Below are 72,089 nucleotides of genomic sequence, written 5' to 3'. Positions count from 1 at the left end.
CAAAAAAGACTCTGCTCATATATATCATATAATCCAGCCAAATGTTAAGCACTCTAAGCTCCAGGGATTTAGGAACATAGGAAGCAGACTTCCTCCCTCCCTCCCTCCCTCCCTCCCTCCCTCCCTCCCTCCCTCCCTCCCTCCTTCCTTCCTTCCTTCCTTCCTTCCTTCCTTCCGTATACTTAGGGTTGCCATACGTCCAGAATTTCCCAGATATTGCCAGGATTCAACCGTTGGAAACAGTGTCCAGGCGGAAATTGCTTAAATCGCTTAAAATTTGGACATATGGCAACCCATGTCGGAAGTGGGATATGTAGATTTTGGCGAATTTCCTTTAAAATAGCTTTAATTTTTTTTTTTTGAGATCTTGCCAAAAAAAGCTGAACAACTTTTGTGTCCAGCTTTTCACCTTTTGAAATATGGCAACCCTGGTATACTACCTTTATCTTCCAAGGAATTCAAGATGATATACATCGTTTTCCTCTCCATTTCATCCTCACAAGAACCCTGTGAGGTAGGTTAGGCTCAGAGATGTTGACTGGCCCAAGGTCACCCAGTGAGCTTCATTGCTGAGTCAGGATTCGAATCCTGCTCTCCCAGGTCCTAGTCTAACACTCTAACCATTACACCACACTGGCTTTAAAAAAAAAATTATACCCAATAATAGAAAGATAAAGTCGTAGGGACCCTAATGACAATAAAATGAAGATTATTATTGAAAGTTGAATGCAAACGTATGCTAGTGTATGTGAATAAAATACAGAATTACAAATACAACTTTTCCAAACTAGTCACCGTATATAAAAAAATGCAGTTCTTCAAATAGTACAGATAATAATAACAAGATCTCCAGGATTTTATTTCATACTTCAGAAAAAAACTGGAGAATTATTTGTGAATGGCAGCCATTAATTCCCTTTCAATTTTTCTTTCCGTTTTTTTCTTCCTTTCAGGAATATGTTATTTCCAAGGCCTTTTTTCCACAGCCGGAACTCAGTTCTGGCACTTCTCAAGTGAGCGCCATTGCCATTCTAAGAGAACCTCTAAGAATCCCAGCACCTCTTTTTCTCAAAAATAGAATGGGTTATTCCCATAAATCTTGAAAGCATAAGACAAAAATAAAAAAGTGGTTATCCATTAAATATAAGAATATGCATATGTATGGAACATGGTAAATAATTAAAATAACTACTACACGCAGTTGGGCATTTGAGTTCACCCTAAAGAGTTGTTACTACAGGAATGGCTAGCTAGAAAGCTGCAATATAAACAGGCATTTTTAAAAATAAAATACTCTACCTGGAAATGCCAGAAATTGAACATGGAACTTTCTGCATGCAGAGCAAAAGCACTATAGCTCTTCAGTAGGTGTGAGTGTGTTTCAGATTTTTAAATCAATGGAAATTAAAAGGGCTTAACCTTTTCAGGCTCATGCCCCCTAGTTCTCTGCATGGACATTTGTAAAGAGAGAAAGAAAATAACATTTGGATCCTTAACTGAAGATTTCTGCTGACCCCAGGATACTAAATTCCGTACCAGAGGAATGATTAGCAAATCTATTGCCTGTTACAGCAGTTAACTTGAAGGTCAAGACTCTTTCGCCAAGATATTGTTGCTTCGTCACACAAGTTCAATTTCTGCAAAGATCTTTTATCACATTTTTAATCTTTCTTATTGAACAGTTCTACATTTGGGGCATTAATGAGAAGCTCTTGACCAGGCAAGGTCATTGCCTAGTTCCTGGCAGACGTGACTGCTGTCCAAAATGGAATAAATAACTGCAGGGATAACTGTGAGCATAGGGCTGTCATGATATTAACCTGTTAGCAAGCCGCCTCAGCGGATATGCATTTCACAAACTGTTGCATAGTCTCTCCAATTTCTGAGTGCTGTGAGATTCCGGGGGTTACCTAGGTTTTGTGTTTCCTTTGGGGCAGCCTTTATGATTTATAGTGTATTCACACATATATACAACCTGAGTCTGCGATGGAGGGGGTCACAGCATGAACTCCCCGAGAGGGCCTTGTTTCCTTCGTAGCCGCAGGTTTGGATTCAAATGGAAATCAAATATTGCTCTGTCTCTCAGCTTGCTGTTTTTCTTCTAGCTTAAATCACTCCAACCTCTCTGCTCTCAACCCTGCCTTTGTCTTTCTACCTACCCATGAGTTGGGGGAGCTGGGGGAGGGCCTCCCACCCATTTTTCATCTTGCACAGAGCCCCTTCCTTTGTTCCCTTAATGACCCATTGCCTCACCAGGAAGCTAGCCTGGCTACTCAAGAATAGAACCCCTCCAAAACTCCTAACAATGCAAACAATCTCTTCTTCTTTGGCAATCACTCATAGCCGAGTAAGATTGTCTTCCATGAACACGGTTTTAACAGTGAGTCCGTAAGTGACTGTGGAGGCCAATTCTGGATCCACACGTCCTTCCACAGTGGGGACATAGGTTTCCGGACGGGAGTTGATCACGGTGAGGGTTTGCCAAGCGTGCCTTCTTCTTAGCACGTTTCTCCCTTGCGTCCTGAGTTCAAGCATCTTCAAAGCCCAGGACACCTTTGATAAAGGCTGTTCTCCAACTGGAGCGCTCGCATGCCAGTTTTTCCCAGTTGTCAGTGTTCATACTCCTTTTTTTATATTTGCCATCAGAGAGTCTTTGAATCTCTTTTGTTGACCACCAGCATTACACTTTTCATTTTTAAGTTTGGAATAGAGTAGTTGGTTTGGAAGACGATAATCAGGCATCTGCACAACATGACCAGTCTGACGAAGTTGATGTTGAAGAATCACTGCTTCGACACTGGTGGTCTTTGCATCTTCCAGTACACTGGCATTAGTTCGCCTGTCTTCCCAGGTGATGTGTAAAGTTTTCTGGAGACACTGTTAATGGAATCTTTCGCGGAGTTGGAGCTGGCATTTATAAGTGGTCCACGTTTCTCAAGCATACAATCTAGGAGTCTTGTGAATAAGGGTCTTTAGGCATTGACAAGAGTGAGTCTTGGCAGATTTATCCAGTCACTTCGCAGGTCTTAAAAACTGGGATATTTTCTGAGCACACACAATGTTGGAAGACAGGGTGAGCGTTGGTCCGTTGCCTTGAGAATGCAATCCATTCCCTACTTTCCAAGAGGGCAATTCACTACATTTTGTAGTGAAACTGATTGGTTGCATAGCATTGTGATGTCGCCTTCCTTGGTATGTGCTCCCTGATTGGCTTGAATAACACAGTAAGGGAGCAGGAGGGAATTGGTAAAGGTTAAAGGGTAAAGGACCCCTGGACGGTTAAGTCCTATCAAAGGTGATTATAGGGTTGCTGCGCTCATCTCACTTTCAGGCGAGGGAGCCGGCGTTTGTCCACAGACAGCTTTCCGGGTCATGTGGCCAGCATAACTAAACCGCTACTGGTGAAACGGAGGACCATGACGAGTGCCAGAGCTCACGGAAACAAATAAATAAATAGATGCAACTAGTTAAAAGAGGCACATTTAGATTTTTGTTTTTCTAGTCAGCAAACTTTTTCAGCAGGGGGCCGGTCCACTGTCCCTCAGACCTTGGGGGTGGACGGCGGACTATATTTTGAAAAAAATATATGAACGAATTCCTATGCCCCACAAATAACCCAGAGATGCATTTTAAATAAAAGGACACATTCTACTCATGTAAAAGCATGCTGATTCCTGGACCGTCCAAGGGCTGGATTTAGAAGGTGATTGGGCCGCATCCTGCCCCCGGGCCTTAGTTTGCCTACCCATGGTCTAGGGATACTGGTTATTGCTCCCATTATTCTTTTGGCAGCCGAGATTTGGGGCTAGCATTATTTGAAGCCTCGCTGACAATAATTCCCACCCTCAAAATCTTCTTTGCTGAAATGTGAAATAACGTCCCCTGGCCCTTGCTGTATTCAACATCCTTTCCCTCTCACTGGCTTGTAATGACTTGTACAAAGCAGCCATTTTGCTGAAATCACAGTGTAGACATGGTTTTCAATCAATACCTTGTAAAAACACTATTTTCCCTCCCCGCTTGCGTCTTTGATATTGCAATGTGCGCTTATACCTGTTGGCTGTATGAGGTATTGGCTTTCGTCTTCCGACTTGCCTGTTATCACCTTCCACTTTTCTGTGCTGTTGCTGGGGGTCTTGTTTGAGGAGCTTAACGTTCAGTCAAATAAAGGAGCAGCAGCAGCTGCCTTAGGGCTATTGTAGTGTGCGTTTATCACAGGATGTTTCCCGCCAAAGAGGAAATCCAACTGGGCTCTGTCATGAGTACACAATGCCTCCATCTGCTCTCCCTGAAATCAATGGGAACATTTCCGAGACTGAAAGATGGGTTACAGAGAAATATTACAGAGGCGGGTCTTGTTGAAACAAAGACTTTGTTCCTCTTGGTTGTTAGAACTCTCACTGAAAGTAAGGATGAACCTGACCTGGGGAAAGTTCACAAACACAGCCTTGTGGAAGGCACCTATTGCTCAGGATCAGGGACGTCACTAACTTCTCAGCTCCCTGGCACAGTTGTGTAGCTGCATTTGTGAAAACCAAGGCATATGAGGAACGGTTGAAGGAGCTGGGTATGTTTAGCCTGGAAAAGAGGAGACTGAGAGAAAATATGATAGCCATCTTCAAATATCTCAAGGGCTGTTTCATGGAAGAGGGAACAAACTTGTTTTCTCCTGCTCTGGAGGGTAGGACTCGAACCAATGGATTCAAGTTACAAGAAAGGAAATTCCGACTCAACTTTCTGATAGTAAGAGCTGTTCAACAGTGGGATGGACTCCCTTGGGAGACTGTGGACTCTCCTTCCTTGGAGGCTTTTAAGCAGAGGTTGGATGACCATCTGTCATGGATGCATTAGTTGAAATCCTTGCATTACACCAGGTTGGACTAGACCAGCGGTTCTCAACCTGTGGGTCCCTAGATGTTGTTGGACTACAACTCCCATCATCCCTGAGCTCTGGCCTTGGTAGCTGGGGTGATGGGAGTTATAGTCCAACAACATCTGGGGACCCACAGGTTGAAAAAGGCTGGACTAGAGGATCCTTGGGGTCCCTTTCTACTCTACAGTTTTGTGACCCTAAACGTTGTGGTTGGGAAGCAAGATGGAGGGTGAATCGGTCGGTATAAATATAGATGCATGCATGCTGTGCTTTTTTTAGTAAGGTGAGAAGCCCACCTCTTCAAAGTGTGGCACGTTGTCTTTCAGGCACCCCCTAAACTAATGTTCTTCAGCCTGGAACATCAGCCTGGAACCCATCATCCGCAGCCATCTTAGCTGATGGCCAGGGTTGGTGAGAATTGTTGGGCAGCAATATCTGAGGACTCAAGGTTAGCAAGCTTCCATTTTCCTGAGTCAGACCATTGGTCCTGTGATAAGAATTTTAAGGTCTTAGATATATAATAAATGTACCAACCAAGCACGTACATAGATCAGCACAGGAAGACCAACCTGAAACCATTTTTGATTCCCAAACTGACCCAATGTTTACTCTGCAAGGTCAAAGGAAAATGGAAAGGCCTCCCCATTGTCTTTTCCTCCACAAATCCTGTCTTAAGTGTATGTCTGTGTTTGAATAGGGTGAGCCTGTGACCTGGCTCAGGAACTAAGTATTTATCATTACAAAGGCCAGGCCAGGCTCCTCAGGGTATCCAATCAAGTGAGCCTTAACAGGTAACCTGTCAGACGAGATAAGCAACACACTCAGATTTCTGCTGTAGACTGCCTTTTCTGTGATGTAGGTATGATGTATCAGGGGGTGGTCTTTGGTTACACCCCTTCTTTGATGCATGTATGATGTATGGAGGGGTAGTCTTGAGCTCCAGGGCAGGGAATTTAAAATGTCTATATAAGGGCAGGTACACCTTGGTTCTGGGTTCCTCCTCCTTTCCTGCGTGTGAGGGGATCACCCTGTTGCAACAGATCAATAAAGATCAGGCTTACTAGCTGCTTTGCTTCTCAATATTCTCTGGTTGGCCTCTGTTATTTTCTCCTACCAATAGGGAACCTACGTAAGGACACTATATGGGCTCTTGGATACCCCATTAAGGGGGAAAGGGCAGATTTTGTTTAAAACAGTCCACAGAGCTCAGCTTCATCTACACTGAATGGTAGCGGCTCCACAGGATTTCAGACTGGGGTGTTTTACCAGCTGGACCCGGAGATGGCAGGGATTGAACCCGGGGCCTTCAAGAATGTGAAAACAGGGGACTTTCAGACTGTCCCTTCTACACGCAAATCAGATGCTCTGCCATGGAGCTACAGGCCTTTTTCCAAAGGTTGGAAAATATTTCCTTAAATCAACCTATGCCCTCTGGCATAGTAGAGGACACTATCCCATTGCCAGTGTTGAAGTACGTGGAGTGGGGCAGGGGATGACTTGTCCTTTGAGTCAGGGATCAAGACGTCATTCATTGGGCCTGATTTATTGCTCCAGGAGATTTGTGTTAACAGCCCCTATCCAGAATCCAAAGGACTGTGTTGGGAAATGAAAATAAATTACGCACTGACACACTCTGGTCACACACATGAGGTTCCTAAACCAGGAATTCTGTATTATTGTTCTAGAAGTGTCCCCAGCCGGGCAACCTGCTTTCAGGTTTGCTATTGGAATTGGGGTTCTTGGATCATAAGGGATTTGTCTTTGTCTCTTTGGGTGCCCCTGTCTCTGGTTCCATGTGGTCGTTAACACAAGCCTTCAGAGTGGCTTTGGTTTAGCAACAAAAACACAGAGGACAATATCTGCTTCTAGGAAGATGCTTGTTTTGACAGCGAAAGCTTAGAGGATGAATGGACACAGGTGCCGCATTTGCTTGCAGCAAGCATATTTTGTTCAGCCAATATCATTTTGGCCTAGTGGAAAATGAAAGGCACAGTAGGCTAAACAGCTTTTTTATTAAAACAGCTGCAGTATTTCTTTAGTATGCCCTGAAAATAGTGACAGTCTGTCACTATTTTCTAATGCATGGGTGTGAAATCTCTGGCCTGTGAGCCAAATTTGGCCCACCAGGCCTCTCCGTTTGATCCATAAGCCCAGCTTGCACAAATACATACTCCTCAACCATCCCAATTTAAGGAGGACACCCTGAAATTACAGAAGCCATCCTGACTGGCTTCTGATTGGATCCAGGAATGTCCCGTTTTTGGGTCTGCCCCACTGTTGCGAGTTAGTTGGCTTGTGCTAGAGCACTGGACCAAAAGATGCTCAGGGTTTTTGGGGGGTGTCGCACTCTCACACAAATCATCTGGCTCACACCAGAGCGCCAGACCAAAAGATGTTCATTTTTTTGGTCTTGCACGCTCGTACAAGTCGCCTATGAGGAGCTAGGGACCAAAATGTGAGCATCCCAATTTTGATCAGTGGGATATTGGAGGGTATGCAAACACAGTTGATTGGGAGGTATCGTGCAACAAGCCCACTTCCTGGAATTATCGGACTTTTTACGATAAAGAACATGGTGGGGAAATGCACTCGATACATCATCTAACCTCCCCACCAACAAATCATGTTAAATGCTAAGTAAATAGCCAGCATAATCTAATCTCCTTGCAAGTGTAAAAGGCTGAATGCTCAATAAACAGGTCATCTGGAAGTGCCAATATTGTGTGTATCAGAACATTAACAGTACTTCATTAGGGCATGTCTCCCCCCCCCCCCACAATGGACAAGCTGTGTTCCGTATTGGAAAGGAACGCTGCAGTTTAATACAAAAGCAAGCTTAGTAAATATCAGCATCCGTGCACAGGGCTTTGCTGATTTTACTATCCCTGGAAGCAAGTGTTGAAACTAATAAGCTTATCGCACCTCATCCTCTTGTATGGCTTGGTGATCAGGGCCTCATTAGAAAGAAGATAGTTTAAATAATGAAATGCGATCAATGAAACTGCATGAAAAATGGTTTGGTGTAAAAGTAGTGCAATGCATGCTGGGTATTATCAGAGATCTGTGCATTGACTATTTTGGGCATCATTAATCCAAATGCTCTCTTCTGTGTTGAAATAGGAGTCATTATGAGACTTAAATGAATGGCAGCCACAGTGCAATAGTCTGTTGTTCAGATACATATCCATACTAGAAGCAGTGTTATTAACTGTCTATTTCATTCAAATTGTGCGCTGAATGTAGTTGGTATCATTTTTTCTTCCTTTGTATTGTTGTTTAGGGTGCCTCTGGTCTGTCAATATTTTGCAATGTTATGATATTACTACCATTCATTTCAATGCAAAGGAAACACAATGCAAATTGGGGAACGGGCATAATTAGGGCTGACAATATTCACTGGATTGATTTTGCATTGCAAAATTCAGAGAAATGCAAATTTCAAAGGAAACTTGTGTTTCAGTTTGCATATTGTTTAGGAAATTGCAAATCAGGTAGGTTTGCCTTTAAATATGCACTGCATCAAATTCCCCGTTATAAAAATTCTAAGCTGTTACAAATGACATGCACACACACACACACACACAAACCACATGTCTGAAATAGTACAGAGAACAAGACCAAAGCCATTTTTAGCCTACAGTTGAACTCTGAAACCCCCTCCAAAACAGATAGTAGGAAGTTCTCGATAAAACCTTTCCTGATAGACATGTGTTCCTTACACTTGCTAATCCCTCAAATCCTGTAAATAAATTAACTTTTCACCACCCCTCTGTGAAACCTGTCTGACAAGTATCTGTTGCAAGTAGAGCAGACCTGTCAAAAGAGCATCTTCTGTGTATGAGCAGGGATAGGTATGAGAATGGATTCAAGAACCATTCCTAAAGAATGGTCCACACTGGCCAGGAAAAGGCAATCAGCAAGCATGATCAGGTATCTTGACAGACAGCAGGCAAGTCATACTCTCATATTTCTGCCTCTTTTCTGTTACGTTTGGATGATGGTTGTCTCAGGCAATTTCTAAAGCCTTTAAAAGCTGCTACATACCTCTTTTCTGGGTCCCCTCACCTTCTTGCAAAGTGGGGTGGACTCTGTTCCGTCAGAAAAGTTCTGCCTTGCTTTCTTCAACAGTTTCCTGCCTCCACTCATTCCTCTCTGACCGATAAAGAACTTGGGGGATACTTGGTCCCTTGATGGGGAGTTGGGCTGTGAAAGCCAACCCCATATTTCCTTATAACACCCCACCCCTATTACCAGACTTTTTGTGTCCCTATTTTCCAGGGACAGTCCCAGATTTACAGAAGCTGTACCAGTTTCTGATTTGATCCTGGAATGTCCCACTTTTCCCTAGGACGTCCCCATTTTCCTTGGAGAAATGTTAGAGGGCATGGAGTTATGTGACCTCTGAGCCAAGGAGATCAGTAACCAAATAACCTTTAGAAGACATCTGAAGGCAGCCCTGGATAGGGAAGGTTTTCTTTATAAAATGTTTAATGTTTTATTATGTTTTTATATATTTTGGAAGCTGCCAGAGTGGCTGGGGTAAACCAGTTAGATGGGTGGGGTATTATTATTATTAATAATAATAATAATACAGTCATACTTCGGGTTACAGACGCTTCAGGTTGCGTGTTTTTCGGTTTGTGCACCACGCCAAACCCGGAAGTACTGGAACGGGTTACTTCCTGATTTCGGCGCTCGCGCATGCGCAGAAGCTCTAAATCGCACTTTGCGCATGTGCAGAAGCACCGAATTGTGACCCACATGTGCAAACACTGTGGGTTGCGAACGTGCTTTCACAACCCAAGTGTCAATAATAATAATAATAATACAATAGGATGTCCCATTTTCATTGGAGAAATGTTGGAGGGTGTGTATTACCAGTCCAGGGTGTCTTCAACAGCAGCTTGAGAAATTAAGTAGGTGAAGTTATCTCCATGCCAGGAAAGGCTTTGCCTGCCACACTTCTGCCTGTGAAGGTGTTGTTAAACTCACGGGAGCAGAAAAAGCTGCCATTCCTCTTGACAATTCACCCCCACCCGCTATTCTTGCAGTCTTCTTCAGGCAGTGAAAGCAAGAAGTTTATTTTCCTTTGGCAAAGAAACCTGTTCTTCCTGCCCAAATAAGTTGTTTCAGCTTGTTTTTCTGCTGTTAGAAAAAATGCAGATTGCTCCACAAGTTCCTCACAGATGAGCGGATCCTTTTGCTGGCTCCACAGGTAGAACAGGTTTGGAAATGCTTCTGTCAAAGGTCAAATTGACAAACTGCACGCAAATCGGCACAAAATGGAGGCACTGAAGTCGGATGCAGGCAAGGTCCTGAAACATGCAATGCTTAGACTCTGAAAGGCAAACCCAGGCTGACGAATCGTGCCTTCTTGGGCATCTTTCCAATAAAAAAAAGAAATGTGGGGCTGTTTGGAATTCTGAGCCAGTTCCAAGAAGGTGAAGTGTGTCTGTAGCTGGAATGCAAATGACTTCTCAAAAGGCAAATATTTAATCTCAGCCTTTCTTCCAAGTGTGTTGAATGCCGTTGGTTAGAAAACGGGCATGAGATTGGGTTTTTAAATATTATTATTATTCTCAGAGAAAGAAAGCATAAATAGCACCATGAGAGGAGAGTTTCAAGAGATCATTCAGAGGGCTGAGTTTGTCCTTGTTGCATATGAACCGAAATAGCATTTTGAGACTGTCTCTCATTACTCATGTGTGGAATGCAGGATACAAAATTGAAGGCTGCTGTTATAAACCAACTAGCTAACTAGCTAGCTAGCTAGCTAACTAACTAACTAGCTAGCTAACTAACTAACTAACTAACTAACTAACTAACTAACTAACTAACTAGCTAACTAGCTAACTAACTAGCTAACTAGCTAACTAGCTAACTAACTAATTCTCCCTAATCTTAGCCAGACTTTAAAACAGAGGTGGCAAACTAGCACTCACTGGAACAAATTAGGCCTTGGGAACAGCTGTAAGGGCACTTCCAGAAATGCTTTTTCTATTGTGCATTGACAACAATTTATGCTCATGATAGTATCAGGGCGGTTATGTGTGATTCAGCTTTCAATACAGTACTGTTCACATCTGCAAAAGCTTTTGGACAGACATACGACTTTGTTTCCAGTCGTTCCATATCCCATAACTTCCTGCTGAAATCCTGTGACTGTTTTGTACCACAAATGTCCCCCTTTATTTTTAATGCTGCTTTCGTTGAGCTATAGCACAAGACTGCACCTCCAGATGGCAGTGATGTGGTAACACTGGGGTAGCAGCGCAGAACAACCAAATAATAATAATAATAATAATAATAATAATAATAATAATAATAATGTTATTCTTGAATGCCGCCCAACTGACTGGGTTGCCCCAGCCACTCTGGGTGGCTTCCAGCAAAATATAAAAACACAATGAGACATCAAAGATAAACAAAAACTTTAATGGCTTTTATACCTCCTCACAACACACAACACACAGACATCTCTTCTCCTCAGACTGTTTACACTCTGCAATGACAGACAGCTCCTTGCTGATCAGGCCTGCCCTTGGCTGTATCTCTGACAACATCAATATTAATGCTGTTTGAGGTGAGCCTCTGAGTACAGCTGCCCTTGAAGCATTTGCATTGACTTCTTGATCTACTTTAGAAGCCACACCTTCCTCTCTTTTTGTCTCAGTGTCACTTTAAAGCTGACGGTTGAGCCAAGTGTCTCCCTCTCAGTAGTCTGAAAACCTTACGGGGATATTGATCCTTTCTCCCGTATTTTTCGCTCTATAAGACGCACCGGACCACAAGATGCACCCAGTTTTTGGAGGAGAAAAACAAGAAAAAAATATTCTGAATCTCAGAAGCCAGAACAGCAAGAGGGATCGCTGCGCAGTGAAAGCAGCAACCCCTCTTGCTGTTCTGGCTTCTGGGATAGCTGCGCAGCCTGCATTCGCTCCATAAGATGCACACACATTTCCCCTTACTTTTTAGGAGGGAAAAAGTGAGTCTTATGGAGCGAAATATACGGTACTTCCTCTGCGGAATGCAAGTGGGGTTTGCGTGGTGAGGAAGACCAAACACCAGGAGGGAAAAATCAAGCGGGCCGTACCTCAAAACAGTATGAAAAAAAAGAATTTCTTCAAAATAATAAAACATGCTTATAAAATGCCCAACACATTTTGGCAAAAATATAACTCTGTGGTAGAGCATCTGTTTTGCGTGTAGAAGGACCCAGGTTCAACCCCTCCCAAGCCTGAAACCATGGAGAGAAACTGCCAGTTTGTGTAATCAGGTACTGAGACAGGTATGGCCTCGGCCCAGTAAACCTGAAGGAGCGTCTCCACCCACATCATTCTGCCCAGACACTGAGGTCCAACTCCGACGGCCTTCTGGCGGTTCCCTCACTGAGAGAAGTGAGGTTACAGTGAACCAGGCAGAGGGCCTTCTCGGTTGTGGCGCCAGCCCTGTGGAACACCCTCCCATCAGATGTCAAGGAAATAAGCAACTATCTGACTTTTAGAAAATATCTGAAGGCAGCCCTGTTTAGGGAAGTTTTTTAGTGTTTGATGCTTTATCGTGTTTTTAATATTTTCTTGGGAGCCTCCCAGAGTGGCTGGGGAAACCCAGCCAGATTGGCGGGGTATAAATGTTGTTGTTGTTAGTATTATTACTTCCAGTTTGTATAGACAGGTACAGTCATATCTTGGGTTACAGACGCTTCATGTTGTGTGATTTCGGGTGTGCACCGTGCCGAACCCGGAAGTACTGGAACAGGTTACTACTGGGTTTCGGCACTTGTGCATGCACAGAAGCACTAAAAGTTGCGCTTTGTGCATGCACAGAAGCGCAAAATCGCAACCTGCATGTGCGCAGATGGGTTGCGGACACTGCGCTTTGCGAACGTGCTTCCCTCATGGACCACGTTCGCAATCCAAGCGTCCACTGTACTGAGCTAGACGGAGCAGCAGCCTGACTTATTATAAGGCATCTTCCTGTGTTCTTCAGGGGCACAATGTTGTTGTTTTCCTACTAAGGCAACCTCACTAAAAGTTTGAGTTGTTTGGGTGATGTTGCCACGGCAGGATTTTTTTTATTTTTTGGTGCTCTTGGAAAAGGCCTAATTGACCTGGAGGTCCACCTGTCAGGATTCTTTAGTTGTGATCCCTGCATTGCAGGGGTTGGAGCAGACAACCCCATGGGGTTCCAGCTCTGCAATGCTATGGTTCTGTGATTCTATGCCTCTGGCATTTCATAAGCGCATTTTCCTGTATGAAGTTTTACCTCCTTTCACAGAATCGTAGAATTCCCTTTCCCCTTCTGCAGAAGATGGAACCTGACAGGTTTCAAGCCACATTATTTATGTTTTTACAAGAAGGTTTGGTCAAGAGCACCTTAATTAGCACCCTGCAGAAAATGCCGCGTTTGGCTTTGTTAGCGCCATATGGTGACTCTGGACAAGCTGGGCCTTTCTAGATGGTAAAAGCTCAATCCAGGCAAAGTTAAGTGCTTTTAATTTCAAGAGATGCAAGTAAGTTCTGCACTAGTTGAATCTTGTGCTGCATTCTGGAGTAATGTTTTTGGGTGCAGCCAATGGACATTGAGGCCCGGCGCGATGTCCTGACATCGCTCCACATCCGGTTTCACATTCGGCCTCGATAATGGGGGGCCCTGACCCCCAAAAATAAAAAGATTGAGGGGGCCTGTGGCGATCACACAGGGCCCCCGGACGTTTGACGGTCTATTGACCCTGTGCCACCACTGTAATAGCTTTCTTCGCTGCCACCAACCCATTTCTCCTCACGGGTACACACAGAGTCCAGTCAGTTGTTAACATTAACAAATAATCAAGTTTATTTTATAGGCATGAACAAGCTTATGGTTGCAGTTAAATTTTCTTGGCAGTTTCTTAATCTTAGTTCCTTAATTGTCCTATTCGTTCCTAACAACTTCAAACTGACTCCACCTAATAATTCCTCTTGCTCTTTCACCACACAACTCGACCAACCCACAGACTATTCTTCCCTCTTCCTTCTTCAACTCCCAACTCTCAACTGACTTTCACACAACTCCAATTCTCACTCTAACTCCTCCCCTGGGGTTCTCACTGGCCACTCACATCACACTCATTTTAACCCTTTCCTTATGACCCACCTAGGAGGCAAACGCCACAGGGCCCAAAGAGCCTCGGCCCCCTGAAGCCAGGACTGATGCACACGACTAACAGCATTTTGAGACTTCTCTGAAAACCATTCCTACCTCCTTAAAAGGCTTATTGAGAACAGGTTGGGAATGAAATAATTGTGTACAGCTGAAATAATTGTGTACAGCTGAAAACTCTGGCAGTATTAAGATAAATACAACAGTGTAAACAAGTTTTGATGGATGCAATAATGGAATACTGATGCAATAATGGAATACTGAATGGTATATCTTTTTTTTTTTAATTTTCTGTTTTACAATCTTAAGGATGTAAAAATGAGTACTTTAAATTGTAAAACAGAAAATTAAAAAAAAAAGATATACAAAAAAAGAGAGAAGAGGCTGGGAATGGAGTTACTGCCACAGCCATGGTCTGGCCAGATATGGTGATAATTGGTGGAAGGCAGAAGTGGAGCAGGCAGACCAGGCCCTCTGCCATTTTGGGTCCATCTCAATTTCACATTTATACATGCCCAAGTGTGTTCTGCCCTGTTTCTTCATTCGTCTGTGAATTTCCCCTCCAAAAAAATCCACATGAAAGCAGGCATTCTATCACTAAATACATATTTGAATACATATTTTAGTTTGATATACACATTTCTATTCTTGAGGAATTGGTGCTTTTGAATTATGGTGCTGGAGGAGACTCTAGAGAGTCCCATGGACTGAAAGAAGATCAAACCTATTCATTCTGAAGGAAATCAGCCCTGAGGGCTCACTGGAAGGACAGATCCTGAAGCGGAGGCTCCAATACTTTGGCCACCTCATGAGAAGAGAAGACTCCATAGAAAAGACCCTGATGTTGGGAAAGATGGAGGGTACAAGGAGAAGGGGACGACAGAGGACGAGATGGTTGGACAGTGCTCTCGAAGCTACCAGCACGAGTCTGACCAAACTGCGGGAGGCAGCGGAAGACAGAAGTGCCTGGCGTGCTCTGGTCCATGGGGTCACGAAGAGTCCGACACAACTAAATGACTAAACAACTACAACATTATTGTTAGCATTACTATTATATTTATTTATGTCCCACCTTTTCCTCAGAAGAGGACTGTCTTCCCTTCTTGTGACATGGGATCTCTGAGACAACGAATGAAACTGTGTTGCTAGAAATCTGAACTATCCCAACTGAAATTAAGAGAACGCGTTAAATGCTTGTGCTTAATTGGCTTTGAGAGCTAATTAGGGGCTGAAGGAGTCTTGGGAATTGCTGAGAACACTCACACTTGCACTTACAGTATGAGAGGTAAAGTGGCAAAGCATCGCTTCCCAGGAGTTGCTCTCTTGGGAACAATTACAAGTGTAAAGGCTACGCTCACATGGGGGGGGGGGGATATGTCATAGTACAAAAGTGCTCATAAAGGAAGATGAGGGAGGGAATGTCTACACCACACATTCCTCCTGAATACTACTGTTGAGAAGTAAAGTAAAACAATATTTGAATGCTACCATGTTGGATTTCAAAATAAGACAGAAGGTTTTTTTTCTGATTTAAGTTTCTGGGACGATAATGCAGCTATTGTTCAGTTGTTTCTGGGTAGGTCCGGTCTAGACACAGTTTTTTCAAGATAAAGCTTTCTGTTGCAGGGAAATAAGGTTTCCCTAGCACATAAAAGGGCTATTTTATGCCCATCAGGACCAAAAATGTAATGTATTTCTAATCTTTGTTAATGTATTTTTAATCTTTGTTGGAAGCCACCCATGGGGAAACCCAACTAGATGGGTGGGGTACAAATAAATTATTATTATTATTATTATTATTATTATTATTATTATTATTATTAACAACAACTATTGAGTATCCTAGTTGCGTTTGCAGAGGGATGAGATGGGTGGTGTATGGTTTGTCAAGCTGGAAGGAGGCAACCCACCTAGAAGGAGGCTCCCCAGCTATGAAGTTTCCCCCAACCTCTTCCCAAATCTGGTTTCTGGAAGTGAAATAAATGGTGCAGAACAAGCAAGTGGCAAATTGCCTTGATCATATTTTGGCTTTGTTTTTTCTTTAGTAAGCACACACCATCGCAGCTTTGATCTTTAAACTTCTAGCCAACTTGTCCCTTATGAGTGTAAGAAGGAAATTGCTTGCTCAGACCAAAGCTCCCATCTCTTCCAGCATTCTGCTTTCCCCTCTGGCCAACCAGATGCCTTTGGAGAGCTCACAGTGATGGCCAGAAGGCAACAACTCTCCCCAACTGTTGCTCCCCATCAACTGCCATTCTGCCACTAAGCCTCAAGGTTCCATATAGTCACCAACTCCTTCTAACAGTGAACTCTGGAGCCAAACAGGACCACTGAGAAACAACATGGAAGCAAAATATAGTTCTTTCTTCCTAAATTTTTGGTATAGGAACTCAAGAGTGGCTTGTAAGAGCCATGCGGTCTGAGTTGGAGCAACCAGCTCAAGCCTCTTCACAAGCTGAGCTTCTCAGGTAGATTGAGGGAAAATAAAGGCTTGATGACCTAGTTCCTTCCAAGGTGAGGGGAAGTGGGTGAAGCAAAACCTGGCAGGACAGCATTAACCCCTTAATGCATTCATTAGACATAGGCCTGTTGTTTGAAGCTGGTTATCCCACAGGATGAACAACTTTGCCAGATCTGGCCTCTGTAAGTTTAGCATTTTTCCCCATCTGAAAATTCAGTTCTCCTAAAATGGACAGCAATTTGTGATTAAAATGAAAATTCATCAACATTTTGAGTGTGAATTTCTCCTAATAAAATTCAGTTTTGCCTAAAATGTACATTTGTGCCAGAGTTCCCTCCAATATGATGCATTTTGTGCCAGAGTTCCCTCCAATATGATGCATTTTGTCATGTTGCATGTGTTTTTCTGCACACTTGCCCCTGACAGATTCATTTCTGTACACAGTGTTTGGTTGCAGAAATGCTCAGAGACAGTGACTGGCCCAAGGCCACTCAGGGAACTTCATGGTTCAGTGGAGATTTAAACTCTGATCTCACAGTCCAACACTCCAACTACCACACAAAACTGGTCAGTGTCAATTTAGTTGAATGCCACCTTGTGAGGGTATGTAAGGCTTCAAGAAGGAGTTCCTTTGCTTGCCTTTTTATGCCTCCAAGGTAAGGTGGGGGAAAGTGAGAGAGGAGACTCAGGTGAGATCTGGGAAGGAAGGTTGGCACAAGTGACAGGGTTGCCTATCAGCCAATACAGCCTTTTCTCAACCTTGACTCCCCAGATGTTGTTGGACTACAACTCCCATCACCCCTGACCACTGGTCCAGCTAGCCTGGGATGATGGGAGTTGTAATCTAACAACATACAGGGACCTAAAGTTGAGAAAGGCTGGTCCAATGCATGCAAGGCTTCCTTCCCATTGTTCGGTCCCAGCTCCTGCCCACCTAGCAGTTCGAAAGCACATCATGTGCAAATAGATAAATAGGTACCACTCTGGTGGGAAGGTAAATGGCGTTTCCGTGCACTGCTCTGGTTCACCAGAAGCAGCTTAGTCATGCTGCCCGCATGACCCGGAAGCTTTCTGCGGATAAACGACAGCTCCCTCGGCCTATAAAGCGAGATGAGCGCGCAACCCCAGAGTCGTCCATGACTGGACCTAACAGTCAGGGGTACCTTTACCTTTTTTCTTCTTCCACGGAGCATCCTTTTACTGACAGCATCCCACGCACTCAGATTTGCATACTAGCGTTTTATTTCCACATTGGGCTTTATTCCCTCTCCTGTCGAGTTTAAAGACGTTAAATTATCAAGATCATAAATTAATCCACTGCTGATAGCATGGGAAAATAAAATGTTCTGTACCTGGTGCTGAAAAGTCAATAAAGTTGGTGCAGAGTCTCTCCATCTGGTAACCTAGCAGCCTTAGTGCCAATGCATTGCTAGTGTAAATGGAAAATCGGGCAATCAGCAGAAGGAACATCAACTGCTGCTCAGAACAAGCAATGGGAGCTTCTAACATGGGCTTAACAAATGCCTTTTTCAACAAAAAAATTCCCAGAGAACTAAAAGTAATTTCCTGTTTGGCTTCTGAGTTTGGGAGCAAACTACCATGGCAGGGAAATGCAGTAATCCTTAGAAGCCCCCACATGGCATAATTTGCTGCTACTTCAGTCTTAGGAAAGGAAGTGTGAGTGTGCCCCTTATTTAGATCTGTTTACTGAGCTCAGTTTTGGGGGGTGAATCTGTGTGTACAGTGCAGTGAATCAGCCCAGAAGCTGTAGAAGACCATGGTAGCAAACTCTGGGCTTCTGCTGATGTATTTAAGATACATCTTTTTTAAACAGATTTTAGACTCTTGAGTCTTGCCTTTAGGGGCAAATTTAAGCACATCGTTTTCCAGAGATGCCTTTGTGCCGATCTTATTTTTTTATAATTCAGACTTCATCTTTTCTAAGTGTTAAAGGTGCACAATCCTGTTGTGAACCCAGTGCTGTCCTCTTGGTCTGAGCAGTCAGGGAGAGAATCACAAGCAACTTGGGAAGAGAGTGTGTGTGTGTGTGTGTGTGTGTGTCAGAGAGAGAGAGAGAGAGAGAGAGAGAGAGAGAGAGAGAGAGAAAATAGAGCCAGTGTGATGTTGTGCTTAGGAGTTGTTATTATTGTTTAATCATTTAGTTGTGTCTGACTCTTCATGACCCCATGGACCAGAGCATGCCAGGTACTCCTGTCTTCCACTGCCTCCCGCGGTTTGGTCAAACTCATGCTGGTAGCTTTGAGAACACTGTCCAACCATCTCATCCTCTGTCGTCCCCTTCTCCTTGTGCCCTCCATCTTTCCCAACATCAATGTCTTTTCCAGGGAGTCTTCTCTTCTCATGAAGTGGCCAAAATATTGGAGTCTCAGCTTCAGGATCTGTCCTTCCAGTGAGCCCTCAGGGCTGATTTTCTTCAGAATGGAGAGGTTTGATCTTCTTGCAGTCCATGGGACTCTCAAGAGTCTCCTCCAGCACCATAATTTGAAAGCATCAATTCTTCGGCGATCAGCCTTCTTTATGGTCCAGTTCTCACTTCCATACATCATTACTGGGAAAACCATAGCTTTAACTATATGGACCTTTGTAGGCAAGGTGATGTCTCTGCTTAGGAGTAAGGAGACCCAAATTTACATCTCCACTCAGCTGCAGGACTTTGGCCAGACCTCCTACCTAACCGCTCTCACAGGATTGTTTTGAGGGGGAAGTAACCTAAAATGTGCATTATCTCTCCAGCCAGTACTATTTTGTTTGTTTCTGCAATATTCCTATTAATTCTCATTCCGTTCCATATGAATAAGAAAAGCTCTAAGCAAGTATTTCCTCCTGGTCCAGTGTTTTTAAAAGCTAGGGTTATTCCCCCCCCCCCTGAAAAGTCATCACACTCAAACAATGAGTCAGCAACTGCTTCTTTGCTCTCCCAAGCTCTCCTGCAGAGATGTTTTAGAAGGCCAAAAAAACAAAAATAGGAGAGAAAATGAAGCAGCGTGTGTTCGTGTGTGTGACCTGAAAATGGCTTAGGATGGCGACTGGTGTGAAATTGCAGAATGGAGGATGCTTTTATTTACAGTGCCACAGGGAGTGTTTATGTAACCATCTTTTCACATCACGGTCCATTTGCTACTAGGGTTCCCACCTTGCTCCCTGGACACTGAGGGGGATTCTAGAAGTGGGTGCTTTAGCACGGGGCCAGCCCAAGACATTTTGCCGCTTGAGGCAAACCAGGAAAAGCCCCACTCCTGATCTGCCACTTGAGGTGATGGAAGGCAGCAGGGGAGGAAAAAAAAGAGCAGCTGCTGGAGGCAGCCGTGGTTCTGCTGGCTGTGGGTGACAGAAATGCACACACTTCAGGAGCCCAGATTTGCCACCCCTCCCAGGTGTCCCCAGCCTGCTTCCCGCCCGAGGCCACTGCCTCACCACGGTTAATGGTTGGGCTGCCCCTGCTTTAGCAGCTTCCAGTTGTTACTTTTCCTGCTTTAAGCTGGAAGTGATGTAGCAACACCGCTTCCAGACTTGGAAATCAAAATAAAATTCTGGAGCCAAATTGGCTCTCCCTCTCGCCAAATATTTGTTGGGGACATTTTCACTGATTGATGGGAGGAAAGGGTTAATAATTTCCACCCCACCCTCCCACTGCAATCTCCTCAGGATTGCCATCTCCACAGCAATTTGGGTTTTTCCCACTCCTCCCCCCGGAAGAATCTACCTTCTTTAAGCAAACGAACAGAAAAATGCACTGACAAATTTGCATCCTTTTATGTATCTATATAATGGACAGGCAGGCAAGCTGTGATCCACTTCCTGGGCCTAAGTGAAGCTAAAAAGGGTTCACCCAAGCCCAGAAAAACCCCTTGCCTCCATCACAACTGCAGGATCCAGGGAGGCATTGTTGCCGTCCGACAACAGTGCCAGACCTGGCGATAAGAGTCATTACACAACAGGCAAAATGTGTTTTTCAAAATTCTCTTCTCTTCTTTCTGTATGTTTCACCACCGCCCCCTTATTTTTATTCAACACCCCCTAATGGCACTTGAGGCTACAACAACAACAAAACAACAGCAACAATTTATTTTTTATATCCCACCTACCTGGCTGGGTTTCCCCAGCTACTCTCGGCAGCTCCCAACACAATATTAAAAACACGATAAAAGATCAAACATTAAAAGCTTCCCTTCTGAAAGTCAGATAGTTGTTTATTTCCTTGACACCTGAAGGGAGGGTATTCCACAGGGAGGGCGCCACTACCAAGAAGGCCCTCTGCCTGTTTCCCTGTAACCTCACTTCTCACAGTGAGGGAACCGCCAGAAGGCCTTCGGCGCTGGACCTCAGTGTCCGGGCTGAACGATGGGGGTGGAGACGTTCCCTCAGGTATACGGGGTCGAGGCCGTCTAGGGCTTTAAAGGTCAGAACCAACACTTTGAATTGTGTTTGGAAATGTACTGGGAGGCAATGTGGGTCTTTCAGGACTGGTGTTATGTGGTCTCCCAGTCACCAGTCTAGCTGCCGCATTGTGAATTAGTTGTAGTTTCCAGGTCACTTTCAAAGGTAGCCTCATGTAGAGTGCATTGCAGTAGTCCAGTCATTCCAGTGGCCCTCAGGGGGTGGTGTCACCCACTTTGGAAAATACTGATCTAATCCAGCATTTGATTCTCAAAGTGGTCAAGTAGTTGCCTGTTGGACCCGGAAAACAATCTCTGAGCACCACAGCATTCTCCCCACTTGTGATTCCTAGCAATAATAATATATATAATAATTTATTATTTGTACCCTGCCCATCTGGTTTTCCCAGTGATGTATGGAAGTGAGAGCTGGACCATAAAGAAGGCTGATAGCTAAAGAATTGATGCTTTTGAATTATGGTGCTGGAGGAGACTCTTGAGAGTCCCATGCACTGCAAGAAGATCAAACCTATCCATTCTGAAGGAAATCAGCCCTGAGTGCTCACTGGAAGGACAGATCCTGAAGCTGAGGCTCCAATACTTTGGCCACCTCATGAGAAGAGAAGACTCCCTGGAAAAGACCCTGATGTTGGGAAAGATGGAGGGCACAAGGAGGAGGGGACGACAGAGGACGAGATGGTTGGACAGTGTTCTTGAAGCTACCAGCATGAGTTTGACCAAACTGCAGGAGGCAGTGGAAGACAGGAGTGCCTGGCGTGCTCTGGTCCATGGGGTCACGAAGAGTCGGACATGACTATATGACTAAACAACACCCCGCCCATCTGGCTGGGTCTCCCCAGCCACTCTGGGCAGCTTCCAACAAAGATTAAAAATACATTAAAATGTCACACATTAAAAACTTCCCTGAACAGGGCTGCCTTCAGATGTCTTCTAAATATCAAGTTGTTTATCTCTTTGACATCTGATGGGAGGGCATTCCACAGGGCGGGCGCCACTACTGAGAAGGCCCTCTGCCTGGTTCCCTGTAGCAACTGCCATTAAGAAGTGTACTCCCTCTGGCAGTGGTGGTAGAACATAGCCATAGGGGCTAGTAGCCTCTGTTAGCTGTATCCTTCATGAAGATGTCTAATTATTTTTTTGAAGCTATCCCCTTTGGTAGGAGCGAACTCCATAGTTTAACTAGTTGCTATGTGAAAAACTACTTTGGATCTGAATCTTCTTGGTTTCAGCTTCATTGAATGAAGGTTCATGAGCTGATGGTCCAAGCTGGTCCACAGTGAAATAGACTTTCTTGGAAGCTTGTTGACTCTCCTTTGTTTTTGAGTGAAGGGTCTATCAAGGGGTGCCATATCCAGAGATGCTGTAGCCGCACGTTTCCTGCACTGGCTGCCTCGGACTGGGTCTGCACTGAATAATGAGGTCAGCTTCATTATTCGAGCCTTACACCGCTCTGCTTATGACAGCCACTGTGGAATCAATATGGGAAATGGATTCACTTGGGCAAAGCCTCAGCTTTCACTTGCAATAAAACAGCCAAAGATGGCTATAATGGATTTCCAATAATAATATAAAAACCAGATACATGGCTGTGTCACCTACCGTCGTCTCTATGGTGATAATAAGGCCATTGTTGCATATGTTGCACCTCCTGTTCAGCTGCGCTTGAAATGTCAACCTGGATCTCAGGAATCCTGGATTAGAAAGAGCTTGTTTATACTGAACCACAACAGTGGTCCATCTGGCCTTGTACTGTCAACTCGTCTCAAACTAAGCTGTCTAGTTTCTCAAAATGAGATCTTTTGCAGCCCTGTTTTCCCAATTTGGAAACACTGGAGATTGAGTCTAAAGACCTACATTGAGATTTTTTCCTTTTCTTTTCAAAATCACATTGCTTGGATAATTCATTTCAGTGGGACTTTCTTCAAAGTTATATGGTTAAGATGAGGCTGCAAGCATCCTTAAATTGGAAGATTATCTTCCTCCATAAAGCAATGTTTTGATTAAAGGCAGCCAAGCTTTATCAAGTCACCTACAGGCTGTGCCAGGGTCCTTGTCTGCATGGTGCCCTTTTTTAAGGAGGGAACCCTGTGGCTGTGAGTCAGAAAGCCTGAGAAGCCCAGGCAGCAAAGGACACCCCCCCTTTTACTTTTCTGACAAGGGACAAAAGTCACAAGAAACATAAATGAAAAGCTCAAGAGTCTCAGGCATGCATGCTCATCACTTGAGGACCACAGCGTCAAATTATGGCTTGTACTTATGGAACTCCCAGCTTTGATATCAGGACTCTCAGATTTCCACTTTTACCACAGTATGCAATATTTTATACACCTCTATCATATTCCATCCCCACTTTCCTGCCATTTCAGACCCTCCAGGTATTTCCCAGGGGCAGTCACCGGAGGTACAATATGTGTCCCGGTTTCTGATTTGATCCCAGACTGTCCTGCTTTCCCTTTGGATGTCCCTATTTTCAACAGAGAAATGTTGGAGAGGACAAAATAGGATGTCCCTCTTTTCGTTGGAGAAATGTTGGAGGGGATGCTGTTTCTCTAAACCAAAAAGTCCCAAATGCTGTAGCCTTTCCTCACAGGGGAGTACACCCTGTGGTGCTATGTACTGAGTTGAATAGGATCCAAAATGCAGCAGTCTGATTGGTCCTAGAAGAATAGGATTCAGAATGCAGCAGTCTGATTGGTCCTAGAACAATTGGATCCAGAATGCAGCATTCTGATTGGCCACCCACTCCAGCTCCAGGTGGAAGTGAATCTGCAACCTGACTGGCCTTCAGGTGAATTCTGGAATCAGCCAATCACATGGGGCCCATTGTGTAAATAATGTATTTAAAGCAGACATTCTGAGGGAACTTCCATTCCTCCTCACCTCTATGAGATGAATAAAGAGCATGAAATCCACTCTTGACTTTGAGTATATTTCACACCCATTCCTTGATCATTTTTGTTGCCCTCTCCTGAAACTGCCCCAGGCCTGCAATACCCCATTCTGTTCCATGGAGCCCATGACTCCCAGAGCAGCACTTCAGGAACTGCAGTAGGTGGGTGGGATTGCCAAAAATTGGATGCTCTGCCCTGCAAGAGTGGCAGTGCTTTCCTTTAGCACAAAGCCCCACCAATAGCTTCAGGCGATTGCATTTTATTGAGATAGGCTTTGTTTTACGGATCTGCAATCCACCTTGGGCTTGGTGTTGGGAGGGAAGGAATGAGTAACATTAGTAATAATAATGATGATGAGTCCCCACTGGGGAAGCACCAGAGACAAATTTGTCACCTCCACAGCAATGTGGAATTGGTTCACTCATCCATTTGCAAGCCATCAAGTAATGGAATAAATCAAGTGATGTGCAAGGAATCAGATAGGTATGGGACAGACCCCCTCTTCTGCTGGCGATTTTGGGAAGCTGCTGCCTTGTCTTAAAGGACAATACTGGCCTAACTGAATAGTTCAACTTCCTACGTGAAAGTTACTGGCTGCTGCATGTTAATGAGTCCGTAGCCCAGTTGGTAGAGCACATGCTTTTCACGCAAAGGATGCCAGGTTCAATGCCCCCTGTCTCTAGGTAGGACTGGGGAAAACCCCAAGCTGCTGTCAATCAATGTTTACAATACTAAGTTAGATCAATGAATGCTCTGACAACATAAGGAGCTTTCTGTGTTTCTATTTAAATAGTCTCAAAGCGTCTACCCTAAGGCTCCCATTTATCTAGCATTCATCCTGATTCCCTTGCACAAAGTTTAAACAGAGGAGGTTAGATTGTATCTGGCCTTTATTGAGCATCCATGCTGATTTGCTTTATTGAGCATTCATGCTGATTTGCTTGGGGGTGTTATATGACAATGGGTATCCATAGAATCATAGAATGGGAAGGGACCACTACGGTCATCTAGTCCAACCCCCGGCAATGCAGGAATCTTTTTACCCAACGTGGGGCTCAAACCCCCAACCCTGAGATTAAGAATCCCATTCTCTTACCAACTGAGCCAAACTTGGTACCAGATGTTTGTCCCCTTCATCTTGATCTGCTTGCAGGGTGTTCATACATCTTCTTGTTAATCATTCGTTCACTCCACATTTTTCAAATGCATTTTCCCTGTCACTTTCCTAACTGCAAAAAGTCAGTTTCGTTCTAAAAGTGGATTTGTTCTGCTAGGACAGCAGAGTGCTTTACTCCATTTCAATTGCATGAACCCACATTTTCTGGTAAGCTCTTGAATCCCTCCCAGAAAATGCTGATAGTGTGGAGACATCCCTATTGTGCTGGTCCTGAGGGTTAACCGTGCAGCGAGGTCCGAGTCCAGTCCAAGGTCAAGGGTGCGGTATGGAGGCTGTCTAACAAAGCTGAAACTGGGCCCAAGGCAGGGAGTCAGATGAGGTCAGGAACTTCGGCAGAAGAGAAGGACAGGGTGCAGGCAGGAACAGGTTACCAACAATGTTGCTCCCACAACCTGGGACTAGGGCTGGCTAGCTTTCATTTGCCCCGAGGCATAGGGTGGCCCCAGTCCACAGGTGACTTGCCTCTCCTCCTGCGGGAACTTAGTTCCCTCTGCCTCTCTGCCCTGAGCCTCTGCAGTTCAGGAGAGGCTGGAGGGTTACCGGACCCAGAGGCAACCTCCTCTTCCCCTGATGGGGCTGAGGGTGGAGCACCTGCAGGCAATGGGTCCTCCATCACCTCAGGGGCCGGAGCAGACTCAGCTGTTGCCTGCATCTGAGGATCCAGCACAGGTGAGGACCCTTCAGGCTCAGGCCTCAGCCCTGGCTCAGCTCGTTCTGGAGGCGGGGAATCCTGTGCAGGCTGGGATTCCTCAGGTTCAGCCTCCAAGTCTGAATCCCAGGCCATCACACCTATTACCAACTGCATTATATTACAAGTTTTAACTAAGGAGCTATGTAGTTTTCTCACTCTTGATAGGGCCTATGTGCTTTAAGCAGACCTCGATTAATCCAATTGACACTAATCAAAACTAGGCTCTATAGAGATCAAAAACACAATGCCTTGAATGCAGCCAAGGCAGCAAAATCCAGAACCGATAAAATAAAATAAAAGCAACCGAGGGCTTCAGGAAACAGCTGCTCCAGCTGTTCTGGAGGTAATTGACTAGTTCTGGGTTATATGGCAAGAAAAGGCTGCTTGGTGCAATTAATTTTGCTTTCCAGTTTTGTAGCTTCCCCTTTGCTCTCTTTATGTTTCTTGTTCATCACCCAGTGTGTGAAATACGCCTCGGACAGCTGAACCTCCCCACTGCTGTCAAAGGAAAAACCCGTCGCAATCAGTATCGCCAGTACGGGCAGTTAATGAAGCCAGCGGGGGATTGGATCTGTCACTTTAGCAAGCAATCCGCAGGCTGCAGGACCGCAGGCTGCAGGCAGAAGAGAAGAAAGGCTCTTGCAAGCTAATCTGCAAGGCATGATTTGAAAGGCCCTGTTGTTTCATGGGAAACCAAAACGAGAAGGCAAAGCAAGACCAGAGCGAGGGGGAAGAGCACCATGGGGTCAGATCCTGTTCCTGTGGCCAGAGAGGGGGCACGACTCCCCTAGGAGGAAAAGCTACAAGTTTTGGGCCTTTTTAGTTTATAGAGGAGGCAATTAAAGGGGGAGGACAGAGGTGTACAAAATTGTGCATGGTGTGAAGAAAGTGGACAGAGTTTTTCTCCCTCTCTCTCGTAATTGGAGCTTGGCCACCTATGAAGCTGAAAGTTGGGGGACTGAGGACAGATAGAAGAAAGGATTTCTTCATGCAGTGCACAGCTAAAATACAGAACTCGCTCTCCCAGGAGGAAGGGATGACCACCAACTTTGCTGTTGTTTAGTTGTTTATTGTGTCCGACTCTTTGTGACCCCCTGGACAAGAGCACGCTAGGCACTCCTGTCTTCCACTGCCTCCCACAGTTTGGTCAGACTCATGCTGGTAGCTTCGAGAACACTGTCCAGCCATCTCGTCCTCTGTCATCCCCTTCTCCTTGTGCCCTCCATCTTTCCCAACATCAGGGTCTTTTCCAGGGAGTCTTCTCTTCTCATGAGGTGGCCAAAGTACTGGAGCCTCAGCTTCACAATCTGTCCTTCCAGTGAGCACTCGGGGCTGATTTCCTTCAGAATGGATACGTTTGATCTTCTTGCAGTCCATGGGACTCTCAAGAGTCTCCTCCAGCACCATAATTCAAAAGCATCAATTGTTCGGCAATCAGCCTTCTTTATGGTCCAGCTCTCACTTCCATACATTACTACTGGGAAAACCGTAGCTTTAACTATACGGACCTGACCACCAACTTAGATGGCTTTAAAAGAGGATTAGACACATTCATGGAGAAGAGGACTGTCAATGGCATCTAGCTGTGATGGCTTTGTTCTGCCTCCACAGTGTTGCTGGAAACCACAGGAGAGCTCTTGTGCTCATGTTCTGCTCCTGGTTTCCTGCAGGCATTTGGTTGGTTCCTTTGAGAGCACAGTGCTGTACTACATGGGACTTTGGCCCTCAGCCTGATAGTTGTTCCGCCTGGCCTTTGGCTTGGAAACAATTTGATTCCCTCTCCCTCTTTCTTTTTTCCTTTCTCCTTCTGTGTTGGAACTCCTATTTGGGGACTTCCCTGGCTTTTTTCTGGCCCATGTAGGACCAGTCTGGATAGTCAACCTTGGTGAAGACTTGACGTTTTTATCCCCCAAAAAGTTTTTGATTGAGTTTCCACTGAAATGAGGTTGCATTTTAATATTGTATTTTAATATTGTTTTTTTAAGCTGTATTTCAATCAATTGTTTTTATATTTGGTGTTAGCCGCCCTGAGCCCAGTCTTGGTTGGGGGGGGGCAGGGTATAAATAAATTATTATTATTATTATTATTATTATTATTATTATTAATCCTGATAACATTTCTTGGAATTTGTTCCACTAAAGGAGACTCCGGTGACTTCATGACATAAACTCTTCTTGGACAGCTAGACCAAAGTTATGATAATCAGAGTCACATGAAAGGCAAAGAAAATGGCATACAAAAGAGTACTATGCCACAACTCACATGCCTTTTTGTGTCCTTCGACACACGCTCTTTCAACTTAGTAGTCAATGGTGCTGCTAAGTGTTGTCTGGAAGCAACTAGTTTCTTCAAATCCATATACAGTTCAACGGATCTGTAATTATTTCTCTGCATTGACTCAGCATTGGCAAAATCTAGCTAGCCATGTATCAGACTTAGGCATAGCTGTTAAGCCACTGAATGAAACGAGATGGGAGAGTTGGAGTGTTATGTACTGAGTTGTACTGAGTTATGCTTTAAAACAATGGAAATATCATCTTGGTAATATATAGGATGTTTTAATAGAGATCTTTGATGACACAGGCCTAAAAAGTTGATCTGGAAATACTTCCTGAGTTGAAGCGGAGGCCCTAGCTGTTGCAATTTGTAAGTTCCAGTTTGTGGCATCGCTTGCTACAAGGTGCAACATCCTTTTCGAAGGCAATCTTATAAGCAAGCTCCTGCAAAATAAGGAAGCTGGTTTAAATTCAGCTGCAAACCAATGGCAATTGACCAGTACTTCCCTTGAGGGCAGCAGGTGTGATGATGGTTTGCAACAAGTTCTGATAGCTGCTATTGAGATTGCAAAGGAGCTAGAAATACTGTACTACCAAACTTTGAGACATAATAAGTTAGAAAAAGGAGAAACAGCAGTTTGAGTATGAGGCACAAGAAGAGGAACCACAAGAGCCAAACAGAAATTCAAAGTACTGTAGGTTTCTACTATGCTGTCTTTGATATGGCCATACAATCTGTTGAAGAAAGATTCCATCAGCTACAATAATATAATCCCCTTTTTGGCTTCCAGTATGATATATGCAATATCAACAAAAAATCTACTGAATATGTACTTAAGGCCTTCAAGAACCTGGAAAAATTAATGGAAACAAATATATTGATGCTGAAGATCTGTGCTGTGGACTTATAGCGATAACTCGAATATTTCCAAAGTCTAAGCTCGTAGATAATGTGCCTAATGTTTCTGTTGCTTTAAGGATCCTTCTCACATGCCCAGCGTCAGTGGCAAGTGATGAGCGTAATTTCTCAAAGCTCGGACGTATAAAAACTTACATATGCTCAGCTATGTTGCAAAAGAGACTAGTTGGTTTGGCAACTATATCAATTGAACACGCCCAAGCACCAGCTCTTGACCTGAAGGAATTGGTGACAAAATGTGCAACAGAAAAGGCATGCAAAGTGAGATGTTAATGTGCCTGAAATTCAGACTTAAATTTTAACACCACAATTCACAGGATTATTAAAAGTGATTTGTGTGCTACAACATTTTCTCTTATATTTGAGAAAGATAATCAAAAGTTGCCGTGTTACTTATTCTTACAATTATTATTATTTTAATCTCGCAGTTTCAAGTTTTGTGCTTTTTGTTTTCTCCACAAGACACCTGGTTTTGAAAACTGAAGTTAGCAATTTTATGGGAGGTGGGGAGAGGGGCGGATTAGAAGCAGTTAGCCTTGTCTAAAGGTAAAGGGACCCCCGACCATTAGGTCCAGTCGTGGCTGACTCTGGGGTTGTGGCACTCATCTCACTTTATTGGCCGAGGGAGCCGGTGTACAGCTTCCGGGTCATGTGGCCAGCATGACTAAGCCGCTTCTGGTGAACCAGAGCAGTGCACGGAAACGCCATTTACCTTCCCACCAGAGCGGTACCTATTTATCTACTTGCACTTTCATGTGCTTTTGAACTGCTAGGTTGGCAGGAGCAAGGACCGAGCAATGGGAGCTCACCCCGTCATGGGGATTCGAACCACCGACCTTCTGATTGGCAAATCCTAGGCTCTATGGTTTAACCCACAGCACCACCCGCATCCCAGCCTTATCTAGGGAGCTGTAAAAAAATAAAATAAAAATAAAAGGTAAAGGTAAAGGTGACAGCAGGTGACAGCAGCCACGAAATTAAAAGACGCCTGCTTCTTGGGAGAAGGGCAATGACAGGCCTAGACAGCATCTTGAGAAGTAGGGACGTTACCTTGCCAACAAAGGTCTGTATAGTTAAAGCCATGGTTTTCTCAGTAGTGATGTATGGAAGTGAGAGCTGGACCATAAAGAAGGCTGATCGCCAAAGAATTGATGCTTTCGAATTACGGTGCTGGAGGAGACTCTTGAGAGTCCCATGGACTGCAAGAAGATCAAACGCATCCATTCTTAAGGAAATCAGCCCTGAGTGCTCACTGGAAGGACACATCCTGAAGCTGAGGCTCCAGTACTTTGGCCACCTCATGAGAAGAGAAGACTCCCTGGAGAAGACACTGATGCTGGGAAAGATGGAGGGCACAAGGAGAAGGGGACGGCAGAGGACGAGATGATTGAACAGTGTTTTCGAGGTTACCAGCATGAGTTTGATCAAACTGCGGGAAGTAGTGGAGGACAGAGGTGCCTGGCGTGCTCTGGTCCATGGGGTCACGAAGAGTCGGACACGACTAAACGACTAAACAACAACAACAACAAAAGATAAGGACCCCTGGACATAGTCAGGAGAAGGCCAGATCTGTCAGCACCAACTGCTTACTCATTTTTAAAGATCTGGTGTGCACAGCACAATTGCCAGCCACACACACAGTGAAATGGAAGAGGTGTTGTATGCCTCTGCAAGCACTTATTCTCTTGCCTCCACTTGCTTCCCTTGTCCCCCTTTCAGTGCTTCCCTTCCCAGATCCAGAGGTGAGAGGACTCTCAGCAAGGTGCTTGCCTGATGGGCCCTTGGAATCTGTCATTGCAGTCGCCACCTATAGGAGGAATGCAACACTAAAAAAGTAAAGGTAAAGGACCCCTGGTCAGTTAAGTCCTGTCAAAGGCGGCTATGGGGTTGTGGCATTCATCTCGTTTTCAGGCCGAGGGAGCCGGCGTTTGTCCATAGACAGCCTTCCAGGTCATGTGGCCAGCATGACTAAACCGCTTCTGGCGCAATGGGACACCGTGACGGAAACCAGAGCGCATGGAAATGCCGTTTACCTTCCCACCGCAGTGGTACCTATTTATCTACTTGCACTGGTGTGCTTTCGAACTGCTAGGTTGACAGGAGCTGGGGCAGAGCAACGGGAGCTCACCCTGTTGCGGGGATTCGAACTTCCGACCTTCTGATCAGCAAGCCCAAGAGGCTCAGTGGTTTTGACCACAGTGCCACCCGCATCCCATAATGCAACACTGCGCTCTCCCAGTCATCATGGTCAGCTCAAGCATTTTAGGAAGAAGGGCCAGTAGCATAACCCACTATGGTGCTAGGTCTGGGCATTGATGCTGATCCTGAATCCAGCAATGACAGACATGTTGGAGCTGGGAATGTACCCTGTCTGAAACCCTGGAGAGACACTGCCAGTTAGTGGGGACAGTACCGAGCTAGGTTGACCAGTGGTCTGACCTGGTATATGGTGGGTTTTTACTGCCCAATGATCAAGGCTCGAAGGGATAGGCAGATGGTCGCTGCAAACTGAAAAGCCCAGCTTGGGCAGCTTGTGGAGATCTGGGAAACATCTGACACTGGAGACAAATGTTTGCTCATTTCAATATTTGCTTTGGAATTGGCATTTTCAGTACAGCCAAACTAATTACCATGAGGACGGTCAACAATGTTCATATTGTTTCAATGCTGTTCAGTGCCTTCTCATTTCCAACTCTACCATTTTGTGATTCCCTGGTTGCTGCTCCTTCTTGGAGTCTTCTTCTTCTTCTTCTTCTTCTTCTTCTTCTTCTTCTTCTTCTTCTTCTTCTTCTTCATCCTCACTTTTCACACCTTCATTTACCTTCACTGCCTTTAAATTGACGGCCTGAGATGACCCCCATAGGATGACTTGATTCTTGCAGCATCTGCAATGTCATCATGTCAGATGCAGCATTGTGGGGTCATTGACTAAATCACATGGGTTGCCGCAGCCAGGCTAAGGGCAATGAGGGCAAATTAAGTAAAGGACAGTAAAGGCAAAGAGGAAGGAAGTGCAGCAGTTAGAAACACTGTACCAGCTAGTAACACTGTAACATAGAAGCAAATATAAATACATGAATTCAATATTGCTGAAAAAGATCAGGTGTTTCTTCACCTACTGAACAGAAAACTTGAGCAGCTTGCCCTTAGACATTTGTGTATGGAGAGAGAGAGAGAGAGATCTTGACCAGACATGAGGTCTAGTGGACTTAGCTCTAAACATGAATTTGGGATACCTGAGTTCTAGTGCTACTTCTACTTCACAAAATAAGCAATTATTTTGTGCCCTTGGGCAAATACTCACCTATCAGCTGTAGGAATAAGAACAATCTGCCTTGCACAGTTATTGTGTGACGTTTACATTTTTTTTTGGGGGGGGAACAAACCACGGTAAACAATTTTTGCAAAAATGAAAATTATGTGCAACTGCTAAGTAGCAGCCATAGTTTCATTCTGAGGTTTCGTTGTCGTGGACAGCACACACACAAAAAACACCCCTTACAAAATCAGAAATGTATGTTTTGGAATTGAAGCTAGGGTGTAGGAGGGTCGCAGTTGCAGTGTGTGTGTGTGTGTGTGTGTGTGTGTCACAGTCACAGGGATGCATGAACTAGGTTTACACCGATCCATCCTTCGCTGATTGTTTAGACCACATTCGCTCCTTGCATGGAGAAGCTCTACCAGAACTGAAGTTATCTGTGCTTTTGCAGAGTCCTTTCCCACAGCATCCAATGCCCAGGTGGTAGGGAAAGATGTCTGTCATTCACACTGGGGCTGGGAGATGGGGCTACAGCCTCTGTGTCAGCAGTAGGAGATGGGGCTAGCCCATGTGTCTCCATTAATTTGAAAAGCAGCTCAGAGCCTTTACATACACATGCATATCATTCATTAGCTTTCCACCAGAGCAAAATGTGTTATAGGGTGCTAGTTCTGCTAGGTCTAGGAGTATTTTGTTTAGCTGCACAATGTAACTCCTTTGCCTGGTCCCCTCCCTGTGTGACACTGTGAATCTGCTCTGGAAGGTGTGTGGTGGACAGATATTGGGGTGCAGGCAGTGTGCAAGAAATGGCGAGGACGAGGAAAGTTCCATTTCACAGCCAATACTCCTTGAAGCAGTGGAAATGTTGGATATCACCCACAGAAACTGCCTTTCCTCAGCAATGCACCTCATTGTATCTTTATGAGGCCCCATGGCTGCTCTTGGCTGCAGCTGTGGGGAGATCAAGGAGATCAAGGGAAAAGGAGATCCCTGCCTTTACCAGTAGCAATTAAGAGGCAGTGGTGAAGGCAGCGGGCTCTTCAAGAGGAAATGGCTAGCCAATCAGCAATCACATGGTTGCTTACTGCTGACTGATGTTCTTCTGCCACTATGCAAGTGTTTGTTGATTGACTAGTCCTCCTCCTCTGAGATTGGCATCTGAGTCCACACAGGTGGAAGCTGGCCAATCAGAGGGGTATTTGCACGGTGGTGATTGAAGCTTCCCTGTGGCACCACTGCCCAGCTGCAATCAGTAGTGGTGGGAAATTCTTCTATTGCCTGAGACAGTAGTCTGTATTTCCCACTAGTAAACTGCTTGATCAGCCACTGACAATTTTATTTATTGATCTATATAGACCGTTTGCTGCTATCCACAGACCTTGAAGCAGTTTGCAGTAAATATAAGTTGCATGTGGTACCTATGGAAGAATAAAAAAATAATGGGCTAAAAATACTACGGCAGTGGTGCCCTCCCATCAGATGTCAAACAGATAAACAACTATTTAGAAGACATCTGTTCAGGGAAGTTTTTAATGGCTGATGTTTTATTGTGTTTTTAATATTGTGTTGGGGGCTGTCCAGAGTGGCTGGGACAACCTAGTCAGATGGGCGTCGTATAAATAAAATTATTATTATTATTATTATTATTATTATTAAAGGCTTTCTTTTTTAAACAACAACCCTTTCAAGTAAACTTTGCATAAAACTTACCCTTGAGAACAACTGGATGCTTTTTTAAAATATTGTTTTATTAAATAAAGAATAAGAAAACACCTCTGTTTTATAGAAGATAATTTCAAAATTTCTACCTAGAATCGCTTGTCTCTGCCAGTCTATTGTTCATGATAGCTAGAGCGCCTACTCCTCCCGAGAAGCCATTTTGCCTCGTGTTTATGCAGACGTTCCGAGGGTAGCCATTGGCCGTCTCGGACAGTTGCTTTTGCAGGAGGGCCAGGGAGACTTTGTTGGAGGCGGTGAGATCCCTCATGGAGATCATCTCGCCCGAAAGCCGCCTCCCCTCCGTGTCGCTGTCGTACTGTCCGTCCGTCTCCATAGAGATGTTGTGCCGGCGGAACCGGGACCCCGGCGTGATGGCATTGCGGCGCCCGAGGCGAGCGGTCGGTTTATGGCAATCTGGACAGCACCGGCACCGGAACTTTCTGAGCATCCAATTTAAAACCTGCTTGATTACAATCGAGATGACGTTAAAAAGGGAGTAGATGCAGCAGACCCCCATCAATATAAACATGAAGTTCCCAAATCTGTATAATCCCTGATTTCGGTACACGGCGTTTTGGCTGCTCACCAGGTCACCAAACCCAATGGTGCTGAAGGTGACGAAACAGTAGTACAAGGAGTCGATGTAATTCCACCCTTCCACGGCGGTGTACATGGCCGAGGCACAGCAAGCGATAGTAATGGCAAGGATTCCCAGGATCAGCATCACGTGGTAGACTGATGGCTTCCAACCAATCAGGCTGTCGACATCGGACATGGACGAGCCCCTTCGGCAGGTTGGAGGTAGAAGGCCGCTCCTCCTCAGCTGCCTCTCGTGGCAAGCCTTCATCACCAAAGCGAGCAGGGAGATGATGCGCTCCAGGAAGAGGTTGAAGAAGAGGATTGTTGCAGCACACCCAAAGAGACCATAAACGATGAGAAAGGCTTTGCCAGCGACCGTTGCCGGTGTGGACATCCCGAAACCTGCAGCAGCAAAGAGAGAATGAAGTGTTTATACAAAAAGATACAGCCCGATATTGTTTTGGTGCCAGAGGCTGGAAATTTCCTCTCTTCTCCTCTGGTGGTAAGGTTAGAAGAATTAACAAAATGACTGGCAACTGGTGGAGTGTTGTTGGTTTTTTTAAATGGTAACTCAAAATGTCGCATGTGAGGCAGGCCAAAGGCAACAAAAATGGAAACCACCAAAAGGAATTTGAAGCAGGAGCTTAAAGCAACAGAGGGAGGCTAAATAGATGTTTACTAATCCAATGTGTTTTGGAACCTACTGGGAAAGCTAAAACCAATTTGCAAAAAAAATTGCCTCGTGGGAAGTTGGCTCAAGTTATAAGAACATAAAAAAGCCTGTTAGATCAGGTCAGTGGCCTATCAAATCCAGAACCCTGTTCTCACCCTGGTGAACCTATCAAATCCAGAAAGCACTCTGTCAACTTGCAATTCCCGGTAAGTAAAAGTGGCTCAAAATATGGTGTATACACAAACAAAATACCTGATACCAAGCCTGAGACAAAAATATCACGAGTGGATAAAATAGTTGGCAACAATGCTGTGCCATATGTTCTCTAGACTTGCGTTTTTCCTTGAAAGTAGCAGGGGCAGGTTGAATCCAACTGCAATCAAATAAAAAAAAGAAAAAGAAGAGGGGGAGATCTCTCATTTGCTGAGATTATTTGCAATGGTTTGCAACCTCTGCTTTCCTATTGTTGTTCTTTGCTGCTGTTACTCCGGGGGCCAATTATTTTGCTGGTTCATTATTCTGCCTTAAGTGATGCCAGCCAATCAGGAATCACGTACCAGTCGTGATGATGTCATGATGATTAACATGTAGTTGATTAGATTTAGTTATGTACTGACATCATTAAAGGCAAATCACATCCATCAGGGGGATAGCAATGCTTCTTGTGTAACTGGCAGTCCTAACCAATCAGGGATCACACCAGGAATCAAGCAGTCCATTTGACCGAAGGGCCCTTCTTTCAAATTTGCATGAAGCTGATCATGAAAGTGCCGCACCCATTTCTGCTCTGCACCAGTTAGTAGCCCAGTGCCTTGTTCATTGGCTGGTTCCATCTAGCTTGCTCAAGAGACAGAACTTCCAAGCCCAAAACTATGTGTGATGTAACCACATCGGAAGTAGTTCATAGAGCCTCAGAGGTTTAAGCAGCAGAATGCAGAGACATTCCAGAAGCTCTTGCTTCATCCAAGTCTCCAAAGAGTTATCAGCTAGTCTCCATTTTGGGAGATGTCATTTACACTGAAGAATAGTCCTTCATTCCCAAACTCTATGGTGCCACTTAAAACTGCATGGAACAGACAACCCAGTTCTGCAGCATCTCTTTGAACTAAGGAATATGTGTATCTGGCAACTCTGCACGTACTTTATTCAGTGACAATCCAAGGGTTTAATTTGAGGGCTTGTCTGCTAGTGTGTGGTTGTTGTGAGGAGGAGCGGGAAGTCTTTAATAACACACTGGTGATAGATGAATCAAAACGTACAGCAAACCCCCCATACTGAGGAGGGTATGATAACACACTACCAGGGACTCAGACAGCTGTAGAGATTCAGAGCTCTCGCAGAGGGAAAAATTACACCCTTGTTTGACCTCCACACCAATCAAGTTCTTTTTTTGTGGTGTCTAAACAACTCAAGGACATTTCAGAAAATAGGACGTTGCCAATTATGTTCTCAGTTCCTTTACTAGTAAATTGTAGAGCGAGTCTTCAAAAGCAGCCTAATACTCAAAGCTGGAACTCAAGGAATTGAAACATAAAACTGCAAACTACACAGGAGTAATAATTGGTTGGTCAATGACCATGTCTTACTCCTCAGGTACTTGTTAATCTGGGGGTGTGATGACAGCAGCAACAGGGTTGTACCATTACAAATTATTGCATCCTTCGATACCACATGATAGGCATTTAGTGACTGCTATATATTTCCAGACACTCAGGTCATATGTTAGCTTAGTGGCAAAAGAAAAATTTCAATATGGTTTGGTCCCATCATGGTCCTGTAATATATGAAGAGAAACACAGGGGTGGAAGGTATTTCATAGGCCACCTAGTCCAACCCTTGGCTGATGCAGGAAATCCACGGCTACAGGGTCCTTCAAAGATTGGCATCTAGCTTCTGCTTTAAAATCTCTAATGAGGGAGAGCCCACCACCGTTTGAGGCAGCCTGCCCTGCCCTCAAGAAACTTGGATGCTGAGCTATTGATATTTAGTTGAAATCCCATTTTGTACTTCAAATTGATTGGGTTGGGTCCAAAGCAAGGCTAACCAATATGGTGGCCTCTAGATGCTGTTGGACTACAGTTCACCATCAGCCCCAGCAATCATGGCCAATGGCCAGGGATGCAGGGAGCTGGTAGACACCATAGAACCTGGTAGACACCATAGAATCATAGAATTGTAGAGTTGGAAGGGACCCTGTCAATCATCTCATCCAGCCCCCTGCAACGCAGGAATATACCCCTGTATACAGGGATCAGACCTGCAACCTTGGCATTATTAGCACCACATTCTAACCAACTGAGCTATCCAGGCATGTTGGCCACCTTTTCTCTAGAGCATCAGAAAACAAACTTGTTCTGAAATCCATGTGACAACCTTTCAAATATTTGAAGATGTCTATCATATTATCTCCTAATTCTCTCTTATCCAGACCAAATATACCCAACTCTTGGGGTGGATGTGATGACAGGGTTTCCCCCCACAACTTTATTGCCTGGCCCCAAATATACACAGTGCTGATATGGAGTGACCAACTAGTTAAGTAGTCATAGAAACCCAAGAGAGAAACGAAGGACTCTCTTGAGATGTAATGCTGGGATTCTCCTCCACCTAGGCTCAGGTTATGTGTAAATAAACCATATATCATAAAGACACCATAGTCTCTACTGTGCCTTGTTGTCTAAAGTAAAAACAGGCCCTGGTAAGCATCCCTGGGATCTTATATAGCTTGGTGATTGGAGCGGCATCTAACAATATATTTCTTTATTGTCCCAATGAGGTTTCCACTGCTGGGAAGTTATTTTTAGCACCCTGAAAACATGTCCCCGCCCCCAGCAGTCTGAAGGTACCATCACAAGCCTCTGGGAGTAATGATCAACCTGACCCAACGTAGAATTAGGCAGGAGTCATTGATTTATTTTAGAAACATCAACTTTGTTGTGGCAACACAAGCGATTCATAATCATGGACCTGTTGGCAATCCCATTGTTAAAAGACTAGCACAGTAGATTAACAATAATTGGTACGCAGCCTCAAGGAATCAGAGAAATAATGAGAATTTGGAGGCATAGAGCAAACTAATTGGAGCTAGAGGAGGAGCATGTTGTAATCATTTGCAAATAAGATAACGGGAGCCTGTAGCAACAGGGGAAGGCTGCTTGGGAACGGATTTGGAGTGAAGAATTTGTGGGTGGCCAAGCACTCTCCCCTATCCCAACTCTCAATTTCATCCACCTCAAACAGCTTTTCATTTGTTGTAATTAAATAGTTAATCACAGGGGTGGTGTCATGGACTGGCTGGACACAGAGGAATGGTGGGAGGCATCAGCTGGGGAACCTCCAAGGGATGAAGGCTCAGAGCCTGGGGGTTGGTGGTGGGACAGTGATGAGCGGTCAGAGGGAGAAGCCTGGGGGAGAGTAAGTGCTGGTAGCTGAAGAGGTAACAGGGTTTAGTGACCAGGGATAGAAGATTGGAAGCAGAAGCAGGAGCTGGAGAGGAGGGAGCCCAAGAGGCAGATATGAGCCAGGCTGATGAAGAAGCCAGGGTGTCTCCCCATCCTGCTGCAACCAGCTCCTCTCCCCGCTGGTCCCCAGGACTGGGAGAAGTATGAAGCGGGAGGAGCAAAGACTGGCATATTCTCAAATTGCTGGGGAAAGACCCGGCAGAGGCAGAGATTTAGGCAGCTGTGGGCAGGCCCTTCAGCCTCCTCAATTGCCTCATAGGGGCAAGACCTATTGAGAAGAGTTGCTGTGCTCATTACGGCCTGGGTCCCCTGAGCTGAGCTGGTTTCTGCTAATAAAGAGTTAACTTCACATACTCTGTGTGATTTATTGCTGGCTGACTCTCTAACATGTGGAGAATCTCAGGTCTGGGAGTCAAATGTGACCGTCTGGGCCTCTCTGCCCAGCCATCTCTCTAGACTACACCTTCTCTTTATAAGCCCCTGTTCTTACTGGGCTCTGCTTTGCACCTGATCTCACTCACCTTTTATCTAAACTAAAAACTCCCAAACTCTGCAACCTTTCCTACAGAGAAATTACTCCATCCCTGGGATCATCACATGCTAGGCAGCTAAAAAGGGTGCCTACCTCCCCAACTTTGTTGATAAAATGTTGAGGTTTTGTTTGGGTGCAGGGCATTTTCCCCATGGCTGCCAATGCAACACAATTCTTTCTTTCTTTCTTTCTTTCTTTCTTTCTTTCTTTCTTTCTTTCTTTCTTTCTTTCTTTCTTTCTTTCTTTCTTTCTTTCTTTCTTTCTTCCTTCCTTCCTTCCTTCCTTCCTTCCTTCCTTCCTTCCTTCCTTCCTTCCTTTCTTTCTTGTTAGCAGAGCTGATGTTGGGGCTTGTATGCTGAGCTCCAGGGATTTTCCAAAGAAGTGTGTCCTTGCCGAAGCTTCCTAACTGAATCATTATCTTCCCTTCTTGGCAGGGGGACTGAAGAGAAGCAGAAAATGGGCAAAAGTGGGGCATGATTTTGCCCGGTCCACTGTCAGCTGGGAAGATTTGTGCTCCATAAAACTGGCAGCAGAATTAGAGGGAGATACTGCAGCTGAAAGCTAAAGCTGTAGTAGCCCCCTCCTTAAGATTATGCAGAAATGCATAGCATGCAAATCCATGTGGATTGTGCAAGTGATCAATAAGCCCCTTCGATGCAACAACTCACTAGCAAAGTTTATGGATCGGGTTGTTTAAAGCAAGAGGGCAACTAGGAATCTGAATATTTGTTAAAAGGTTCGCAGCCATAAATGGCATTTATGGACAAAATATCTCTGTGATCAGGCAGAGGAAGCATGCAATCGCACCACGCGGGTAGGATCTTTTAGAAAGAAATATTGGGCTGACGTTGTGTAAACTCCTCCAATTATTAAATTACAACTGCCCCCAGTTAACAGATGGATCTCAACAGTAAATATGCTGTTTGCCTTCGATTTCCATCTGCAGGACTTCACCCAGTGTCTAGTTCCCGATTTATCGAGAAACAAGTGTTCTCTTTTCAATGCTCTTTCCACAATAATAGCGGAGTAAACATAATATCTCCATAACAACCAAACACACCAACATTGCCTCTTTGGAGATTAGACCAGCACTACTCGAATGGCCTGCCTTATAACAACTCTGAGAGAGTGGAGCCACTTCTCCCTTCATTTCCTTTCGTTCTGATTGGTTTTTCTCACTTTCCCAAACAACGTTAGTGACTCTCGGGGGATGCGAGGGAAGGTTTGCAGTACTGCAAGATCAAAGCAGAAGGGAATCGCACTCGGAAAGCAGAAATGGTAGCGAATGAGACAAATAGCCCATGAAAACCCAAGAGAAAAAACAAAAACAAAACAGTGGCCAAGCTACAGTTAACACATAAATAAATGCAGCAGGCCTGGCCCTTCTGTGGCTCACTAAACTGAACAGCTTGGACTTAGAGGCGATTAGACAAATAAATGGAGGATGGCTTTCAAGAACTATTAGCCATGAGAGCTGAATGGAGCCTCCATGAGCAGAGGCACTGTACCCCTGAATACCACATCTTGCGGTGGTCAACAATTGGAGAGAGCTATTGCCTTCATGTCCTGTCGGGCAGCTTCCTGGATGTATCTGGCTTACCCCATCTGTGAAACAGTGTGCTGGGTTTGATGGGTGCTTGATCTACTTGGTAAATCACCAATGGAGTGCATTGGAAACTGATACATTCCAGGAATAATCCGTCCTTGGTGGCTTCACTATCTCAGCATCACCTGATCCTCTACATGGCTTAGAACTTCAGTATCTAAAGGAACTTCCCATGCCTCATGGTCACCAACTGAAGGTCTTCCATGAATGCTCCTTCCATCTGAAGTGTGAGAAACAAGAGAGAGGGCCTTCTTGGTGGTAGGCCCTGGGCTCTTCCTAAAGAACCTTCCCAGAAAGACCAGCATAGTGCCTGAAGTGATATATTTTGGGCAGAAAGGAAATACCTTTTTGTTCACCCAGGCCTTTTAACAGATTGTAATGTTAAGTTTCCCATTCATGGATCACTGCCTTGCCGTGGCGAAGGGGCTTGAATAACTCAGAGAAGCTATGAACTACGCCGAGCAGGGCACCCAAGATGGACAGGTCATAGTGGAGAGCATCTTAAACCTAACCTAGACAGCATCTTAAAAAGCAGAGACATCACCTTGCCAACAAAGGTCTGTATAGTTAAAGCTATGGTTTTCCCAGTAGTGATGTATGGAAGTGAGAGCTGGACCATAAAGAAGGCTGATCGCCAAAGAATTGATGCTTTTGAATTATGGTGCTGGAGGAGACTCTTGAGAGTCCCATGGACGGCAAGAAGATCAAACCTATCCATTCTGAAGGAAATCAGCCCTGAGTGCTTACTGGAAGGACAGATCCTGAAGCTGAGGCTCCAGTGCTTTGGCCACCTCATGAGAAGAGAAGACTCCCTGGAAAAGACCCTGATGTTGGGAAAGATGGAGGGCACAAGGAGAAGGGGATGACAGAGGACGAGATGGTTGAACAGTGTTCTCGAAGCTACCAGCATGAGTTTGACCAAACTGTGGGAGGCAGTGGAAGACAGGAGTGCCTGGCATGCTCTGGTCCATGGGGTCACGAAGAGTCGGACACGACTAAACGACTAAACAACAACAACAACAATGTTAACTTTTATTTTTAGGCTGGTACTATTAACTTAGTTCTCTTCTGATAGCATTTGAGTCCGTTATTTTTCACTCCATGTGATAATTGTAGCCCTTTTTGATGTATTTGTATTTTGGGTGCTGATATATTTCCTGTTTTCTTATATCATTTGTGTTGTAATGTTTTGATTAAGTTGATGTACATCACCTAGAGCAGGCATTGCCAAACTTGGCCCTCCAGCTGTTTTGGGACTATAATTCCCATCACCCCTGACCACTGGTCCTGTTAGCTAGGGATGATGGGAGTTGTAGTCCCAAAACAGCTGGAGGGCCAAGTTTGGCCATGCCTGACCTAGAGGACTAGATGAATGGGTGACTAATGAATGTTGACCACCCAAGGTTCTGCTACACAAAAAACTATAGGCATTATTTTAAAAAATGGGTAAGAGCTGGAATATCTGGCTGTGAGATGTTCTCTCATAGGACACCCAACTGCTGATGAAAATTCAAAGAAACAACTTGGGAATATTTCAACAAATTTGTTCCAAATATGACAAATTTGTTTGTTTGCTCATTCACTTATAAAAACAAAGAGCTTTGATCCCTAACAATGTTTGAAGCTTTAGGAATTAATACAGAGCTTAAAGGTGAAGCTTATCTATTTTATAAAACACTATTGGACCTAACAATGAGCAAAGGGCAGAATCTTAGAGAGGTGTTAGAAGCGGACTTAGGCCAACAAATCAATGAACACAAATTGAACTCTATGTGGTCTAAACACCTGTTGCATACCGTCTTGGCTAAACTACAGGAAGCCTCTTTAAAGGTCATTTATAAGATGGCACTGGACACCATCTAGATTGAAGTATAGATTGTGGATTTGAGCTATATGTGTAATGTAAATTATTTTTGAGGGTTTTTTATGCCATGTAGATGGCTGTATACAAGAGTCAACATCTATATATTTATTTTTTTGGAAGACAACATTTTGTGTTTGGTAATTGTTTTTTAATTTTTCAATAAAGTTTGCCCCCCAAAAAGCTCAAATAAATATATTTCCACAGTTTAGAGTCAGGCCATTGGTTGCTAAACCAATATTAAGTGACTTGCTAAAATAAAGGATGGTGATGTCCTATCTCCCACACAAAACCAGTGACAGGGGCTCTTATTTGCAAGTAAAGATGAAGCAGGACCACCTGGGTGAATTTTACCTTTATGCTTTTCATATAATCAGTTATCCATATATCCATATATAACCATATATCTTTATGATGATTTTATATAATCCGTGTTTGAATCATGAAGGCTTCTGCAAAGCTTAAAGCAAAGTGCTTCGATTTGAAAAATCCAAAAAGAACTCTGCCCCAGTTCTCTTCCCTTGTTCTTCTTATGTCCTCGATGTCTCGCTAACGTAAGGGGGGAAGCAATAACTCTGATGTGCTGGCACTTTCCTCCTGTCCAGACAGGGTCCTTAGTAGCTAAAAACAGGAAAATGCTAACCGCAAAGTATCCCTGTGTGGCAGATGTTGAGCGTAACAGCCGAATAAGTTCCTTTTGCCTTAAGTTTCCTTTCTCCTTCTTACCATAAATCGGGGAAAAGGTTACACTGATGTTTAGACTGGAGAAAGCAGAAGTTGGGAGGGAACTCTTTACATGATCAGGGGGGGCGAGGCTTGAATGCGGTCATTAGCTTTATTTTTGCTGCCGTGTGCGATTGTATTCGATTATGTCATGATCTATGATGTATGTACTCAGGTATAAAGCCCCAGGGCGCTAGAGCTGGGGTGCCCAGTCTCTGGAAATGATTCCACTGCGTCAATTATTGCTCAGCAATAAATATCACTTTCTTTTTTTCCACTGCTGCGCCTGTCAATTCTTGGACACCATTTGAGTGGGTCACAGGTACTCTAAAAATCCGTGCAACAAAGATGAAAAAAAAGCGAACCTTTTATTATAGCAGTCTAATGGTACGAGCTCAGTAGCAAGGAGAAAAGCAGAATCTAGTCCAGGTGCTGTTACAAGGCAAAGGAGTAGCTACAATTAATTTGGGCCCAGGAGCCAGGACCAAGGTTCAGGAGTCTGAAATTAGTAACAAGAGTTTACATGAGCTACACCCAATGAGTTTACCACCTACCCACCAAGCTTTTAATCCAAGGAAGAGAATGCCCAGCAATTTGCAAGAATCCCTGTTCATGTAGAGTTCCTGAACTGTAGACAGGTGCTCTGCTCAGAGAGTTAAGCCTCCCCTTTCTTCTCGATATGCCACCTCTTCTTGGGAGACAGTGGCAAACACATCTTCCCCTCGGAAGCCTCTCACTTTATCAGAGCAGGCAACACCTCTGAGTCCACTTTATCCTCCACAGGTGGGGAAAAAGCAGATTCTGGGTCTCCCACCTCATCAGTAGATCTGGGCACATCTGTCAAGAGCGCTCTGTTCTGTCGTTTCATCTTGTCCTCCCACTCCTGGTCTGAATTGGAGTACGCAGAGGGGAGCATGACAGGTGAGGTCAGAGAACAATAAAAGCCATCCTGTATCTCCATTTCCCATTAATTTTCTCCAAAGCTGAAAAAGGGTGACACAGGTGTGAGACCCATTCTATAAGTGGACTTAAAATGCTATGCCACATATATCTTTTTTTCTGATAACTGTTTGGCTACTGAATGGATCTTCACAAATGCATCATTGCAAATCTGAGCGCTAAATCTATTCTCCAGGGTGAAAATTACAGTCCTTAGTAATATGAGGAGCTACCTGTGGATTTAATTTCAGGCATGGAGTGGAGAAGCAGACAGGCAGTGGAAAATTTATCTTGTGCCAATGTGCACCTTATTAGCATATCATGTTTGAATTTCATATTATCCTGCTATTAGCATTCCAGATCCCCGTCCTATTTTGTAACTACTGGAGAAGATAACTGCTTGGCTAATAATCTCAAGGATTTCAGGGCTTCCAGGTCCAAATGAAAACTAATTAAGGAGGATGGGGCCAGAACTAACCTTCATCTAGAAGCAGAACCTGAAGTTGCTAATGATCCTGAGTTTTCTTGTGACTGAGACAGCTTTTGCTGATCAATCTAGAGCCTTTTCCACTGCATGCAAAGACAGGCTCCAGAAGATTGTGCAAATGAGGCCAATAATGGGTCCAACTGTCAGGAAAGCAGCTTCTGCACATGATGTAGAGGGAAATGAGGAATAGATGGAGCTCCTCAACTTGGGAAGGTAGTCCATCTAGGAGAAGGAAAACTCTGATCCAAAACCCCTGCTTCCTTGCATCTATTCTCATCTGGGAAAAGGTTTTGGGAGTAAATCCTGAGGAAAAGTCCATTCCTGTTGACTTGCGGGACATCTTCAGGAGAAGAAGAGGCTAAGGAGTAAACCCTACACGAATGGAGTCCCTAAGGTGGTCTTTTATGCCTCCTTCCAGCAAGGAGCAGAGTGCAAGATTTCTTGATTTTTAAAAAATGCCTTGTGCATCCACCTCCAATCTTGCCCCTTTCTAAAAATTATTTATTGGTGTGTGCTTGCAGATTCTACCACCACCAACAGTAGCATTGGCATTACAGTCCTTTGTTGACCTCACAAACACCAGCTAGGAATGCCACAGTCAGCTCAGTAAAATACTGGTTGGTTGGAAACTTTCAGTTAATGTTTTTTGGTGGCAGGTTATTCTGTTTGTTGGTTGATGTCTTGCTTGAATCTTTATAGGATAAGGCCTAGCTCTCTCTGTTGTGGCTCGTTGTAGGCCAAACCTGACCTAACCTGATGGCTGGAGATTTGTTTGAGTGCCAGAACAGGTCCTGAGGAGGCTTTAATGCTGATGCTTGACAAAATTCTGCTAAGTAAAATGGATGCTTGTGGCTTAGTGTGAGAAACGGGAGGACCCTGCGGGCGACGCTAAGGACAGGAGAGCCACCTCGCATGAGGAAACAGAGACACGCTGTGAAATTTATAGAGGCCTTCATGAGGGAGTGAGGAAATAGGAAGAAAGATTCATAGCAGCGTTTGCAGCGGACACAAGCAGAACGTGAAGATTTATGGGCACATTTTCAGAGGGCTCCGCATACGAGGTGTACAACACTTCAATTCTGAGCTGTCCCCATTGATAAGAAATGGGTGAGGGAGCAAATAGGTTTTAGGTACAGTATGCCCTAAATCAGAGTTTATTCTAATCTGCAACTGGGCATGGGAGTTTGATAAGGAAGGAGGTTGTTTCTTAAAAAAAAAAGAGGTAAGGGGAGGGGAGAGGGAAATAAATAGGAATCCTCAGGACAATATGCTTTTTGAGCACTTCTACCATACCCTTCAACATTTCTCTGATGAAAATAGAGGTAATAATAATAATAATAATAATAATAATAATAATAATAATAATATCCCACACATCTGACTGGGTTGCCCCACCTACTCCGAGCAGCTTCCAACATACAGTGGTACCTCGGGTTAAGAACTTAATTTGTTCTGGAGGTCTGTTCTTAACCTGAAACTGTTCTTAACCTGAGGTACCACTTTAGCTAATGGGGCCTCCTGCTGCTGCCGCGCGATTTCTGTTCTTATCCTGAAGTAAAGTTCTTAACCCGAGGTACTATTTCTGGATTAGCAGAGTCTGTAACCTGAAGTGTCTGTAACCTGAAGCATCTGTAACCCAAGGTACCACTGTATATAAAACATAATTAAACATTATATGATACAAAACTTCCTTATACAGAGCTGCCTTCAGGTGTCTTCTAAAGGCTGTATGCCCTTGGCTCAGGATTTGCACAACTCCATACTTTCCAACATTTCTCTGATGAAAATAAGGAAATCCTAAGAAAAAGAGGGACATTCCAGGATCAAATTTGAATCTGGAATAGCTTCTGAAAATAGGGACACTTGGAGGGTCTATCATACCGATTTGCTTGCACAAATCTTGTGTGGAGGTTAGATTAGGTCCAGACTTTATTTAAACAATCTATATATCTCTAAATCTCTAAGCATTATATAAGAAATGCAATATAGAAAAGGTAAAATTGGTTTAAGAGTAAAAACAAACAAACCAGACTTCAATTAAAATGCCTGCTGGAAGGTGGGGGGGGGGAGGGAAAGTGGACACTGCAGGTTCAACAGGGAGGAGGCCTGTCTGGGAGGTTTCCTAAAATTGGGCTCGTGCAATACCGAACACATGACTTCTGGTAGTTTACAAGCCATGCATCTAAGTCAAGGGGAACCACTAACAGTGACTCAGCCTACGATCCCAGTGATCAGGCAAGGCTATAAGGGATTAGGTGGTCTATGAAATATCTTGGACCCAAGTTGTTATAAAGTCATGCAAGACTATTGAACCTGGCACACTGGTGAATGGGCAGCCAGCACAGGCTTTTGAGGACTTGAGTTATGTGCTGGTGATAGTCTGTCTCCATCAACAGTCTGACATCAGCCAGCTGGGGCTTGCTAACCAGGCTCAAGGTTAGTCCAACATAAAGTGCATCGCAATAATCAAATCTTGTGGTCACCAATCCTATGGTCAGACTATTGGGTATTCATTCTGATCTGCTTACTGGGCAGTTACACTTGCATTCATCCTGGTCTGCTTGCAGGGTAAACACGCACCTTCTCGTTAATCATTAGTTTGTTTCATACTTTTCAGTACATTTCCCAGTCATTTCCTAACTGCAAACAAACAAACAAACAAACAGTTTTTAAAAATGTGGGTTTGTTGTGACAGAGAGCATTCATTCACTTTAATTGTGTAAAGCTAATTTTCCCAGCACGTGAATCCCTTCCACAAAACAGTGATGGTCTGGAGGCGCCCATAGAAGATGATAATGAGCAGGAAAACATCATTGTTCTTCATTGTCAACCTTCTTTCTCTGCTGTCTTCCTCTTTCTATCTGTTCATCTTCATTCCCCCCCACATCCCTGTACATTTCATTATTAGCAGGGGGTGGGGGTGGCGGGAGACCATATGGAAATGGTTATTGAAATATTTGGAGTTGGGAGAGACTGACAAACTGGCTGAAGTTTGCAGAAGAAATGTGACTGTTTGCAGAACGCTAAGTTCGCAGAGAGAAGGACATGTTTGGTGAATGACTGGAATGTAAATGACAGAAATGCAAGACCTGAGAAGCGTAATGAATTATTGTGTTTTCACTTTGTATCTTGCATTAAAAAATAATAATACTGTCACATGGCACTCCTGATCTCCACAGCAGTGTGAGATTCCAGGAAGTTCCAGGTGCTTACCCAGGGTTTGTGTATCCTTTGGAAATGAGGCACAGTGCAGACTGGGCTGCCTTTATGATATATGGTTTGCTTACACATATATGCAACCTGAGCCTACAATGCAGGGGCTCCCCACTTTACACTCCAAATTGTCTTGCCTCTCCCATAGTCACAGTTCTGGGTCCAAGCAGACATCCTGGCTGTTGCCCTGCAGCTTGCCTTGTTTCTCCCACTCACATAGCTAGGCTGCTGCAAAGTTATGTCACAGCTTACCCACTGAAAAACCTTTCCCCCTAGAGCACACCAGGGCAAACTGCAAATCCTGAAGCTCTGCTCCTGGCCTTTTGAAATATACTCAGAGTCGAGTGTGAATTTCATGCTCTTTATTCAGCTCATAGTAGCAATGAATGAAACTTTCCCCAAAACATCTAGCTATATATATATATATAGCTAGATTATTTACACATTGGGCCCTGCATGATTGGCTAATTTCGGGCAGTCCTGTAGGCCAATCAGGTTGTGGATTCATCTCCTCCAGAAGCCTGATTGGCTGCTCTTGCAGGCCAATCAGGTTGCTGATTCACTTCATCCAGGAGCCTGATTTGCTGCTCTTGCAGGCCAATCAGGTCACTGATTCACTTCCACCTGGAGCTGGATTGGGTGGCTCCTGAGGACCAATCAGACTGCTGCATTCTCGATCCTATTGTTCTAGGGTTCAGCTCAGTACATACCGCCTTTGTTCTTCGACCCAACTCTGAACTCAGGGAGAGGCTTCGCCCATTGCTGACAAAGATCCTGCCACCACACATGGGGTGGATTACGTATACAATTTCAAGCATTTTTGTAATCATCATCATCATCATCACCATGCTCTTGTCATAAATTGTCTCAGGGCAGTTCATGCCAAAACTACGAAACAGAGGCAGGTGGTGTGGCACTTTCCTGACCTCCTGGCAGTGTGTTCCTAACTTCCTGACCTCCTGGCAGATGGCTGCTTACTGGGAGGGGAAAAGGTGGCACGGGGCAAAATTATTTATTAATTTACTAAATGTCTATACTGCCCGTCATCCAAGGATCACACAAATATAGACCATCTGAGTCTGAGTAGCACCCAGTTAAAAACAAAAGAGGAATGTAAATGGGTAAAATTGATGGTAACTGCAGCCAGACAGGTTATAGCGAGTAACTGGAAAAATGCAGAAGAGCTGGGGGTGAACCAACGGAGGAAAACCCCGAATAATATTATAATTTTAGAATATCTAACTGTGAAGGTGCACAGAATGAAAGGGTTTAAGGTCAGTGAGAAAGAGGAAGATTGGTTTGAGAAGATATTGAATTATTTGGGTAGGTTTGAACAATTTGGGGCAATTAAAATTTTAAAAGTTAAATAAACCTTGTGGATGGAGGAGTGTTAATGTATATAAAATTGTACATATGGTTGATTTGAATATGTTAGTATTGATTATGTATACCCAATTTTTCAGCCACCTGGGGGGGTTCATTGTTTGTGTTTGGTTGTTGGTAAATAAAATTTAAAAAACAAAACAAAACACAAATATAGACCATTGCCACAAATAAAAACACTCTCCCTACAGTTTAAAAAGCCATAGATTGCTTAACTAGCCCAGTGCACCAGCCAAAGCAGTTCATGTGCCATCCTCCCTGCTGCCTCACGCCATCTCCATCTCCTGCTAAGCAGCAGCAACTCACCTGTCGGCAGGTCAGGTGAGTGCCTCCACCCTGCCATGCCATCTGCTGCTGCTATAAAACGTGGTACAATAGATTATATTGATTCGCATCATGTCATGTTTGTTTATCCCTGGCTGGAAAACCATTAGCTCCGAATGTTTGTATTAATTAATACAAACAGCGCTTTTTCAAAGGAGCTGGTGGCAGGTGTGTTCCAGCCTGTCTCCACGGAGGGAAAAGATGAAACTTTCCTGCAGTTAGAATTTGCCATTGCAGGAGAGAGAGAGAAAAAATATCACATCTTCCAGTCTCTCTTCTCAACAGGAGCACACTAAGCAAAACATATAATTTCATAAGGAGGAGAGAAAAAACCGAGCGCTTCAAATGTCAAGAGTACTTTTTAAATATCACATCAACATTTTTCCTGCCATTGAGCTGTTCTAATGTCTTTCGGGATGAGTGAGCGCTTGTCTTGTTTGAGACTGTCATTTCCTGCAGGACGTGGGACCATTCCAAACACAGAGCTGTCTAGGAGAAGATGGGTGAAGCAAACCCACCCCAGTCTGCAGCTTCCCTGGCAATGCCTTGCAAATTGCTTTTAAAAAACAACAACCAAGAACACCACCCTCCCACATTTAAAAAATGTATATCTAATACAGCAGAGGATAGGTTGGTGTTTGGAAATGAGAGGAAGATTGTGTGGGCTTTATAGAGCACTAAAATTGACAATAATAGGGGATCTTTAGGGTTGGGTTTTTTTGTGGGTGTCGTTTTGTTATTTTGTGGATTAAAGGGAATAGCAGGCGAGGAAATGCTTCTCCTTGCTTGGAGGTTTTTAAGCAGAGGTTGGGTGCCCACCTGCCATGGGTGATTGAGTTGAGATTTTTGCATTGCAGGGGGTTAGACTAGATCGCCCTTGAACCCCCTCCCAACTTTGATTCTATGATTCTTGCTAGGAAGGATGTGGCTCCTTAAGATATGAGGAGGACTGCCATCTTGCCTCTTAAATTGGACCAGCTTTTTGGGGTGTTTGTGTGTCTCTGAATCACCCCTTCCCCTCCTCAAGGCCAAATTCACCCCTCTTTCAATAAGGAGAAAGTCTCCTGTACAGATTACCTGCTCCTGCTCCCTCTATGCAAGGCTGGATCCTGGCTAGGCAGCCTGAAAGCATTACTGTGAAAATCATCTTAGTGACAACCTTGGTTCCTTGTCAAAGCAGCCTTGCGCTCCCCCCATGTCTCTGCCTCCTCCAAATCGTGTTAGCAAACTTTTAATTCCTAATGATGCTTAATATAGATTCTAGGCAGGGTATAACATCCCCATGTTATGAGTATGTATTTGTAGCATGCAAAAGCGATTAATGGATAATCCATAGTTAAGATTGTTTGAGTAACAGGATTGCAGCCAGTTTGTTCCCATTACAGTATAGTTCTAAGTACTTAGCTGGTGGTGAAAAGGACCCATCGCAAGCAGTCCATTTAGCAAGGAAATGACGGTGACCCATTGAATGCCTGCCCCCAAGGGAAGAGGGGCTGCATCAGGAGAACAAGGATACAACAAAATAAACGTATATGATTTCTCGATGTCTTTCTCCTCCCATGTCCTCCTGCTAAGTTTTACTATTTGACTTGGACTGACACTTCTGCGGTGGGTGAACAACAATCTCCTTTTGAACCACGGGGCTATAATTCTTTCATCAAATTCTGATAACAAGACAAACTGTTCCCCGTCATCCTTCATGATGGATTTACAATCCTGTAATTCATAACTTCCTAGCACTTGTTCGATGTCACCCGTTTCCTCCACAGAGTATTGTTGGGAAGAAGGGAGATGCTCGCCAGATTTTTACCGCTGCATTTATTTTAGCAACGGTGGATGGAAGAAGTTCACTGGTCGGAAACCTAATGGACCACCAGCCTCCTCTTAGAGTACCTATTTCATTTAGGAGCACAAGAAGCAGCCTTATCCCAAGTAAGGCTTTATAGTTACCTCCTTCAACCCACAGTTTACTGGCTTCCTCGTGAGAATATTATGGAGGACTTCATCAAAAGCCTTACTAAAATCAAGAGACACTATGTCCACTGCATTTCCTGCATTTAGCAATAGAAGGGGAAGACCAGGTGGGGAATGGGTAGCTCCAGCCTTGATGTCAGTAAGAATATGTGTAGGCGGGGAGGTGACTGTCCTGGAACGCAGAGCCACGGAAAGCGTAACAGCTTCTCAGAATTAATCACTGGAAGGATGCTGTCAAGCTCTCATCATGAGCTAAGGAGACCTCGCTCAGATTTTCTTTTAATTGAATGAAGGCATGTTTGCAGTCATTTCAGTGGGAGTGCCTTTCGCTTACAACAAGAAGGGTTTCAGGCTTTGAAAGTGATGCAAAGGTTTTCTTGGGGTTGGCAGAGCTCGTTCCAAGGGGCCAAATCAGACATGATGGAAGAGCCACGTGTATTTTGCTGCAGTGCGCTATTTGTGGGGCTTCGCTTGTCCTCGAAGCTGTCCTTAGTGCAGAATACTGCGGCACAATTGCTGACCCTGTCAGTATATAACACCTTTGCTCAGAGACCTGTGCCCATTGCTGATTTTCTGCCAGGCCAAATTCAAGCTGTTACTATGAGTATATAAATCCTGTGAAGTTGCCACGTCCCACTTGACCACGTCAGTCTTTGGAACGGGCACTGTCACACGTTCCACATAATACTCACTTCACCTTTGCAAGCAAATTGATATTTTAGTGTGGCAGCAGTCAAACTTCAGAACTCCCGGATTATTGATTCAGTTGCTTTAAACTGATTTTACTATTAATTTCATTGTTTTATTCTTTTTGGTACACCTCTTTTAGGGTTGTTGCTATTGATTTTCAAACCATCAAGTGGTATACATATTTTATGAAATAAAGCAAATATTTTATGTGGATGCCCAATTCATATATGGTGTGTGAGTGGCCGGGGCAGGAGGTAGGGGAGTATTATTATTATTATTATTATTATTATTATTATTATTATTATTATTATTATTAATGAAATGGAGCATACAGGTGAAGGAAGCGAAACTTAGCCTCTTCACTTGCTTCGTGGTGCTCCATTGCTTCATCATCACATTATCATTAGAGACATCACCTTGCCAACAAAGGTCCGTATAGTTAAAGCTATGGTTTTCCCAGTAGTGATGTATGGAAGTGAGAGCTGGACCATCAAGAAGGCTGATTGCTGAAAAATTGCTGCTTTTGAATTATGGTGCTGGAGGAGACTCTTGAGAGTCCCATGGACTGCAAGAAGATCAAACCTATCCATTCTGAAGGAAATCAGCCCTGAGTGCTCACTTGAAGGACAGATCCTGAAGCTGAGGCTCCAATACTTTGGCCACCTCTTGAGAAGAGAAGACTCCCTGGAAAAGACCCTGATGTTGGGAAAGATGGAGGGCACAAGGAGAAGGGGACAACAGAGGATGAGATGGTTGGACTGTGTTCTTGAAGCTACCAGCATGAGTTTGATCAAACTGCAGGAGGCAGTGGAAGACAGGAGTCCCTGGCGTGCTCTGGTCCATGGGGTCACGAAGAGTCGGACACGACTAAATGACTAAACAACAACCCACCCTTCCCCAGAAGATTACAGATAAAACAGCATATAAAAACACAATTTAAACACTAAAAACCAGCCCACCCAGAACCCCCCAAACCATAATCCAAACCATAATCCATACAATCCCTTGCCGACTCTGTGTTATAAAGATGTCTTCAGTTATGACATGAAGACTGGCAACATCAACTCTGCCCTGTGGAAATCCCTTGCAAACAACCACAGTGCCTAGATACAGGAAGTCAAGTTGTGTATCCATTGCAGTGAGCAGAGGAGAAATGACTGCCTGGAACAATGCAGAAAGAAGAAACGCCATGGGGCATCTGCAGTGGCACAACTGGATGCCTTCATTTGCCCCAGCTGCAACAAAACATGTCTCTCCCATATCAGTCTCGACAGCAGCAGCAGGTGCTGCAACTGCCCAGCAGCTTGACCTCACCCGCCCAAGGCGCACTCCTCCATTGTCTCCTGAGACAGATGGATGCCAACAAAATCCATGCAATACAGTACTGATAGGACACCCAAATCCATTTTCAAAGGGCAAAGAGCTGCATTTTCAGTAACCAAGCACGCAAGTACACCCTGGCAGAAATGGTTCAGCTTATTTGGTTCGACTCCTAATTTGAAGTGTGAGGAGAAATTTGATTCAGTTCAAAGCAAATTTACCTAATCTGCACCTCCTGAAAATATATGCAAAATCGAACAAAATTCACATTTCTCTGAAATTTGCAATGCAGATCTCTATCCAAGTAATGCATACAAAAATGCATATACTAGGGTAAAGTGTGCATATAAATACATTTAATAGTGAAAATAACATACAAAAGTGCATTATATTAGGGGAAATGGCTTTTCAAGAAATGTGTGTATTAGAGAAAATTGCATATGAAAAGGAGAAAATTCACATGAAAACGCTGACCAATTTTCAGGAGAGCTTTTTTTAAAAAACTACAGAACTGAATTTGAGATGGGGAAAAGTGCCAAACCGAGAGAAGTTGACACATTTGCCAATCCCTACGCTTGATAGAAATACGGTAGCCCACCCCACCCCCAAGCTTTATAGGTGAACAGTGTAGGCATTTGATTACTTGTGGCTGTCCCAGTACATCTTGCTTGGCCTTAAGGCCAGGGGAGAATTGGAGATTGCTGTCCTGATACTGTCACCTTTTCCTGGCTCTGAATGCGAGGAACACGAACTATGGACCTGTAAACTTGAGTAATAGCTGCGTCTGACTTTGAAACTAACCGAGTGGCTTTCACAACCCATTTATCATCCTGCCCTGCAATTTTTATTTTCTCTAAAATCAAGCTGACAACGGTGGTGTAGCCTAGCTACCAGTGGATACTGTGGATTGATGGCAACCCTGTTTTTCTTAGAGCTGCCTTTCGCATTCAGCTGCAGCCAAGGATAGATATGCTGGAAGATTTCGTTCAGTCGACCCATAAGCAACATCTCCATCATCACTTTTAATCCAAGCTAGAGCAGAGCTTCCCAAACTTTTCGTGTTGCTGACACACTTTTTAGAGGTGCCTCATTTCACAACACAGCAAATGTCAGGGGCTGGACTGAGGAGAAGAGTTTGGATTTCGATTTGATATCCTGCTTTATCACTACCCAAAGGAGTTTCAAAGCGGCTAACATTCTCTTTTCCCTTCCTCCCCCACAAAAACACTCTGTGAGGTGAGTGGGGCTGAGAGACTTCATAGAAATGTGACTGGCCCAAGGTGACCCAGCAGCTGCGTGTGGAGGAGCGGAGACGCGAACCCGGTTCCCCAGATTACGAGTCCACCACTCTTAACCACTACACCACACTGGCGGGTGTAGGAGGGATAATGGGAACCCCCCCTTCCTGCACCTTCCAGAGAAGAAGAGGACAGTATAGAGTTAGAATAGTGGTTTGCAGAAGGTCATAGTTCAGAGGCTGCAGAGGGGAGGAGCTGGTAAATATTGGGAGAGCAGCAGGAAGAAGAAGCACCAGTGGAGAGACAGCTAACAGACTCAGTGCCTCTTCAAAGCATTCCTGACCCCCCTCCCAGAACAAGGTGTGCCTTGAGAGTAATAGAACAGAAAACTCAGAGGCAGAAAGCACAGATCAGCCGGCGCAGGGGTGATGTAGAATAGGAGGGACTGAGGGGGTGGTACTTGGAGCAACGCCATTAACTAAGAGAGTCTGCATTCCTTCGTCTCTCTCTCTCTGTGTGAATATTGAATAAACTACCTGGGACGCAGGTGGCACTGTGGGTTAAACCACAGAGCCTAGGACTTGCCGATAAGAAGGTTGGCGGTTCGAATCCCCGCAACTGGATGAGCTCCCGTTGCTTGGTCCCTGCTCCTGCCAACCTTGCAGTTCGAAAGCATGTCAAAGTGCAAGTAGATAAATAGGTACCGCTCCAGCGGGAAGGTAAACGCGTTTCCGTGCGCTGCTCTGGTTCACCAGAAGTGGCTTAGTCATGCTGGTGACATGACCCGGAAGCTGTACGCCGGCTCCCTCGGCCAATAAAGCGAGATGAGCGCTGCAACCCCAGAGTCAGTCACAACTGGACCTAATGGTCAGGGGTCCCTTTACCTTTACCTTTACCTTTACCTGGTAAGAACACTTCTTGTTTTTCTGCTTCTTGGCATCCCACCTTAAGAGGGATAGGATTCCCTGAAGCCTTGGCAGTAATTCAGTTTTATTAGCAAACCAGAGGTTAAACTCACCCCTTCTTTCCAGCCCTAGGAGGAGCAAGGGGAACGTTCACGCGACACACCTGGCACACTGCAGCCGACACACTAACGTGTCGCAACACACAGCTTGGAAAGCTCTGAGCTAGAGTAATGTTATTTGGATGGCTATGTTTTGCAATGAATTGACAGTAGGCTGCTGTTGTAATGAACCCTCGAGAGCATCTGCTTTGAATGCAGAAGGTCCCAGATTCAATCCACGGCATCTCTAGGTAGGGTAGGGAATGTCCCCCTGTCTGAAACACTAGAGAGCAGCTGCCAGCCAGTGCAGACAAAACTGAGCTAAATTGACTATTTTTGTGATAGAGCCACTTAGGGCACATTTGTATGGGAAAGTGGCATACAGATGAAAGCAGCCATCTTCATAGTACAGGTTCAGGCATCTGCTTGGCTAACCTACCTGAATCTAATAATAATATTGTGCAGGCCCCGTTGCACTGTCTAGATGCATCTTTTGAATGCGGATGGGTTGCAAAGTTGCATTTCCATTCTGGGCTCCCAGTTGCTCGCTGCTGGCACCAAACCATGTCCATATTTACCGCACCAGCAGAATTTAAACCCCTCCTTTGTTTTGACACCCTCCCCGCCCCCCCAAAGTAGCCATGACTAATAGCATCCAGCATAACGATCCTTTGATCACACAATGACAAGAATAGCAGCCGGCATGCCAAGAACCTCGTATGGATGAGCAGCAAACAGAATTGAATTTTGGTTTGGCTATTGCTCTTTTTGGTCTGTATCTGATTTCCGTCAGGGCCCATGAAGAAAATCCTTGTGAACATATACCGTGATGTGAGGGCAAATGAATGGCTCCTTCTCATCCTGCTACTGCTGGAAATAATTGTCAAGAATGCTCAACAGCATCTGCTTGTCCAGGATCCCTGTCACTCTGCAGAGGTGGATTTAGAAGAGTGTGACTGGCTCCCCCCACCCCACATATAGAGGGGGTACCTTCCTGCCTCTTTCCCAAAGCCTAGTAAGCACTTGCTTTGGAAAGGAGTCACGAGAGCTCTGACAGGGTCTGAGGGTCCTCCTGTCTCTTTCCCAATGACTAGTTAGTGCAGGCATAGGCAACTTCAGCCCTCCATATGTTTTGGGACTACAACTCCCATCATCCCTGCCCACTGGTCCTGATAGCTAGGGATGATGGGAGTTGTAGTCCCAAAACATCTGGAGGGCCGAGTTTGCCTATGCCTGAGTTAGCGCTTGTCCAGCTTTGGGAAGGAAACAGGAGGGCTCTAGGACTCTGCCTGAGCCCATGGTCCTCTTTCCCAAAGCCCATCACCTCGCTTACCGAGGTTGAGGAAGGTGGTGCGAGCAATGGGTGGGTAGGGACGTCTAATTTTGGCCTTGCACAGGATGCCATATTACCAAGGTCCACTCCTGCACTCTTCTTTCGGCAAGGAAGTGCCATAACAGTGGAGCCTCCCCTCACTTAATCATTATGAAAGACTTCCAATAATGATTTTGTAGCACCATACAATGCATGTTCAGGACTATTACCTTTCGGAGGCAACTATATGACGAGCTGCCATTCAAAAAGCCAAAGAGCAGCCTTGAATGTTGCAAATGCATACTCACATTTGCAGCATTGCAAATAAAAACTGAAGTTGCAAATAAATCCATTTACTTAGGCTGCAGTGTTACAAACACTCACTAGCGAGTAAACCCCATGGAACTCAGCAGGGCTCCTTTCTGAGGAGACAAGCATAAGACTGTGCTGTTCGTTTGCAACTCGGGACACAGTTCCATGAGACTTGCTGCCTGGTAAATGGGGATGGGATTGCAGCCTTCATTCCATCCAGGTTCTGGTGAGACGGGGTGGGGGTGGGGAGGCAGAGTGGGTGGTGGCAGATAGGAATGGGGGGGAATCTGTCAATTTCATTTGTCTTAGTTTCTCATTTTTCCAAACTTAAATTCAGACTATTATTACACATAATGAGAACACCATCTGAGGAGTGAATTTGCATCTTGGTACACAGGGTTGCAGGTATGCTGGATTTTCCAATTTAAAAAGAAAGAGGAAGGGAGGAATCCTATATTAGGGATGGAAGGATCTGTCAATTTCAGTTTTCTCACTTTTTCCAGCCTTCAATTCAGCTCTCTAAATTTTGCAGAAAACTGTGATTTACAACAAAAAAAAGCCTCGTGAAAAATTTTCTGCATTTTTGTGCAATCTTAAAAAACACATATTTGTCCACACCTTTTTTGCAATCCGTTTCTCCTAATATAATGCATATTTGTGTGTTAATGTGCCTTCTTTCTGAGTAGGAATGCACATGATTATGATTGTAATTGAAGCAAGTGAAGGCTACCCAACACTCCAAGAGTCTCCTGGCTGGCAAATACACAAACAGTTGCACACACTTACATGACGGTGTCTGAAGCCAGTGAGGATAACTCACTTTCTGCCTCACTCTACACTGTACAAATATATGAAACAAGGCGATAGCAATGAGCAGCACTGGGGAGAGCAGCTGCTGTTGCTGTCAGAACCACGAAGCACCTGTGAGAGGGGCAAAAACGAGGGGCCTTTAATGAAACATTCACTCTCCCAAGTTCTTTCTCTTTAAAACTGAAAATGTTTGATGTAGAACATTCAGCTCAGCTCAGCCTCCCAAAAATACCAAACCATTAAGGTTTGTAGTCTTAGCTGAAGGCTAAGACAGTCGCGGACCTATAACTATTAGCATTGCACAGAGATATTGAAATGCTACAACTAGATATTAGTGATGTATGGAAGTGAGAGCTGGACCATATAGAAGGCTGATCGCTGCAGAATTGATGCTTTTGAATTATGGTGCTGGAGGAGACTCTTGAGAGTCCCATGGACTGCAAGAAGATCAAACCTATCCATTCTGAAGGAAATCAGCCCTGAGTGCTCACTGGAAGGACAGATCCTGAAGCTGACGCTCCAATATTTTGGCCACCTCATGAGAAGAGAAGAGAAGAGAAGAGAAGAGAAGAGAAGAGAAGAGAAGACTCCCTGAAAAAGACCCTCATGTTGGGAAAGATGGAGGGCACAAGGAGAAGGGGATGACAGAGGACAAGATGGTTGGACAGTGTTCTCGAAGCTACCAGCATGAGTTTGACCAAACTGCAGGAGTTAGTGGAAGACAGGAGTGCCTGGCGTGCTCTGGTCCATGGGGTCATGAAGAGTCAGACACGACTAAACGACTAAACAACAACAACAACAACAATTAGATATAAGAATCAGCAGTACAGTCCAAATATTGCCTTAATCCCCCCCATTCTGTTATGCTTTGTCTTATCTACAGTAAGCAAGGCAGTTCATTGAGTAACTGCCCTCTTTTTCACCCTTAGCTAAAGTTTTTGATTAAGTCGACTCGTAAGAGATTTTAGGTGAGTGCAAGCAAATCCTTCCCACGATCATCCTATAGAGCAGGTGTGGGGAACATTTGGCCCTTCAGATGTTCCCGAAGTCCAGCACCAAAAGAAAGTAGGAAGAGCCATTGACCTGAGATAGCTGAGTTGGTAGAGCATGAGACTCTTAATCACAGGGTTTTGGGTTCAAGCCCCATGTTGGGCAAACGATTCCTGCATCACAGGCGGTTGGACTAAATGGTCCCTTCCAACTCTACAATTCTATGAATCTATGATTTGAAGAGAGAGCGCCTGCTGTATCAAGCCAGTGTATTCCAGCATCCTGTTCTCACAGTGGCCAACCAGAGGCCTGTGGGAAACCCTCATACAGAAGCTGAACACAAGAGCACTCTCCTCTCCTGGCCAATGGTTAGGGATGATGGGAGTTGTAGTTCAGCAACATTTAAGCACTATGCATGATATAGAGCATGGGTAGGGAACCTGTGACCCTGGAGTGTGGATCAAGGAGAAATCCAGCCTTTGAACCAATTAAAAACAATTAGCTACCCAGTGTCCAAAGTAAATACAGTGCTACTTTGTCCTTGCAAGTGCACCGTCAAGCACTAAGCTCCCTTGCATGCCGCTTTTTCATCAGTTCGAGGTGGGAGAGTGGGGTGATATTTGGTGCAAAACTGGCCGTGACTGCTGCCGCAGTGCTGGCAACCGAACTGGGTTCATGCCCTCGCGCTGGCATGTCGAGCCCTGTCATTGTGATCCTGGCAAGGCTGCCAGGGAGTAATCTGCACTATAAATGTGTCTAGCTTGAAGCGCAAATAAATTATTCAGTGTTTAAAAATATGGCAATATTAATCAACACAGTTATATTCATCATTTTCTTTTGCTCCCCGGTGATTAACTGCGTGATTGATTAAAAACACTTCCAGAAGCCCTCATGTGGAGCAGAAAGCTATCATTTATTATTATTTTGTTTTTCATTGAATTTGTCAAAACACGATCTTGAGACTCTGCGTCATGAGCTGAATTGGATAACAATGCTGCGAGCTGAAGACAATCTGGTGGGATTCCATAAAGAGCGTTCCAATTACTTTATTGCAACTCTTCTCTTTGGACATGCTGAACTTTGTTGCCGGAAGAGCCCACTTAATGGGCTTTGACAGCAGGTGGCTACTCTGTACGGAAGGAATAAAAGTGAGTTCCCAATTCCCTCTCTATTAATTTGCTCCAGCAAGCATTTGGATAGTGACCAAAGAACAGGAGCCATGCCAAAAGGAATGAAATCAAATACAGCGGTACCTCGGGTTAAGAACTTAATTCGTTCCGGAGGTCCGTTCTTAACCTGAAACTGTTCTTAACCTGAGGTACCACTTTAGCTAATGGGGCCTCCCGCTGCTGCTGTGCCGCCGCTGCGCGATTTCTGTTCTCATCCTGAAGCAAAGTTCTTAACCCGAGGTAATATTTCTGGATTAGCAGAGTCTGTAACCTGAAGCGTCTGTAACCCGAGATACTGCTGTACTTGTTAAGGCAAATGGTGAAAACGTATAAATATTCATTAAAAACAATGAAGGTGTGATACAAAATAAACGATGCATTGCATTAAAACAAAATTAAAGAAGCAATTATAATATGGAGATGGCAAACGAAATGTATCTTATAACAACAGTTCTCCATGCAGCATCTCTTTTAATACTACCCCTGCAGTCCAGCTATCCTAGGATCAAAATGTGGAAATGTTCCACTGTATTATGAAGAAATAAATGCCACAAAGCAGAAGAATGCAGGGAAAGTTGCTAAAATCTTAAGAGAGTAAATGAGAGATTATGAAGGGGAAGGGAATAGCACCGAGGTGCAAGAACAGAACAACAGCCACAGGAACCAAGCTAAACTCCTCATCCTATCTACCGAATTTACTGCAGTGAGATTTACTCTTTTCAGCTGGGAAAATCCCTGAACAAAAGTAATGACCTGCACAGATTAAGAAAGCCAAAACTAAAATTTAGTGAAGTTAACCTCAATCAGCCCTTGGCTTTGCAGGAAGATAAGCCTCCTCTTGGTAAAACCAGAAAAAAAAATATTATCTCCAAAGTGGCTTAAGGAAGAATCTATAAGTAAATTACAAAACCCCCTCCTTAGCTCCCAAGAAAACCAGGCCAGTATGCTTTCAAGATCCAAGAATGATGTTAGGAGTGGTAGATGGAACTGCAGACGAAAACCAGCAGAAGCTCAAAGCTGAAAATGAGACCAAGAAAAATCAAGGGAGCCTTGGAGTCTTTCCCTAATATTAAACTCCTCTCATTTCAAATCTCCTGCAGCAACCTAACTGGTTCTCTCTAGTTTCACCCCCTGAATACTTAGGTAAAGGTAAAGGGACCCCTGACCATTAGGTCCAGTTGTGGCCGACTCTCAGGGTTGCGGCGCTCATTTCGCTTTATTGGCCGAGGGAGCCAGTGTACAGCTTCTGGGTCATGTGGCCAGCATGACTAAGCCACTTCTGGTGAACCAGAGCAGCGCACGGAAATGCCATTTACCTTCCCGCCGGAGCAGTACCTATTTATCTACTTGCACTTTGACATGCTTTCGAACTGCTAGGTGAGCAGGAGCTGGGATCGAGCAATGGGAGCTCACCCCGTCGCGGGGATTCGAACTGCTGACCTTCTGATCGGCAAGTCCTAGGCTCTGTGGTTTAACCCACAGCGCCACCCACGTTCCCCTGAATACTTAGTCCTTCGTTAATATATGGCTTACACTAGGAATGGAGAGCTTCCAGCTCATTTCCCCCCAAGCCCTACCCACCTACCCATACCTAACACCCAGAAGTGGGGTGGAGCCACAACACTAGCTTCCTGGCAGGTGGATCACTGTTGATTACCAGGAAGGGGGGGAAGGAAGGTTGGTGCGGTGCAAATGCACTGGCAGGACTGCCAAATTGGCCCCGTATCAGGACGTTTCCCCCTGTTTTCTTGTAATGTCCTAAATTCAGATACGTGAACTGATACCATGAAAAAGCTGAGTGATACTACAGTTTTTAATTCCTGCTTGTTAAAATCTCTGCCGGCTCATCACAGGAGCCTCCTCTCTGCTGATATGTATATAAACAGGGTGATGTAGAAATTTCTAGAGGAGGAGGAAGGTTTCTATTTTAAAAATATTCATAGGTTCCTTTGGCACAGAAGGAAAATTGAGTTTTTGTCCTCTTCGTATTTGCCGCTGCTGTTCTAATTTAATGTCATCTTATTTGTAATTGTTTTTATACTTTGGTGGGAGATGCCACAGGGGGGTCCCCACATTGTGTGGTACAGAAATGTGGGATATAACATTTTAATGAATACATAAATGCACAAAAGTTGCCACTAAGGGTGGACAGCTCAGTCTGTAACCACTTCATGTCAATTTCGCATTATCGCTTTAAAAACCATACCAATAATTAAATAAGTATTTTATCTCTGCTTACAAATGCTGGTACTTTTTATGAGACAAGACTTGTACTATAAAATTAGGAGAGGTGCAAAAATCCAAAGGATAATTACATTCCAATCTGCACATTAGTCTGTGAAATTTGTTCTGGATAAATTCATATTGGATTGAAACTGAGTTCTTCAACATCCCTATTGTCTCCTGATGTGATGAAGTGATGAACATGTCTGAACCATCCTCCAGTAACTTTCCTGTAAAAAAGTGGGGATCTGAACAAGGATCTGACATTTGTTCTCAGTCTGGACTCCAGTAATAAACATTTGTACTTTTAAAGCAGCATTTTACCACTTTAAACAGTCATGGCTTCCCCCAAGGAATCATGGGAACTATAGTTTTCTATGGGTGCTGCGTGTTATTAGGAGAACCATGTTCCCTTTGCAGAACTACAGTTCCCAGAATTCCCCAGGAAGAGGGGTTTATTGCTAAGCCACTCTGGGAGTTGTAGCTCTGTGAGGGGAATAGGTGTCTAAGCACCCTTCACAAACTACACTTCCCAGAATTATTTGGGGGGTGGAAGCAATGACTGTTTAAACTGGAATAATACTGCTTTATAGACATAATTTGGCTAGGGCCACAGTTTGTATGCCTTACTCAAAAGGCAATCAGAATAATAACAACAACATGTAATTATTTTATAAAGTAAATCACCCAGCAGTGCTAGACTGAAGGCACCAAAGGATATGATTGAAACATACAGTCAGAGGAAGAAGATGCTTTTTTTGTTCTTAATGGGCATGTTTTCTTTGCACCCTCACAATTTTAAAAAGGAAAATAAGAGACACAAAATGAATTTCAACAGCCTCTTCAGCTTTCAACGCCATTTGTGGCTTTCCCAAAGGAATACATCACCCGGAAAATGCCCCAATAAAGCTAAAAAGCATTTTCGAAACTACCAAATGAGGTGTTCACTCAACGCAGCATTGATTGTGCGTTAACTGAAATTTGCTGTTTGTAACAGCAGTTCAAACAGAGCAGCAATTTCAGCCGGGGGGAGGGGGGAGGTATATTGCAGAACTGCGCCACTTACGGAAAAAGACAGAACTTTCAAGGGAGATAGATCACTGGCTGTGGTGTAGCGTTTCATTCCATTTTTATGCTGGTTTGCCTTCCCTGTTGCTCCAACCAATCAGACATTAAGAGTGCAAAAACTGCCTTACTGGGTGAGGATGAGATTCCATCTCCTTCACAGCAATGGCTAGACACAAGCAGGACACAATGCCAGTGGCTCCTTCCAGTGTTCTCACCACCTTGTTTTCAACAGTTCAGGCACTGGTGACTTCAAAGTTACGTTACTGCAATGCACTCTGTGTGGGGCTTCCTTTGCATCCAGAAACAGCAACTCGTGCAAAATGCTGCAGAGCCGAGTTCTGCATGGGTTTCTGATTTGCTGCTGAGCCAAGTTCAAGGTGTCACTATGGGCATATAAAACACGTTGGGGGCCAGTTTGCTTGTGGAATAGACTCACCCTATATACACCCACTCGACCCCTTCAGCCTGCGGAAGTGGCACAAGCGCCACAAAATAATTGCTCTGCACCTCCAAAATTGTTCTTTCAGTGTGGCAGCACCTACCGTATTTTTTGATCTATAAGACTCACTTTTTCCCTCCTAAAAAGTAAGGGGAAATGTGTGTGCGTCTTATGGAGCGAATGCAGGCTGCGCAGCTATCCCAGAAGCCAGAACAGCAGGAGGGATTGCTGCTTTCACTGCACAGTGATCCCTCTTGCTGTTCTGGCTTCTGAGATTCAGAATATTTTTTTTTCTTGTTTTCCTCCTCCAAAAACTAGGTGCGTCTTGTGGTCTGGTGCATCTTATAGAGCGAAAAATACGGTACATTTTGGAACTCTCCATCTGTTGACATCAGGTGGGTGCCTGTACGGTATTCTTCCTGGTGCCTCCTTGCAACATTTTAATTTAGGCATTGCAGGGGGCTGGACTTGGATGACCCCCAGGGTCCCTGCAATCTATGGTTCTATTCAGGCATGTGGGTGTGTTTTAACCTCTTTCGTGGTTAATTTTAATTAATTTTAATTGTTTTTCACTGTTTATTGATCATTTTAATATTTCTTGCAAACCGCTTGGATCAAAACAGAAGGTCGAGTGGGCACAATTACTGAAAGTAAGTATTTATTATGATTGGGGCTGTCATCGGTTTAAATAGTTTTTAATTGGTGGATTACCCACCTTTTGACTGGTTAAGTGCATAAATAGTCAAATTGCTTCCAGGTGCATATGAGAAAATACTCAAGCCCCAGTGTTGGACGCTGCTTTTCTGAGATACCGCAAGAAGTATGAGATTACTCACAGTCAAAGTACTAGTTGCTGTGAGTGGCAAAAAAGCCACCTTTACCTCTCCTCTTTTTATTCCCTGCTTCAATAACACAACGGGAGTCTTGCTGTCAAAGGAGTTCCAGGGGCATGTAGTCTGCTTTCACCTCACATCCATATCCGTCCTTATTCATTAAATTCGCCCCGAGCCCTTAAAATGAAATTAAACCAATAAATTCCAACATCCTTACTTATAAGTGCAGCGTTACAGAATGTGCTTTGAACCCTGCACTTTATCCAGGTTCCCCTGAGCAGTGCAAGTCACTGCTCTTCAAATGCTGAGGACCCACGAACTGCCCTTGCCGCTGACATGAGATGGCTTGCAGCAGTGGCAACAAACAGGGTGAGCCACGGGAAAAGGAGAAAAACTGAGCTGGGGAAGAGAGAACATGGGAGAGCATAAGGGTGTGTCTACACCACATATCAATACTGATTTTGTTCTGCTTTAACTTGCATGGATTCTACCCTCTGGAATCCTGGATCTTGTAATAATAATAATAATAATTTATTATTTGTACCCCGCCCATCTGGCTGGGTTTCCCCAGCCACTCTGGGCAGCTTCCAACAAAGATTAAAAACCACCCTCTGCTATAGATTTCTGCCTGCTTACCCAGAACTGCAGTTCCCATTGTTCTCCCCAAAAGAAAAGAAACAAAAAAGAAACAGAATCAATAGTTCTTTGAAAAAAATCACAAAAGCATTTTCTGTCCCATAAAAAAAAAAAACTGGTCAGAATAAAAAGGCCTTTAGCAGCTGGTGAAAAACAGTGAGGGAGAGGGTCTGGCTGCATGTGAGGGGGTGAGGTGCTTCATAATTTGGGTGCAGCCACTGAGAAGGCCCTGTCGCTTGTCCCAGCCTGTCCGCCTTCCATCCTAGACACAGCGAAGGGCCTCTCTTTCCATTCTTAAGGAAAAGATAGCATGGTGTGTGAAGGAAGCAATCCATAAAGTATTGTGGACTGAAGCCGTCTAGGGCTTTAAAGGTAACCACCCAAACTTTGAATTGTGTCCAGAGTTGAATTGGAGACTAGTGCAGCCATCTGCAGGACCAAAGTACTGTGATCCCATGAGCGAGTGTCCACCAGCATCTTTGCAGCTGCTGTTAGTTATACATGTACTGTACTACAAAGCAGGAGCTAGACATAATCAGCAGAGGAAAGGAAGGGCAACCTTTCTTGAGCATACTGTTGAGACAGATGGTCTCTCTCAGCAGGCCTAACCTAGTGCTTCGTAGCCCTTCCTTGAGCAATGGGACATCTCAGGAAGACAACCTTTTATGGATCCTGTTTGCTTATGAGGGGAATAAAGGTAAAGGACCTCTGACAGTTAAGTCCAGTTGCAAACAACTCTGGGGTTGCGGTGCTCATCTCGCTTTACTGGCCAAGGGAGTCGATGTTTGTCCACAGACAGTTTTTCCAGGTCATGTGGCCAGCATGACTAAGCCACTTCTGGCAAAACCAGAGCAGTGCATGGAAACGCTGTTTACCTTCCCACTGGAGTGGTACCTATTTATCTACTTGCACTTTTAGGTGTGCTTTTGAACTGCCAGGTTGGCAGGAGCTGGGACCGAGCAATGGGAGCTCACCCCATCACAGGGATTCAAACCGCTGACCTTTTGATCAGCAAGCCCTAGGTTCAATGGTTTAGACCACAGTGCCACCCGCATCCCATATGAGGGGAATATACTGGTGAGAGAGAGAGAGAGAGAATCAGATGTCAGTGGAGATGGTGCTAGTTTGTAAAGCAGTATCAGTTTATCTCAGAAGCAAATATCATGTTCTTGGAGCTCCCGAACTAGCAGCAAAACACACACACTTGCACACACAAACCCTCACACATCTGCTTCATGGGCTGCAATTGAACCATTGCAACTTGTTCTCTCCAGGCGGGACATTGCCGACAGACATTAGCCACCAGCCGTCAAAATGCCATTCATCAAACACCTTCACCCTCGACTGACCTGCAGGGCCCATTAATGAAACGTTTTTAGTCATTCCCTATCCAGGTGGTTGTGGGTAGGAACCATTTTTGTTGTAGTAGTAGAAACATAGGAATCTGCCTTAACTCAGACTACGGGTCCATCTAGCCTGGTGTCAACACTGACTCTGCAAGGTTTTCCGATGGGAGTCCTTTGCAGATTTACCTGGAGATGTTGGGGCTTTCTGTGTGCAGAAGCTCTCTGGAGCTATGGCCATGTTCTCTTGGAGGGTTGGATACACAGAGAATGCATGCCCAAAGTGGGTGGAATTAGGGCTGGGGTGAGCATGGCTGGCATTGAAATTGGGTGTGCACCCGTCTTTCTCTCCCTGCAATCCCACCCTCCGCCATTTTCTCCCCTTGCCACCTGTCTGCCCCTCTTCTGCACAGAAGCATAGACACAGTTAAATGTATCTTCAGGTGGCATGCCATAAAAGCATGTCTGTGTCACACCAGCAAAGCCCAGGGCGGACGCTGAGCAAATGGGATGTGCACAGACCCTAAATCTGATTTCGTCTCTGCAACCCAATTGATCTACGGATCAATTTTCCACGCGTTTTCTTGCACAAAATTCTGGAACTCTTACACGCGTCCACACACCAGAGAGAGCAAACGGCTGTCCTCAGTCTAAAAATCACAAGCAAACAAAGATTCTCGCAAAAATAGTCCGAATCCTATTTTTATCAGATATTATTTACTCACTTCTTGCTTTGAAGTATGCATTTTTAATTCCATTTCACGCCGAGGCAATCATAAGATAAATTATGCTGATCAGTGTAAGGGAAGGGAGGGAGGGGAAAATCTCATGGCTGTGGAGAAATCTGGAATTTCTCTTTGCCTAGAGTTCTGCGGATATAGAGTTTCAGGACAATTCAATCTGGTTTCAACTTAGGCATGGGGAAAATAAAGAAATACTTTAGCAGCAGTGATTGAGTAGACCTGTGCATATCTACTCAGAAGTAAGCCCCACTGCAGAAAGGCTTACTCACAAATTGATTAAATTACACTGCAACTCCAGACCTATGGAATCTCATGGGCCTAGATCTGCAGCCTGGGTGGATATGAGGATGAGACCGGGAGCAGGAATTTGACCATTTGTCCCCAGTCTGCCCCTTGCATTAACTCCACATCCAGTATATAGACAACTACTTATACAGTAGGGAGACGGCAGGTGGTGGTGGTGGGGTGTGTGTGTGTGTGTGTGTGTGTGTGTCTGTCTGTCTCTAACAGAGGCATCCTGACTTTCCAAACACTTTCCAAACTCCAGTTGCTATAGCAACTTAGGAAAGCTTTCTAGAAAGAGAAGCACACATCACTTCTGAACTTCACCTCATCTACTTCATTAAAGTGTGTCGCAGCTGTTTGTGTTTGTTTGGATTTCTGAAAGGGGCACACACGTGTGCGTTGCTCAACCCACACTCTTCCATTTTTGGGCGGGGGGGAAATGAAGTCAACAACAAAACAATACCATATGCATGATCACTGGCAATCTTTGCAAATGTCGTCCACTCCTAGTCCTTAACTCCCTCCCATGCCCTCCTCCTCCCTGCAGATCAGTTTCAGAAGTGACACTACAAAGTGCAGTTGAACCTCTTGTACAATATTTGCACTTCCTGGCAATGCAGGTAGGACTACAGGAGAGGAAAAAAACTCCAACCCAAAATGTGCACTCTAGTTAATTGGCATTTTCTATTCACATTAAATACCGGCTGATTTACATTCAAACAGATCCAAAGCTCACACCTGAAAACGTATCAAAAGGATGGTTATATAATCATATGAAAATGGTGATCTGAATGCAAACTTACGTTGCACAGAATGCAGTTTAGATTTAAATTGGGTCTCCCATCTTTATAGTGGCAAGCACACTAAAGCTTCATGTGACCTTACATAGTGTGAAAACACCCTTAGCGTGGATGCTAATAAGACAGATTCTTCAAATTTCACATTGGACTTCAACCTAAATGAGAAGGGGGGGAACGTTGATGAAACAGGAAGGGTGGAGAGAATTAATGAGAGTTTGGGTGGGTGGGTGGGATACAGAGACAAAAAGGGACAGATCCAGGGGGGAGGAAAGACAAAGGAATTGGGATACCAAAATGGGGGGGGGGGAATAAGTAGCAGGCGAGTGGAGAAAGGAAGATGGGAATGCAAACATATTGAGAGAGAAAGGTGTACAACATTTGGAATTATTCTTTTGGGCTTATGGGTAGGGTTATCAGTGTTTGTTGTAGTTCAAATAATATTATGTTTATATATGCTGTAAGCCACCCTGAGACCTCCTGGTGAAAGGCAGGTAAGAAAGAGAATAAATAATTTGAAAATAACTTATTCAACACTGTACAAAATGAAATCAGCTTGCAAACTACTCAGACCACTAGGCTTCTCTGTTTTGGAACAATGTTACTTCACACATACACACATTTCAAAATAGGAAGCATTTTAGTTTTTGAGTTCAGATGAATGAATCTATGAATGATGTGGTGAACAACATTGTTGCCCTTTTACATCTTAAGAATGTGGTGTAGACTCTAGACATTTGACAGAGAGAGAGAAAGAGAGAGACTTACCTATAGTTGACACCACTGTGCCCACAAAATAGAAAGCTCCTGTGAAATCCCATCTTGGTCGGAGGGCATCTGCCCTGATGCCGGCAGCCATGGCTGCCTCATAACTTCTTAAAAAGGCCCGTAGCTCAGGGAGGCTAATGTTGAAGATCTGGCTGAAGTTCTGAAGGGTCCAGTTCCAACGCTGCAAAGCTTCTGCTTCAGATGGGCTCTCGATGGCTGAGAAGATGGTGGCTCCAGCTGTCAGGTACGCTATGATGAGCACTGCTAAGAGGACAAACCTACCATTGTCCTCGTTGAAATGCGACACGCAGCAGCAGCCCTGAGATCTCCTGATAGACATCATCCAAATTTCAGCACCATAGAGGTGATGGACAGCGACCAACACCTCATTGGAGACAGCGGCATGGAGCTACCACCCAGTTAAAGAGTCCAAGAGGAAAACTTGGGTCCTTCTTTAGAAGGTTTTCTTTTCTGAGTCATGAATCTTGGCTTGTCATGTTCAATGTCAACAAAGAATTCCACCTGTCTGTATCCCACAGGGCTACCCCACATCACCCTAGGCACACAGATTTTTTTAGAGCTATGCTGGGGGTTCTGTCATTCTTGCAGTTCAATGTTGAGCTCTTGACTTCACTGGCCACTGAGGTGTAAGAAATGGCTTTACTTTTCCAACCCAGATAGCTCCACTTGGCCACATTCTTTGTATTCCAGCTGTTATCTGAACCAAAGGCTAGCAATGAGAAAATGCATTCAATCCATTTCAGTAATAGTGAGGTATGGTAGGCAAGGCCGGCAGAATCTGGTGTCGTCTTCTTCCTGAAGGATTCCCAATGGAGTAAGTGATCTCTTTACAAATGGCCATCCTCCCCCACCCCACTCCTTGCTAACCCCTGCTCCCTTTTAGTTGAGGGGGCCTGAAGATGAAACTCATTCAATAACACATGACCAACATAGATAGTTCTTCTCTGTTGGGTCTCCTAGATTCTTTGTGGAAGTTGCCTTCTTGTGTGCCAGATGTATCTGGAAATCTACTTGAAGCAAGGGCAGGAAAACAGAGGCCAGCTGCCTTCAACACAATCTTGGAGGCTGCAAGAGTGTACATTCAGATAGCATTTATTGATATACCACCAATCTGTATTTAAGTCACTTTGATCCTTCCAATCGGCCTCTCCCTTTCTCACTTGCTTCAACTTTGAGGGCATCTCCCATGGGTTGGAAAGACCTATATTAATGAGATATCAGCAGAGCTTTATTTAGGTCTCAGCTCACTAACCCGCATTCCTCTTTGCAGATCTTTATGCTCAAAATGGATTTTTTTTTCTCAGCAAAATGCTTGGCATATGCAACAGAGCATTCGCCTGTGGGGTGGTGTGACTTTTGTTTTTGTTAGCATGCTGGTATCACTCCAAGAACCTGACTTGCTCCTTACACACAGAGAGACAGAGTTATAGATTTCACCCTCCCAAACCAAGCAACTATTGGACATGCACTTCGAAACGAAGACATTTAAAGAAGAAAACAGACTAAAACTAAAGGGGCTAAAAAAGGACCAGGAGGTCATCGAGCTGGACCACTTCCTTAACGCATGACCCACCTGCCCTCTATACAACCCTTCCAGATTAACCCACACTTAATTCACAACACAGTGTGCCTAAAGCAAATGGTACTTTACCAAGCTTACTTTCCCCCCTTTACCTTTCTGTTTATTCAGACAGAACTACCCCTGGGTACTTCTCTTTCCGCTTCCACTTCAGAATCTTTAGTTTGGCCATTCATCTTCCCTCCCTACCCCACCTCCAGTTCCGGGAGCCCGCAATCGCAGCCTCCAGCCCAGCGCTTCCTTTAACCCAGACGTGAGCAAACACGCACCATCTTCTTTTTCAAAGTACTTCTGATTCCCCGGAACGTGCAGGTTTGTTTTTTTAAGCCCCCAAAGCGTTCCTGAAGTGGCTTCTGGTAAACCTGGCGGTGCTGATGGGTCGCCTTCGCCTCTGCTCCTTGATCCGAATTGCCAGCGCTGGCGGTGGGGAGAATAGCTGGGAAAGGCAGTGCGGCTGTTCAGCACCACGGATAGCGCACTGCAGCTCCGCGTGCGCCCGCGACTCCAGTCTCGCTCCCTCTCTCAGTCCCCGCCTGTAGTTGAGCTCAGAGGGCTGGCAGAGCGGGGGGCGGGAGGGGGGGAAGGCTGTTCCAGCTCCAGCTTGCGAGTCGATCCACGATCGTTGCCTCCCTTCCTCGTTTCTCTCGCGACGGATCTGGGTCTTGCAAAGCGCGCCGGCTCGCCCAATGCGAAGCAAACGGGGCTGGCCAGAAGCTGGCGGTTGTGCCTGCCTTCGCCACCAGCCGGGAGAGTTTTTTCTTTTTATTATTTCTATCTTTCCTTGTTGGACCTGCTGTTTGTGCTAGAGGGGCGTTTCTGATGCTGATGCACGAGGTTGTCATTTATTTATTTTTCGGGAGGGTGGCTGGGCGCGCTCAGGGCCGGGATTATTTCCAGAAGCAACAGCAAAAGGATCTGTCACAGAAAAC

At 44.6% G+C, this 72,089-nt stretch overlaps 1 protein-coding gene across 1 annotated transcript; it reads right to left on the bottom strand.

The window, feature by feature from the left end:
- Nucleotides 1-33,886: 33,886 nt before the first annotated feature.
- On the bottom strand, nucleotides 33,887-71,733 carry KCNK12 (potassium two pore domain channel subfamily K member 12). The gene is made up of 3 exons (XM_081906733.1): nucleotides 71,430-71,733; nucleotides 69,561-70,782; nucleotides 33,887-34,807 (listed from the first exon to the last, which is right to left on the bottom strand). Exons 2-3 carry the CDS (start codon nucleotides 69,901-69,903, stop codon nucleotides 33,912-33,914), a joined length of 1,239 nt encoding a protein of 412 aa, XP_081762859.1. The 5' UTR covers nucleotides 69,904-70,782; nucleotides 71,430-71,733; the 3' UTR covers nucleotides 33,887-33,911.
- Nucleotides 71,734-72,089: the final 356 nt, after the last annotated feature.

This window comes from Podarcis melisellensis (genome assembly GCF_964234715.1).
Source record: "Podarcis melisellensis genome assembly, chromosome: 3".
NCBI lineage: Eukaryota > Metazoa > Chordata > Lepidosauria > Squamata > Lacertidae > Podarcis > Podarcis melisellensis.
Note: the sequence above shows the minus strand (reverse complement) of the source record. Positions and strands in the feature narration are given on the sequence as shown.

Bases quoted from the DNA above. Each gene is read 5' to 3' on its own strand.
- KCNK12 (XM_081906733.1), bottom strand. From the start codon at position 69,903: ATGATGTCTATCAGGAGATCTCAGGGCTGCTGCTGCGTGTCGCATTTC. The intron at 34,808-69,560 runs GTAAGTCTCTCT...TTGCTGCTGCAG, and splicing joins CACAGTGGTGTCAACTATAG to GTTTCGGGATGTCCACACCG.